General features: G+C 37.6%; 1 protein-coding gene across 1 annotated transcript; it reads right to left on the reverse strand.

Moving 5' to 3' along the window:
• Positions 1–7,790: 7,790 nt before the first annotated feature.
• LOC148117624 (uncharacterized) lies at positions 7,791–48,898 on the reverse strand. Its single transcript, XM_087902216.1, is given in 5 exon segments — positions 7,791–7,972; positions 7,975–9,419; positions 10,176–10,236; positions 10,432–10,558; positions 48,711–48,898. Coding segments are annotated over 5 exon segments (1,746 nt in total). The 5' UTR covers positions 48,792–48,898; the 3' UTR covers positions 7,791–7,940.
• Between the last annotated feature and the right edge of the window lie 19,974 nt (positions 48,899–68,872).

Raw genomic sequence — 68,872 nt, forward strand, 5'->3', positions numbered from 1 at the left:
TGGCAAAGTAAAGTATATCATCTATCCTAATTTTGTGAGTCTCAACTTTTATATTTACACACACCATAACTAAGGACAACTATCATTATAGAGTTTTGAACTCAATCAAAGAACCCAGAAAGACATAATATTAGTCTGGAAAGTCTGTGGCAACAAAAGCAGAATCTTCAATTTTCTGTTGTAAAGTATGTGTAGATTATTTTTAATTAGATGCCATAAATCAGTTTTCCTTAGCATGAGAAGTTATTTTATTCAGCTACATAATTAAGCAAAGTTCCATATTTCAGATATTCACTTATTACTCTCACTCTGGATAATTCAGCCATGATCTTCTGTGTAGCAAGGATTTTTTTAACTGTTTTTTATTCAACTATGTATTTTTCCACTACTTTCTTTTCTTCTCCACTCCCCTTCTTTCATAATCCACATTCTCCATGTTTATTCAGATATTGCTTTTCTCTATGTCCTATGTAGAATAGATCCATGAATGTCACTCGTAGTCTCCTTTTTGCTGTCTATATTCTCTGGAATTGTGAATTGTAAGATGTTTGTCCTGTGTTTTATATCTAGAAGCCACTTAGGAGTGAGTACATATTATATTTGTCTTTCTGAGTCTGGGTTAACTCACTCTTTTATGATGTTTTTTAGATCCAGCAATTTGCCCATAAATTTCAAGATTCATTATTTTTATCCACCGTGTAGTACTCCATTGTGCAAATATACTATAATTTCTTTATCAATTCTTCAGTGGAGGGGTTGTTTTCAGGTTCTGGCTGTGAAAAATAATGTTGCTGTGAACATAGTTGAGCACTTGTCCTTGTAGTATGGTTAGGCATCCATTGGGTACATAACCAAAAGTTGTATGGTTATGTTTTGAGATAGGTTGTTACCTTATTTTCTTTCTTTTTTATTTTTTGGTTTTTTTTAAAGACATTGTTTCTCTATAGCTTTGGAGCATGTACTGAAGTAGCTATTGTAAACCAGGCTAGCCTCAAAATCACAGAGATCTGCCTCTCTTTGCTTCCCAAATGCAGGGATTAAACACATGTACCATCACCAGGTGGTTTGCTTCCTAATTTTCTGAGAAATCATCATATTGATATCCAAAGTGACTGTACAAGTGTGCACTCCCATCAGCAATGGAGGAGCATTCCCTTAATCCCACATCCTCTCCAGTTTAAGTTGTCATCAGTTTTTTTGATCTTGACTATTGTTACAGATGTAAGATGGAATCTCAGAGTTGTTTTGATTCTCATTTCTCTAAACGCTAAGGACGTTGGAAATTTCCCTAAGTTTCTCTCAGGCAATTTAGATTCATGTATTGAGAGTTCTCTGATTAGGTCTGCACCCCACTTTTTATTGGATTATTTGTTCTTTTGATGACAATTTTTTTTTTAGTTCTTTGTATGTTTTGTAGATCAGTCCGCCGTACAGTGGGGGGTAGGTGAAGATCTTTTTTGTATTGTTGATCATGTCATTTGGTTCACAGAAATTTCTCAGTATCAGGAGGTACCATTTATTAATTATTACTCTCAGTGTCTGTGCTGCTGGGGTTATATTTAGAAAATGGTCTCCTGTGCAAATGAGCTCAAATATACTTCCCATATTCTCTTTTTTTTGTGATTCAATATGGTTGGTTTTATGATGTGGGCTTTTTGCTTTTTCATAAAAAGTTGAGTATTTTCTTTAAGGTTTTTGAAAAATTTTGCTGAGATTTACATGGGAATGGTATTGAACCAGTTGATATCTTTTGGAAAGATTTTAATTTTATTATATTAATTTTTACCTATCCAAGGGCATGAGAGATCTTCCCATTCTCTGGTCTCTCCTTCAGTTTCTTTCTTCCAAAGTGTAAAGTTCTTGTCATACAGGTCTTCCACTTCTTTAGAATTAACCACAATATTATATTTTATTTGTGGCTATTCTTAAGGATGATATTTTTATAGTATATTAATTGTAGCCCTCTTCCTACTTCAAGAAAATATTCCTTTTAACCACCTTCTATCTTCCATCCTGATGACCACTCACAATCTTCTGGTAACCATAATTATACCCCCAACTTATAACAGAAATTTTAAACAACACATACAAATGAACTCACATGAGATTAGACTCTTTATGCCTGTCATATTTCACTTCATGGTATCCTTCAGGCTTAAAAGCATTGTTAAAATATTTAGGTTTTCATGATTTACAACATGTTCAGTATTACTTTATAATTGTTATTCTGCAAATTTGGAGATTTTCTCCCATTCTTTTCTGATTATAAAAACATGAGTCTTAGTTTCTAAAAGTTTAGAATTTGATTACCATTTTCTTAAGAATCACATTATGATTATATTGCATTTCTCATTCATATTCTGTATTATATAATTAGTTTCTGTGCCAATCTTTTTGCTTGCTGTTGTAAAAGAGTCAATGGCCGGTTCAGCCAGAAGCATAGGTGTTATACTCAGTTCCATATACTCTTCCACACAAAGAAATTCAAAATATCTCATGAGCTCCATGTCACTAGATTTTTAGATCACTCCTGCCCCCAATCCATTTCTCTTTCCTGTCATTGCCATGATGTGAGTTACTAGGTCCTTCTTCATGTGTTTTTTTTGCACTCTGTGATTCCTCCTGTACCTCTCATTGCTCACATGCTTACCTGTGCTTTATACAAGGTGTCCATGGTCTGATGAGTTTTAGGGCATCCAAGCAGATAAACTAAAATTTATAGGATGACCAGCTCATAACCCTCAGTTCCCAGAGCTCCATCCCCAAAGAGTCAACTGGAATGCCATGTTATATTCCCTGGGTGCTGACTCCTGATGATTGCTACTGTTATGGCAATTTATGTTGATTTCCAGGGACCACTTTCAAGAAGCTCAATTAAACTGTGGTAATTAAACATTACTTTTGGTGATCTTCATAATCATACAGATATCCTGCTAAGAAACAAGCTCCCTAACAGTCACCAGTGTTTCTCATAGGAATAGGAAGCCTCATATGGTTTGAATTCCAGGGAATTTCCTGACCTTACCAAAAATAAATAAAAGCTTGTAGCTCAGTATAGGATGTAGAACAGGATTCAGCATCCATGAGTAGAAGGCACTAGTGAGGGTGTTAGATTTCCTCTACCTGAATCTCAACCAGTGTTACTTAGGAGAGGACTAGTCTACCTTCTTCTGCACAGTTGCACCTTTATAGGATACAAAGCTATCTGTGATTCTTTCTAGCTGTGATCCTTGAACACTGTGTACCCTAGTATACTAACATGTTCAAAAGTTCTGACATTTCAATATGTTGTCCAGAAAAGTGTCTATGCCTGATATAAAGGCATCAAACCATATCTTCAGCAAGGCAGCCACTGTGATTCACAACAGCAGAAATCACCTGGACTTCTGTTGTCCACCTCGTCTTAGTCCTGAATTTACAGCTTTCTGACTTCACTGACATTGTTGGACTCATCTCTGATTGCTCCAAATTAAAACGCAGCTTGAAGAACGAAAACTGAGAAGTTGTTCTGCTCAATAATGTGTCATTTAGTTTTCCCCACTGTGGTATAACTTTTTGACATCTGGAAATAGTGAATCTCAAAAGAGAAATGTCTCTATCAGATCTGACCTATAAGGAATGTTTTGTGATTAATGATTTAAGTGGGAGCACAAAGACTATGCACTATGCACTATGAAACCCCTGGGCAGGCTAAGCAAGAAATGAGGAGCAAAACACCTGTCAACATTCCTCTTCTTTAGTGCCGGCAGTGACATCCTGATTGACAGGTTAAATTGGGAAATGTAAGTCAAAAAAATCCTTTCCTCCTCAAGCTGCTAAAGACTTTGTGATCGATATCACAATAGAAAACAAACGGGCACAAGTAAAAATGCGATCAAAGTCACATTTCAAGCAATTTGGCAGTCATAACAGAAATGCAGAAAGAAGAAATATGAATAATTTCAACGTGTGAATACAGTCATACATTGTTTACTAAGTGTATTAACTTTGATTACTAAACTTTGGAGTAGAGAAAGTATATAGTACTCTAAGTATCTCATTTGAATCAAGCTGCCTCTTCACTGATCATGTTATTAATTGCTATCATATTGGGCAACATTTCAAGGTTCTTTTTACCTATCCACTCTTCCAGTTACCTAGTCTTCTTTCAGGTTTGCTGACTCTCTCTTTCTTTCTTTCTAAATTCCTCTCTTTCATTTGTTCCTTTAGTGTGTAGGTATAAAAAATTTTCAAATATGGAAAAAAAACCTTGAGATGAATTTACAATAAATAGCTATAGTGGTTAGATTCCAGTGACTGTGACAAAGATACCCATGAGAACAACTCAAGGACAGAAAGAGATCAGAGGTTCAGTAGGTCCAGTCAGAGATTATGCTAATGTAGAAACATAACTCAGCTGTAAAGGGCTATCTTTGAACTTCATAGAAACTGTGCAGGGGTGACTTGAGGTCGCACTCTTGCTGACATGCTTGGCAGGCTAAGTAAGGAGGAAGCATACCTCCTCTATCAGTAGAATGCCCTGCCAATAGTCAGTCCTTGAGTACACAGAAGTTCACCATAGTTCACTCGCTATGATTAGGTTGTGCTTTGTCTCCTGATGAAGTGTTTGTATATATTATATTACAGCTAAAGCTATTTCCATAACAACAGACTTCTTGTTTAGATTAACTAAAGGACAAAACTATTGAAATAACTTGTATCAAAGTTGGTAGTTTCTGTAACTATTTCAAGTATTATGAGAACCTAGCTTGGATTGTGATTTGAGTATTATTAGTATACAACTTTGCAATAAAGTATGCAGTTGTATTTTCTACCCTGCATCTTTTGTGTTCTGATTTTTGTGGTACTACACAGAGTCATCAATAATGGAGGTAGTTGGGAACGGACCCCAACTATTGGTGCCTAAAACAGGGACCCTGAAAGAGTGTCAGGAGTGTCAGATAATAAGAAAAGTAATTACAGGGTATTGGGACACGATAACTTATATTTTTCATTCTATGCCTAAGAATTTGTTGGAAACTCACAGCATTCATGTGTCTATATCAGACTTAGAGATGTGTTTTGAAACTATCAAGTTATATAATCCTTGGTTTCCCTCAGATGAGAATTAAATGGATATGGTAAATTGGAATTGGGTTCAGATAAATGTGGAGAGGCTACTAACTCAAGGACAGGAATGACCTTGTGGTCAGATACTGACTGACCATCTGTGCTGTGCTTTGTTATGCTTTTGTATTTAAGGAAGTTCTGTAAGAAACTATAGGCTGTTTGGCTGCTTCAGCATGACTGGACACACCTCCCAATTCTATCCTGTCTTCTGTTTCTTCTGACTTTTCTTTGGCCTCGAGGATTCCCTATCCAGGAACCCTAGCTCACCTTGTAGGAGCTACTCCTATACATGACATCCAGCTGTGCAGCTTTCTTGGGAGGGGTGTCTTCATAGGGACACCGCAAATTCCAAGGGTGCTCTGAGGTGCATTAAGGATATCCTGGGAGCATCAGCAGTTGTACGGTGTAAATATTAAAAAGAAGTTAGCTGTACAGCATGAAAATCCAGTAAGGAGTAACTCGAGTATAATTGTAAAATAAGTAATAGTAAAATAAGAAGTAATTTGTATATCATATTCGAAAAGTTAAATATAGGCCAGGAAAATAACAAACAGCTGTTTGAACATTACTTATAGATATTTAAAGGCCAGGGGTACTAAGGAAGGACAACAATAATTGCTTCAGTTTTTGAAATGTATAAATTCTCATAAGGGTTTCCAAATGAAAGTAACAATTGTGTCTAGGCACAACTCGAGGAGTTTTTGAAGCATTCCAGTGAAAGAATGTCTTCACACAAATCTCCAATCAACAGATTTGAGAGGGAAGAAATCAAAAGCATAAGTAACCCTGCCAGTGTGGAATGGGGCAGCTGCTACTGCATTTGCATATGGCTCATATAGGTCTTTTTAAAACCAGGGTGCATCAAAGGAGATTTTGAAGGAGGGAATTTGTTAGATTTTAATCCCCGATTCTGAACAAAATCAGAGATGGGCTGCATTTTATACTGAGGGATTGGTTACATTTGTGCTGACTTGGAGAAGGGTAGAATATGGGGCTTTATTATTTAGTTGTGTTTTGAGTGTGTGTTTCTTTCACTGGCAATTTTTAATGTTTGGGCTGTTTTCAGGGAGATATTGTTTCTTTAGCCAGTTCTAGATTCAGAGAAAAAGTGCTTTCCTTTGGCTCTGCTTTCAGGTCCAAGGTGTGTTTCTTTGACTAGCCCTTTCTCCCACCCATAGGCACAAAAAGTGGTTTTGCCCATTAGTTTGCTGGTTCAAACAAAATAAAAAGAGATATCAGAGTGCTTGAACAGATTTTTACACTATCCATTTTTTTTCTAGACAATAACTGCTGTTAGTTTACTGACTATATGTGTGTTGGCTTAAGATCTTTTAAAAATAAGTCATGATAAGCCCTCTGTTTCTTCCACAGGCCCAAATGATTAGGGTAATATGCATAAACTTTATTAGACTGATTACACACAAAAGCCTTACTCCTATATGAAGTACAAAACATTAAAACACTAAATTCACTTATAGAGTTTCACTATAGTATGATTTTTCTCATGATTTTGCAGAATACATACACTAAATTCAAAGAGTTTTTCTGAAAGATGGTTTATTTTATGGATTTGGAGATGATTGTGACAAAGGATTTACCACAGATTCCATTCACTGTTATCTCTCCAGTCTGTGTCTTACACTGATATACATTCATAAAGATTCTCTACACTGTGTGTTCTTTTATTACCATGAACAGTACAGTGGTTTCCAAAGGCTTAACCACACTGACTACATTCATAGGGGTTCTCTCTCCTATGTGATCTTTTGCTTTTGAAGATGACTGTGTTATGCAAAGGCCATACCAAAATGATTACAATCATAGTGTTTCTCTCTACAACGTGTTTTTAATCCAATTGAAGATGACAGCAACTTGGAACTGCCTTATCACACTGATTACATTCATGGTGTTTCTATCCAGTATGTGTTCTTCAAAGCAATTGAAGATTACTGTGCGGTGCAAAAGACTTACAACACTGATAACATTGATAGCATTTCCTTCTCTCCAGTATGTTTTCTTTTATGCAATTTAAGATTATTTTGATAGGCAAAGACCTTGCCACATTGGTTGCATTCATAGGGTTTCATTCCAGTATGTGTTCTTTTATGGTTTTGAAGACTACTGTGTTGGGCAAAGGCCTTACCACACTGATTACACTCATAGGCTTTCTCTCCAGTATGTGTTCTTTTATGCAGTTGAAGATAACTTCTCCGGGCAAAGGTCTTACCACATTGACTACATGCATAGGGTTTCTCTCCAGTATGTGTTCTTTTATGCAATCGAAGACTACTGTGTTTGGAAAAGGCCTTAGCACACTGATTACATTCATAGGGTTTCTGTCCAGTATGTGTTCTTCTATGCCTTCGAAGACTATTGTTCAGGGAAAAGGCCTTACCACATTGATTACATTGATAGGGTTTCTCTCCAGTATGTATTCTTTTATGACTTTGAAGATCACTGTGAAATACAAAGGCCTTACCACACTGATTACATTCATAGGGTTTCTCTCCAGTATGTGTTTTTTTATGCTGTTGAAGACTACTGTGCCAGGCAAATGCCTTACCACATTGATTACATTCATAGAGTGTCTCTCTAATATGTGTTTTTTTTATGCTTTTGAAGATTACTGTGCCAGGCAAATGCCTTAGCACATTGATTACATTCATAGGATTTCTCTTTGGTATGTGTTGTTTTATGAAATTGAAGAGTACTGTGTTGGGCAAACGCCTTACCGCATTGATTACATTCATAGGGTTTTTCTCCAGTATGTGTTCTTTTATGGTTTTGAAGACTACTGTGCCAGGCAAATGCCTTACCAACATTGATTACATTCATAGGGTTTTTCTCCAGTATGTGTTTTTTTATGGTTTTGAAGAGCACTGTGAAATACAAAGACCTTACCACACTGATTACAATCATGGGGTTTCTCTCCTGTATGTATTCTTTTATGCTTTTGAAGATTACTATGATCTGCAAAGGCCTTTCCACACTGATTGCATTCATAGGGTTTTTCTCCAGTATGTGTTCTTTTATGCAGTTGAAGACTATCGTGTCGGGCAAAGGCCTTACCACACTGATTACATTCATAGGGTTTCTCTCCAGTATGTGTTCTTTTATGCAGTTGAAGATGACTGTACAGGGCAAAGGCCTTACCACACTGATTACATTCATAGGGTTTCTCTCCAGTATGTGTTCTTTTATGCAATTGAAGTTTACTGTGCTGGGCAAAGGCCTTACCACATTGATTACATTCATAGGGTTTTTTTCCAGTATGTGTTTTTTTATGGTTTTGAAGAGCACGGTGAAATACAAAGACCTTACTACACTGATTACAATCATGGGGTTTCGCTCCAGTATGTATTCTTTTATGCTTTTGAAGATTACTATGATCTGCAAAGGCCTTTCCACACTGATTGCATTCATAGGGTTTTTCTCCAGTATGTGTTCTTTTATGCAGTTGAAGACTATTGTGTCGGGCAAAGGCCTTACCACACTGGTTACATTCATAGGGTTTCTCTCCAGAATGTGTTCTTTTATGCAATTGAAGTTTATTGTGCTGGGCAAAGGCCTTACCACACTGATTACATTCATAGGGTTTCTCTCCAGTATGTGTTCTTTTATGCAATTGAAGTTCACTGTGCTGGGCAAAGGCCTTACCACATTGATTACATTCATAGGGTTTTTCTCCAGTTTGTGTTTTTTTAAGGTTTTGAAGAGGTTTTTTTATGGTTTTTTGAAATACAAAGACCTTACCACACTGATTACAATCATGGGGTTTCGCTCCAGTATGTATTCTTTTATGCCTTTGAAGATTACTCTGATCTGCAAAGGCCTTTCCACACTGATTGCATTCATAGGGTTTTTCTCCAGTATGTGTTCTTTTATGCAGTTGAAGACTATTGTGTCGGGCAAAGGCCTTACCACACTGATTACATTCATAGGGTTTCTCTCCAGTATGTGTTCTTTTATGCAATTGAAGTTTATTGTGCTGGGCAAAGGCCTTACCACATTGATTACATTCATATGGTTTCTCTCCAGAATGTATTCTTTTATGACTTTGATGAGTTTCATGAAGAACAAGGTCTTTATCATCTTGACTGTATTCATAGGGTTTCTTTCCAGTGTGCTTTCTTTTAAGCACTTGAATATTATTGAGATAAGCAAAGGCTTTTCCACACTGCTTACTTTTAGAGCATTTTTGTCCAATATGTGTTTCTTCATTCTGTAGAAGGTGAGTGTCATAAGACAAGGTTTTAACACAGTGAGTATACACTGAAAGGTTCTTCTCACCATTTTGATTCCTTTCAACCCTGCAAGGATAATTGGCACAGTTAAAAGATTTACCACATTTAAGACACTGTTGAACCTTATATCTATATGAATTAATTTTATGACTTGATCCAATTCTAAAAGGAATTAGGCATTAAGATATCATAACTCTGTTTAAAATCATGTTTGCTTTTTAATTAATTGTCAGGTTGCACCTAGAAATATGAGTATAATGATAAATTTCTTTGTTTCATGGTATACCTTTTTGCATTTACAAAAACATTTCATATTATATTATTCACTTTTTGGAAGAAAACTGAATACACTGAGAGATTTACCAAGTTTACTGCATTCATAAATTTTACTATATTGTGAATCATATATATTTGCTAAGTGAACTAGGACATTCATAAGTATTTGCACAAACCTAGAACTCATGTGGCATTTTTGTAATGTTTATATATTAATAATGATGGTAGAAACCCATCAGTATTGCATCCTTGAATCAAATTCAACAAGTATACTCTACATGGGAACTTCTGCTGATCTTCCTTTTGTCCTTAAGGACATGTATGTTAAATCTTTACATATCCCTTTGCTCATAAGCTTATATACACATAGAAAAGGAAGAATAATTCACAGACATGAAATTGAGGTATATGGATTTCTGAGAATTTAATAACCATCTATGAACTTAAAGCTGTGCTTATTTGCATTGCTACTTTTATTTAAAAGTTCTAGGAAAAAGTGCAATCTCATCAGAGGCACATTGTTATCAACTTGCACATGAAAATTACCTTGCATGTCTTCTAGAACATTGCCATAGTTCTTCAGTGTTATGGTCTTCCCAAATGTAACCTGAAATACAGGACCAGAATATCTGTCATATCATTTAACAATGTGCAACATTTAGCTTATTATCTTAAGTGCACCTAAGAACTATTACTGCTTTATTTACCTCATTCTTCTTTCTAAATCAAATTGCAGAACAACATCCTTAACCAAGGAAAAGTTGTTTCTATATTTTGAAACATGAAGGAAATTCATTTTTACCTATAGAAATGAGGTTCCTGTAGGTCTCCAGCATTACATCTTTATAGAGATTCTTCTGGGAAGGATTCAGCAGATCCCACTCTTCCCGAGTGAAGTTGATATACACATCATCATAGGTCACTGCCTTCTAAAATATATCACACATGTAAAATGGAAAGCATGACAGTGATAAAGTTGGAAATGCATACTTCTTTCAGAGTATAGACATATGATTCTGGGGTTCCTTACTCTTATTCCATGACATAGACAGTCACTTTGGAAGGAAATTGAAAAGCAGAGTAAACTCTGTCATTTCTACCCTTTATATGGGATATCACCTCATAAGATCAATGTCTACTGACAGACAGGAAGAGACAACAAAAAAGATCAACAGTATACAGTATGCATGAGAAAATTGTATGAAGCGTCACAGACCACAAAATAAAAAGTAATATGGACACACTGGGTGTATTGTGTCTTTAACCACAACACTCAGAAAACAAAAGTGGGTATATTTGTCTCTAAGTTGAATGTCAGTCAAGGCTATGCAATCAGGTCCAGGACAGGTGGAAGGACACATTAAGACACTGCCCCCATTGCAAAATCCGTGAAACAGACAAATGGAACAGAAAAAACTGAAAGACATTTATTGAAGTTCTTACAAATAATTTTGCATTCACTCTAGTTTTGTATTCATCTTCCAGCTATCTAAGTGCCATAATTTAAACTGTAATTCCAATAACATTTTGTCAAAAGCAACTTTGTGTATAAGGCAGTTAAAATGGACAGATGAAAACACTAGAAATATAAATGTTGGTCATAAATAATCAACACAGGGCTGGAGAGAATGCAGAGTAATTCAGAGTTCTTGCTGGTCTTGAATGGAGGTGGGCACATTTTCCAGTTCTTACACAGGGATCACAACTTTCCATTGTTCCTTGATCAGGAATTCTGAGATCTTTAGATCACCTTGATGACCTAGTACCCATGTAATGAATTTCCATGCAGACATATAAAAGAGTCATATTGATTTTAATAATATCAAATCAAGCATAACAGGCCAGACGAAGTTCATGTACTTGCAATTAACTGACTCAAAATGTTCAGGCAGTATTAATGTCATAAATACATGACACCTGGGAAACAGAGTGAAACCCTCTTTCAAATTTTAAAATTCAAGATACACATGAAGCTCAGCACAGCAACATATACTTGACATATAAAAAAACTATATTCCAGGGCTATCACCCTATAATATAAAAATGAATAGAGCCAGAAATGATGCCTCCCCCTTTACCTTCAGGAATTTGGAGCCACATAGTAAGAGTGACTTAGACAAGCAAACAAAACAATTAAAATAGCAGGTTGCCAAACTCCGTAAAAGCAACTGTTTCGGCTATATCTTATTCTTACTTATAGAATATAGGTAAGATATAGAAAATATAGACCAAGCCTATAATGATAGCAAAATCATTTCAGTATAAGTAAGAAATTGTCAAATTAATGACAAACACAAAACAGTAGATATAAATGTCAGGAAATAGTTAAGGGTATTGAGACTCACCACATACAGTGAGGAATTTCATCTAGACAGGCTTCTCCTACTAAAGATTCACAGGAAATTGAAAGAAAGTCACCAAGGAGAGAAACTTTTTCAAATACATGATGTTTTCTGGGAGGTTTTTCATTCAATAAGTACATTCTGACCCCAGTCATTATTGATTCATGGTCAACAATGGAAAAAATGCATTTAGTCATTTCAAGGATAGACATTTAATGACCCTCATCTGCAATAGTCCCTACACTGTCCAAATGTGCAATGTCCCCTCTGGCACTCAGGACAATCTGTTGACAACAATATCTTATAAAACCTGATACACGTTACCTCTTCCTAACATCAATGGCACAAAATAACATTAACATTCCAAAAGAGAAAAATAAACACACAGTAAGGGATGATTGGACCAAGGCAAGACTGAAGCAGAGCCAGACAACCGTCAAATCCTGTAGCTCTCTGGTCAGATGTATGGGCTTCAATTTCAAATGACTTAAATGGCCCTATCCCTGCAACTTCTCATGCATTTCTCTCTTTGGTAACTTCCACTCACTATAAGCAGCTAGGTCTCCATGGAAGTTGTGTCATAACTTACGAATCTTAACATCTGTGGGCTCAAAATGTAACCCAGTGTTTTTTGAAATAATATTTTTAAATGTGGTATATTTATTTATGTTGTGGAGCATTTGTTTTAATGATGCAAAGAATTGTTCCATTGGTTTAGCTGTGTGACGCTGTGACGCTTTGCCTATTTAAAATACCTAGTTGGTCTAAAAAAGAATTGAATGACCAATTGCAGTACAAGAAAGGACAGGCAGGCCTGTGAGAAAAAGAGAATAAATGGTAGGAAAAATCTGGGAGGATTAAAGAAGAGGCAGCATAAGGAGAGAACAACAGGAGCCTTTAATCCAGCTACACAGCAAGCCATGGAGTAAGAAATAAAGAGAGGAATAACGATAAAGGCCAGGGGGAAATGCAGAGAGAACAGTTAAATTAACAACAACCTGCCTTGAAACAAGCCAAAGTCAAGTATTTATAAGAAAAAAAATAAGATTTCATGTGTGAAATTTAATTGTGAACTGGGTGGCTGGCCCTAAAGGAAGAAGGGAGTAAAAGAAACAACCAACAACACCACACCCAGCTTCAATCTTCTCAGCTTCATGCCATGAACTCTCACTGTCTCCTCATTGGGCTTCTGACTCTGCCAAACACAGATGCCCGAAACAATGGTAAACTGTCACCATAAACTAAAAATCCATGATCCTAAATTTTGATTCTTTCATGTTCCCAAGACCAACACATTACTGGTGATCCTGAGAAGTAGGGTTTTTGTTTAACTGCAAAAAGCACTAACGAGATTGGACCACAAGTGTAGAAGGTTTGGAATGAAGTAGCTTCCTGAGACTGAGTCACTTTGCTCAACCATCTTTAAATTGAAGGCTTATGTGTATGGAGTCTTACTCTTAGGGCACCTTGATAAGCTTCCAGTCCAGAGCAATGGCTTTTCCTGTAATGTTGATAAACTCTTTGAAAAATCCTGCCTGTATTAACACATAAATGCCCTTTGAAACTACCTTTTCATTTTCATTTATTTCTGCCCTACTTGTGTTTTTTTTTTACTGTACAGCTAAGTAAGTCATCAGTGATAACCATTGAACAACTTCAATATTCCATTAAAGACATTAGCCCATTACATTTTAATTTGGCATTACTAAATTTCTAGAGCATAGGCAGAATAATAAAAAATTTGGAGATAAAATTTCACACAAATGTCTGGATAGTGGTGACACATGCCTTTAATCCCAGCCCTGGGGAGACAGAGGCAGGTAAAGCCCTTGAGGTTGAGGCCAGCCTGGTCCACAAGAGCTAGCGCCGCGACAGGTAGGACTGTTACACTGGAAAACCCTGTCCTGGAAAAAAAAATCAGACAAAAGAACCCAGGATTGTTTTTTTTTATCAACTTTATTTTCAACTGAAATCTAATGATGTGAATACCCACTTTCTGCCATTACATTTTCATTTTCCTGGTCCTACAAGAACAGTTAATTATGTTCAAGTTTCTATTTTTTTGTCACATAAAAATCGGGATATCTGCCTCAGTTGGTGGACCAACCCCAAGTGGTACTGAGTCTTTTCCCTCCTTCTAATTTTCAACTGAACCTTGGGAGCTCAGTCTATTCCTCTGATGAGGGTCTCTGTTTCTATCTTCATCTGTTGCCAGATGAAGATTCTATGGTGATATACGAGATAATCAGTGTTAGTGAGGAAAGGAACTTTCAGGTACTCTCTCCCCTACTGTTGACGGCCCTAGCTGGAGACATCCCATGAACACCTGGGATCCCCTCTAGATTCAAGTCTCTTGCCAACCCTAAAATGGATGCCTTAATGTCGATATTGTCTTCCCTGCTCCTATATCCACTTCTAGTTCCCAATTTTTTTATTTATGCCATAATTACATACCTGAAGCACTTTTAGCAACTACTTCAGTATCACATTAAATACACATGAAGAAAATAACCTTTCATGCAGTAATAGTTGAAAGAGTATGGGAAAAATGAAGTGTAATATTGAGTGTTATACTGATGAAAAATTTATCAAACAGTATGAGCCATTAGCTCTATGGCAAGATTTAATCATTTGTTTTGATCAAGGTGAAGGTACTCGTGAGTAGAAATATATTTATCATTAAATTTTATCTTGCTGTCATTTATTCAAGTCTATTAAAATTTAAAATTAAGTAAATGGATGCTTACAAGGGATATACGAACATTAAAGCTTAAACCACAGCAAGGTAAAACCCAGACATTTTGTAGTGGATTGGTTGAATTAACAACCTGAATTTTTTTCTGAGATAGATTTTACTCATAATTTCTCAAGTCCCTAGCTAGTAAATCATTTTATACTTAATAAAAACATTTTAAGATTATTTTAACAGGCTCACTTATTTAAAAGAGTGAAAAGTGCTTAGATGGTATTTCTACCCTTGAGATTTATGAAGTTAGAATCTGCAATAAGTGCTAATTAGTTCTCCATTTTCATTTCAGGTATTGGTTTCAGCATTCCAAAACAAATGGGTAGAGCTTTGTTAGGTTTAAGAAACAGTAAAAAGAACAGCAGTCTGAAACGTTTGGGGAGGGGAAGTTTTGTTGACCAGGGTCTCACAAGATACCTTAGCCTGATTTGAATCTATTGGTGATACTCCTGTATCAACTTGCTATGCACTAAAATCTAAAGTGTGAACCACCAAATTCAGCACGAATGATATTTGTTTAATGTTTTCTTTTGAGACAGGTTCTTGCTATGTACACTAACTGGACCTGAAAGGCAAAATCCACCTGTGCCCATATTCAATGTGTTGGGATTATTGGTGGGGAACAATGTGCCCAGCAGAAATCTGTCTCATTTGTCAAGCTCAAATTGGTTTTGAGGCCCTCAGTCTTGAGCTGGGGAGATTGCTGAGAGGCTAAAATCACTCACTGCCCAAAAGATGATCTCAGTTATATTTCCCATATCCATGAGATTTGGAGGGGCAAGAAGTGAATGTGGCTGTTGTGTTGCTTCTCTGTTCTGTCAGCTTTACCCCAATATCTGACTCTGGGATTTTATTGATACTACTAATTCAGATCACCCTTCAATCAATCATCTTGACTATATCACTTCACTACTTATTTCTTTTTTTTTTTTTTGATTTTTTCGAGACAGGGTTTCTCTGTAGTTTTTGGTGCCTGTCCTGGAACTAGCTCTTGTAGACCAGGCTGGCCTCGAACTCACAGAGATTCGCCTGCCTCTGCCTCCCGAGTGCTGGGATTAAAGGCGTGCGCCACCACCGCCCGGCCATCACTTCACTACTTATTTCTAAAGTAGACTACTTTAGTAAGTATTCATGCTTTTCTTGTCCATCTCTTTCTGTACTGGGACTATGCATGCTTTAAGTTGGTCATCGAACTCAATTTGTACACAATCCATCTTCATTTTTAAGTTGGAATTATAACCCAGAGAAGTAGAAGGGCCCCCATTTACCAGTCTATTTTTTTTTTCACTGACCAGTTAAGGCCCAGCCATGAAGCAGTTGCAGGACTTTTCAGCACTTGGAAGCAGAAGCAGGATTAGATGTGCAATGGAATTCTCAATGGCATTGTGTGTGGCCAGCCTAAGTTACCGGAGACATTGCTTAAACATAAACAAGTAAAAAACAGACTTGATAAAAAATGGAAAGAAATTCTTAATGACCTAAAAATAATGGGGAATAGGAAGAAATAAGAAATTAGAGCAATGATGTGGAGGACATTTCCTCCACACCTGAGGTCTGCATCACCACTCTACCGGTATGGACCGCGATTCCATACCTTACACGAGCTGGGCAAAGTCCCAGGCAATAAAATATAAGACGCATACACATACAGAGAGTTTGAGTCATTCGCCAAGAGGAGAATGCCCCTTTATTCAGCCAAAAACCAGGGTTAAATACTTTGGCCCCAGACAAGGAGAACCCCTCCCAGCCAGAGGGGGATGCGGAAGCTGGCACCGAGTGAGCTTCTCAGCAGGCAGGTGGGTGAAGGGTGCAGAGCAGTGTCAGACAGGGTAGAGGGATCTTGGCACCTGGGCACTTCCGGGCAGGTTGAGAAATTACCATTTTAAAGCTTTACGCTATTTTACCAGGCTAGAGCAGAACAAACAGAACTAGCAGGAAGCTTTAGCTGGTTGCCAAAACAGTCCTTGATTTGCATCCCAGGGAGCAAGGGATGTAAGGGGCCCACACAATGATGCATTTAAAGATATTCTAAGTTAAAAATTGAAACTCATAGTTTGTTTTTTAAAAAGTAGCTGAAAAAACCATAAAGGTAGACTGACTTTGAAAAACACAAAACCATTCTCTTTCAAAGGGAATGGCATTAATAAGATATTATTCCATGCTGTCCTTAAATACAATGTTAGCTGCTTGGGGCTGTCACCTGACAAACACAGCCAGAGCTAATGGATATAACCATGACAAACAAGACTGAACATATCTGTATATTAGAGCTCCTTGTTGGAATTTCAATATTCATTGGCTCAATTAACCTTCCCACATTGTAAACCTAAATCTGGCCTGCCTTCATTACATGACATGGATCAGTACATGCTGGGAAATTACAAAATCACTTATCCATCTACAATCATATCTTATTTCATAATGGTGACTTCACTGCTGCCTGCCTACAGTGTTTCCCCTATAGGATACACAGCCTGTGTATTTACTGTCAGGTTCTGAAGGCCAAAACCATGCTCCACACAAATCCTTTTCTTGTTATTGAAATGAACAGTTGACTCCATTACTCAAATTTAAAATTTCACAACCAAGTGGTGACTGAGTTCTTCAATCTAAAAATTTAGTTGGTTTAATCACCAGGAGAGCAAGGTCAATTTCCTGGGCAGCAATGGAGTGGTATCATGGCTACATGATCCAACAAAAGAATTTTTGTCTAAGAAACATTTTTCTACAAGACTGATGTTCTAGAATTAATATGCCTTCCCAGGCATGAATCATTCCACAAACTTAAACATTTAATTAACATAAATTGCTGTAACAACAGCAGGCATCTAGTAGTGGTTAATGCTAAAAAGAGGAGCCAGTCTGGAAAACATTTTGCACTCCACATATGCTGTCATCTTGAAGTTTCTTTTGAGTTCAGGACCAAGGTTATACTGTGAACAACTTAAAGAGGGACAGAAGTCAAGCAGTGGTGGCACACACCTTTAATCTGAACTCTAGGGAGTCAGAGGCAGACAGACCTCTGTGAGTTCAAGGCCAGACTCATCTACAAGAGCTAGTTCCAGGTCAAGCTTCAAAACTATAGAGAAACCTAGTCTTGAAAAACAAAACAACCAAAAGGGGAGGAAGACAGGAGAAGGCATGTCTAACCAAGTAGGCAGATGGAGATTTACAAACCAAAACTATTGTTCTGATCAAGCAAGATCTAAAAGATAAATTTAAAAGATATATGCACATAATAGGAAATAGACCACAAATACAAAAGTATGGGAAAGTCCTGTCCACATTATAAAAGATTGTCTTAAATGAGCAGCTATTCTGAGCTCTTCTAACTTCAGAATAAGGCTTCTTTTGACACTGAAAATGGTGGTTCAAAGGAAGACCAGAGATACTTCTAAGAAGGACCAAAAATAGTTCATTTTAACTAGCCCTGACTACTCTCTGTTTCAAGGTTGTGAAATTTACTCTACAGGATTGTATTATTTAAGTTTCATTTTATATGTATGAATGTTTGCCCAAATTGTGTGTCTGTGTCAAGACCTGCCGAGGCAGAAGAGGGAATCAGATCACTTCAACCTGAGTTACAGGAGTTCTAGCAACATGACCCTGCTGTCTTCAAAAATAACCATTGCTCTTAATTTCTAAGCTATCTCTTAAGTCACATTTTTATTAAAATATATTTTACACATTTAAATTAAAATGTATTACATCTCTTTACCCTCTTGTGTCCTCTCTTTATCCCTTTCCAAATATTTCTCTTCCAATTCCTTCATTGTTAAGTATGTTCTAATAAGTTTGGACAAATATGTGAATAGAATCTGCTGGGTCCATTTCTGTTCGTTGTGTGTTGTGGTTTCAGGACTGAACATGTTCATTTAAACACACAAATACAGAGATCATCCATGTCTGAAGCTAATTTACCCACTTGCAGTAAAATTTTACTTGTTTTTGAGCAACATGATTCTTATCTGCCTTTGACATAAAATATTATTAAAACTATGTCTTGAATATTTATTAATATTTATGTATTTTTAATATTGTTACATATATGTACACATGAAGAAAACATATTTAAAACATAGAGACACCCACAAACCTTTTTCTTCAACATTTGCCAATCTGGTGCCCTAAGGCTTGAAGAATGCACCAGATCTTCAGAACCTACAAATACAGGGAGGACTGTCCAATCTGATGTGTATGCTAGGAATCAAAGATGGGTACCCAAGAGGACCAGTACTTGTGAGACAACTCTCTGGGTCCCACATATGTCAATACAATGCTGCAGGTGAAGGTGACTCACTCTTTCTTCTGTCTCTTATCACTTGAAAGATAAAGTCACCTCTGGGGGCTGGAGAGATGGCTCAGAGGTTAAGAGCACTGACTGCTCTTCCAGAGGTCCTCAGTTCAATTCCCAGCAACCACATGGTGGCTCACAGCCATCTATAATGAGATCTGGTGCCCTCTTCTGGCATGCAAGCATACATGGAAGGATATGTTGTATACATAATAAATAAATAATTAAAAAAAGTCACCTCTGGATGGTTGGCAAAGGATCCCTTGGATAGAATGTGAACGAAATTTGTATATTCATTCCTATTTTCATTGTTAAGACAGCTCTCTCTATGTGAGTAAAGATAAAAAGGATGGTTGAATTCAGTCTAAGTGCAGCCAAATTTTATTAGGAAAAGTTCCATAATTTGAAGTGGGCTTTCTTCGGGGACTTTTTTAGACATGATATGTCTACATAAACATGGATACCAGGAATTTATTATGGGAAACAAGCTGACCTCAAACCCTCAAACTCACGGAGATTGCCCCCACCCACACTCCTGTGTACAGTGATTACAGCCATACACCTCCAATTCCAGCTGAAATATGTATATTAAAAGACATATCATTGAATGAGAGAAAAAAAAGAATAAAATGAGCTTTAAAGGGTAGCATGATTGCTGCGATGAATGTCAATATTCAGTCTAAGAGTGAGTTAGTAATAAGCCTAAGCCAAGGCGCAAGCATTCATAAGCATTCTGGGTCAATTGTTTATGAAGCGGCTGCTGTGTATTTGAGAGTTTCTGTTGGGGGCAGAAACATCCACCTAAAAAAGGCACCCAATGAAATGATAGGATAAAAGTGTAGATTATTGAATCTTCTCTTTACCCCTATAATATGCTAAGCAATATGGCTATGGTTAAAGACTTGGCTTTGACAGTTGGATCCACCTGATTCCTTAGCTTTCGGTGAGTCTAGCCTCAGGGTTGAGGTACTGGCAGGAACCATGTTTAATGCCACAATTCTATGGAGTTTCAAGGTCCTTAGCACCACCAAGAAGCATGATGGTAACTGTACATAGACACCATTTAAGTGTTTGGTGTGGTGCTTCTTAAAAGGGCTGCAAGGTTTTTACAGCTAAAACTGACTCAGGAAGCTTCTCTTAAATGAGCAACACTTGCCTCTATCAGAGCCCAGCTAAGAAAATGCTGATACCAAGAAACCATGCTTAACTCTGTTCTTTTGTGTCTTGAATTAATTTCCAAGCTCTCTCTGGTTTAAATTGGATTTAGTTATTCATGTTGACAACATTTGTTAACATTTGTTTCACCTGGTTCTATAGTCATTAGTCCCCAAAACCAAACAAAGTTCTACATTGATTATAAACTGCTGTGTCTATTAGGTCATGCTTCCTATTAACTCTTACATCCTAAAATCACCCATAAGTCTTGTCTGTGTCAGTGACATGGCTTGGTACCTTTTATCAGCAAGGCAATCTCATTTATATCCTTTGCCTTTGGGTGATAACTGCAGGCTGAACCTTTCTTCTTTCCAGAATTCTCCTGCTCTGATCAGCCCTGCCTATACTTCCTGCTTGGTCATCCAGCATATACTTCCCGCATGGCCACTGGCCAATGAGCATTTTGTTAAAACAATACAATTGACAAGTCTTTAAAAAGTTCATGACCCTTGTCTAACAGCAAACTTCCTCTAATTTACAATCAGAAGTAATAGGTAAGGAACAGTTCAAAAGTACCCAAATTACATGATCAAATATTTGTACCTGATTTCAGTCTAGGAGAAAAAGTAGCAAGAGAAGTATAAATAATAGTCCCTGAAGGGACCAGGTAAATTGATCATAGTTCTTGATTCAAAGAGATCAGAATTTTGGTTTTTAAACTCTTCTTAGTATTTTTATCTATTATGCCAAAAAAAGGAAACACATTTGGGGCAACTGGGAATGTCCATATGTCCTTTTCCATAGAAGACATATAGTTTTGCCTGAAATTTCCTTTGGAAATGATATGGGAGCTGAGAGGAATTCACCATGGTGATAGAAGTGGACAGTGACAGCAAAGACATGAAATGAATGGGAAGTTTGTAAACTTTCTTCAAATCTAGTACCAATGCATCAACTCTCCCTAGATTTTGTGTTTCATACAGAAGTTTAAGAGAACACACTGATTCTAATTCATGCAAAATTCCATCTGAAAACTCAGTCAGTTAAAACAATCCTCCTTTAATTCAGAATGAATTTCTTAGAATATCTAGTACAACACTGGTCCCATTTCTCCTGTGTGGTTATGCAAGTGTAAAAATAGTTTCTGTTGTATGGAATCACACAATAAATATTACCATATTTTCACACACAAAAAAGAATATAAAGAAATGCATGTTTGGCCAGGAAGTGGTGGTGCATGCTTTCAACTCCTGTACCTGTGCAGAAGAAACAGGGAGATCTCTGTGAGTTTGAGAACAACCTGCTGTATAGTTTGAGTGCCAGCAGAGCCTGACATACACAGAGAAACCTTCTCTTGAAAAACCCACTAAAGCCTTGTTGGCCAGAGAAGAGTGATGGACACCTTTCATCCCAGCACTCGGGAGGCAGAGAGTTTGAGGCCAACTTGGTCTACAAGAGCTACTTCCAGGCCAGGCTGTAAAACTACCTGAAACCCTGTCTTGAAAAACCAAAAAAAAAGTCCAACAAAAACAAAAAACAAAAAGACTTCAAAGATACAGAAAACCCCTGTCTTGAGAAAATGAAAAGCAAACAAACAAGCAACAAGTGAAGAAACTTAAAAACTGAAGCTTAAGAAATAGACTCATGATCCATTGGACCCTGAATTCTACGAGTCCCACTCTGCCCCAAATCTCCTATTGCACTCCTCCAAACCCCTGCCACAATCTCAATGGGACTCTGAAACACAGCCTGATACTACACAGTGGGGACCATGCAGCAGGACACCCCACTCTCTAGGCCCTCCATACCAGAGCAAAATCCCAGGACAACCGCCAGTGGCCTCAGCTTCCCTAGCCAGCTAGCATGTGAGTTTCCTGAAAGTAGGCTGCTCCAACACCTCCATCCCATCCATTGAACCTTGAAAGTTACAAGTCCCACTCTGCATCAAGCCCTCCTATCCATGCACCCCCAACTTAAGTGGAACTCTGAAGCACAGCCTGCTATTACACAGAAAATACCAAGAGGTGAGTGATGACCTGCCCAGCAGGACAACCTCTCTAGGAATTCCATACTGGGGCAAAACTCTGGGCCCCAACACTACCTGCTTCAGTTCATGTGACAGCCAACAGGAAAATTTCCTTCAGGTGTGCTGTTGAAACACCCTCACACCATCCATCAGAGCCTGAAAGCTACAGTCTCACTCCACCACCAAAACCCCCCATCCTACCTCCCAGCCACTTGGAACTTCAGAGGAACATTAAAACACAAATGTAGCTTCACAGGGTAGACCAAGACAGGGACCCTGAAGCACAAGCTGTGACTGCACAGACTGGACCAAGAGAGTGACCCAGAAATGCAGAACAAAAGAGCAGGCCAAGAGAGAGTGCAAAGACAGCCCTCAGTGGCATTGGCTCTCTGAAACACAGAGTTGTCCAAGAACAGGTCGCAAAGACAAAAACAACCACTTCAAAAATTGGACCAAGAGGCAAAGACAGTGCTGGTACCAACTGAAGGATGAGATGGGTAGGTGCCAATGCAAGAATTCATCCAACAACATAGAAAGCAACATGGTAACACCAGAACCCAGTGGTCATACTACAGGAAGATGTAATCATACTAAATACTAACCCAGGAGAAGGAAAAAAAAATGATTTTCAATGTAACTTTGTGAGGATGATGGGGTTCCCAACGTAAGTATAGGAGGATGATGAAGGAAATAAAAATTCCCTTAAAGAAATCAAGGAAAAGACAAACAAAAAATTGGAAGGCATCAATAACTCTCTCAAAGAAAACAAGAACAAACAATCAAACAGATGAAACAAATGACTCAAGACTTGACTGAATTAGAGGCAACAAAGGAAACAAATGAAGGGAATTCTGTATATGGAAAATCTGGGTAAACAAATGGGAACTACAGCAGGAAGTGTAACCAACAGAATACAAGAGGTAGAAGAGAGGATCTCAGGTGCTGAAGATACTATAGAGGAAATCAAATCATTTGTTAAAGAAAATAAATCCAACAAAAACCTTACACAAAACATCCTGGAAATCTGGGACACCATGAAAAAAAATTAAAACCTAAGAATAATAGGGATAGAAGAAAGAGAACAACACCAACTCAAAGGCACAGAAACTATACTCAACAAAAAAATAATAGAAAAAACCTTTCCCAACCCAAAGAAGAATATATCTATGAAGGTACAAGAAGTTTTGAGAACACCAAATAGACTGGACCAAAGAAAAGTTACCCCAACATATACTGATCAAAATGTAAAACATAGAGAATGAAGAAAGAATATTAAGAGCTGCAAAGGATAATGCCCAAGTACAATAAAAAGGCAGACCTCGTAAAGACAAAACAAAACTCTGCCTTAACCCTAACTTTATGGAGTTTTATTTTTGGAAATTATAGTTAATCAAAAGGAAAACATCTGTTGGTCTTAGAAATTAGTTAAGATTGAATGATAATGCTCTCTTATGAACTATTGTCTCTTTTACTCAAGAGATCTTTTTTTGAAACTAATCTTTAAGGATTTAAGTGGTCTCTATAACTTTCTTCCCTAATTTAATACATATCTTGGTTTTTATTCTGAATGCAATGTATCTTTAAAGCATACAGATTGGCTTAATTTAGCAGGGATTTTTTTTTATTATCTAGTGTTTACCCTCACCTGTTGTATCCTTTTTATTAGCATTTAAAAATTTAAAAGTTAATAATCTATTCTGTAACATATCTCTGCGGGCTTTAATTACCCCTTTCTGTTAACTGAGTACATATTTTAAGATGCCAGATGAAGTGTTAATCTAATTAATCTTTTTCAAGCCCAAAACAACCTATAAAATGATTTAAAATCTGCTTCCTGCTACATGGCATAAAGTTGAATATGTGGCTTGTGCCCTGTCTACCTGTCTAATACAATGCACAGCTGTGAAATCTCTGCAAATCAGAAACTCCTTTTGAACTAAGCTTCAGTGGATAACACCATTGCAGCTAGTGGCACCACCAGGTTAAAAGCATTCTACTCAACTATCGCTCTACCAGGTCCTACACTATTTGTAATCTTGATAACACAAACCTGAAATTGGAATGCAATATTCAGAACTTCTAGAAACTAAACCTTCAATTTTCTAATCTCTCTTACCAGTGTACAACAAAAGCAGTGCTCAGGTGTGTATTGTGGACAGCGATACAACCAGCATCATTTCCTTCCATTCCAGGGATGCAGAGTCTCCCCTTCCCCAGTAAATCCATACACAAGGAGGCTCAGAGAACAAGGACCACTGCCAACATGAACCACATAGACCACCAAAACTACAGTCTGGATCATGGTACTTCCAAGTCCCAGCAGAGATGACATTTCAACAGACCTGCTCTGAACACCCCCCACTCGTTACGGGGTAGCTTGTGGTTTCCTTACCACTCCCTACAGTGGAGACAGAAGAGAATCATGAAAAGAACTCACAAACTGTCAGCCACTAGTACTCTTGATTCCTAACCCTTCCCAGAATCCCTCACTGGCTACGGACAGCCAGCTGGGTCTCTCAATATTAGCAGTTCTTCTATAGGAGGATCAGAAATCAAATGACTCAGACACCACAGTCCTTCCAGTTCTGCAATGAGTATCCTTGATTCTTCACAAAAATTTAGATGTTACCACTATATGGAAGTTATGTTAAAGATTCGTTATACAACTGCCATTCCTCCATGCAAGGAAAGATTACTGTTGATCTAACTAGTGTGTGTGTGTGTGTGTGTGTGTGTGTGTGTCAGTCCTAGAAAAGCACAGCAGAGAGATTTATTTCAAATAAGATCCAATTATCCACTTATAAGTGAAAGAAAACACAGTCCTTCATTTGAGTAAAGTGTTTCAAGTGAAAAATCAATTAAAATTTGATATCTATAAGAGACAAATCAACAAGATTGTAGTAATCAGGATTGTACCAGTAGAAAGATGCCCTGTCCATCAGTGATCGTTCTATATTAACACATGTGAGGATCACTTGATTAAACAATGCACCATTATCTTTTTTATGGCTAATTTCATTTTTAGTCATAATTGAAACGTATCATCATGGGGTATGATGGAATTGGAATTCCTGTATATGAAGGGCAATGATCAACCCAGTGTAATTAGCATGTCTATCACCTCAAGCATTTATCATTTCTTTGTGTTTAAAGCATTTAAATATCTTTCCTCTTATAAATTTAAAAATATACAATGAACTATTGTTAACTATAGTGTCCCTACTTTGCTATGGAGTACTAGAACTTAACCTGTTTAATCATTAAATCTCTATCTCAATAATTCTCTGTCCATTTTTGTCACCCTTCCCAACCTGTGGTAAATACTATCCTGCTGTGTATCTCCAGAATATTTAGGAGTTTATCTCCTACAGGAGAATAACAAGAGGTAGTTGCCAGTCTTCAACGTAGCCCCCATTGTATGTGTCACAGTCAAAGAAAAGATTGTTTCCTTGTGAACCATAACTCTGCACCTACTTAACACATGAACTGTAGGATCTTCTCCTGATGGGGATGTTAGAGGAAAATCTCAAGGGATGTGGAGTGTCCCTGATCCAAAATGGTGGTACCGTACTTGTGTGGTATGATGATGTCAGATGATTTCAGATACTGGGATATGCATATACAAAATGAATAACTGGAGACTGATAATCAAGTCTAACCTGTTATTGTTTTATGTTTCATATATGCCTTATCCAGATGCCTTGAAGGTGATTAATGTGTATGTACATTAACTGCAGCTTATCACATAACGTCAGGAATATAATTTTCCACTTATTCTGTTATGTTGGCACTCAAACGGTTTAGGATTTTGGATCATTTCATATTTGGGATTGTTTCATATTTGTTTTTTTGTTTTTGTTTTTCATTTTTATTATTATTATTATTATTATTATTATATATTATCATGTAGTAATTTGTAAATGTCCTTACTAGTCATTTCTCGCATCCTCAGACCAGGAAATCTAGATCCTGGAAAAAGAGTAGAACTTATTTTATGGAAACAAATTACTGTAGATACACTAATTTGAACAAATATAACTGGATATATAACTGGATAACTCTGCCTAAAAGAACTGTTATTTTACAGGTTTAAGATGAACATCCCAAGAGAAAATGACTGAAACTTGGTGTGCTCTATTATAAATCTTTCGACTTTGCACTATATGGCCATAAAACCTATTTCAACTTTTTAAAATAATATTTGGGGATAACAATTGCCTAATTTCCATCTTCTTTATTCTTCTTCCAAGCCTTTCCATAGACTGCATTGTTTTTTAATTCATGGCCTCTTTTTACTCTTAAAGCAATCACTGTTGAAATGTGACCTTTCTTTGGCAGCAGAATTTATGAGTTGTGATGCAGAGACTTGTCTGCCCTGGACATTGAGTGTGTAATGAAATATGCACACAAGGGACACTGTATCTTGGAGAGGAACAGGAAGTGTACTGAGAGACTGAAAGAGTTCCTACTGAAATACAAATGTACTTCATGAAAGTCTTGTCTTCCTCTAGGGTGGAAGGCCATAGCTGGGAAGGCCTGTGCAGTCTAATCTTTGATCTCTCCTCATCTAGTAGGGGGACTGCTATTATCCCAAGGCCCAGCTGGGTAATTTTATGGGGCAAAATTGGGAGGTTGGGAGGTATATTTTGGGATTTTTCTAGATTTCTCCTCTTATGATGCTCTTGGAAAATGTGAGGGAGCATGGGAAGTGGAGGTACATTGCCTTCTGAATAGCAGGAGAAGGTTTGCTGACTTGTCAGATATTCTGGAAGTTTGGCGGACCATATCATAGACAATGGTTCTGTTCATTCATGTGTTGACCTAGGCCATTCACCCAGGACTCTAAACATTCTCGAGTGTGTATTTGGAAAATGTAAAGAGACATAGAAAGAAGACTGCAGTATAGTATAGTATAGTATAGTATAGTATAGTATAGTATAGTATAGTATAGTGACAAAGAATACATTGTTGTTTTCACCTAAAAGATTCAACACTTGGTATGATTTAAATGAGAAAACAAACAACGAAAATAATGCATGCTCCAGAATTTAACAGTGAACCTTAATGTGACATGAGATTGTGTAGTATCATGGGAAATAAACTCTGATAGCAGTGAATTGGAATTTCCCACAGATATCAGCTAAAATTTAATAACAGCATGTTGCATTGTTAGAGTTGATGTAAAATTACACATATTTAGTGTATTTATTTTGATACATATGGATAATACCCCCGGGGCCAGCACCATTACCACAGGGGGCATAGTAAAGTGTTACGCCCAGACGTTCTCTTTATAGCCATATTTTTATGTGTCTTCACAATATACAGAGTAGTACTCATAAAATGACATAAATTACTATAGATCCCAGCAATCACCTAAGTATATTTTCCACATTATTAAAATTAGAATTAAGAAGTATTGGATTCTCATGCTTGTGGCAGTTATATTCATGGTATTCTAAATATAAAAACAACCTAAATGTTCACTTCTAGGAAAAAAATGTATTGTCTCATGAGGCCACTGTGCTAAAAAATAAAGGAGGACAATAACAATGGTCAAAAGCTCAGAAACTCATAAAGGACTGTCACAGTTAGTACTGTGTCCATCATAAAATAAAATGTAATTACAGCTTAGGGTATGTCAACCCATCTATTTCTCCCATCTGTTTCTAATCACTATTGTGCTCTCATAAATCATGTGGAAGTGAGAGCTTCAGCAATAAAAAATGAGAATCTAAGGTAGCAATAAAAAATGAAGGACAAAGAATGACTCTAGGTGAGGCAACCACTGTTAAAGGGTTATTTTAAAGTTCATTAAGTTGGTATGTGGAGAACAAAAATATCAAGCTTTTTAAAGCAATAATTGTTATGAGATGCAAATGTGCTATTATGGCATAAAAATGCTGAAAAATTGCTTTATTTTGTTAGTCTGAGAACTTTTGCCAATGAGTCATACTACACCAAAAGTAAAATTAAAGTGAAGAAATAGACTGCCTTGTTGTGTTTCAATTTAAATAACGACAATACATGATAGTTTCCGATAGTTTATGCCCAGATGAATAAGCCTTCATTATTTCTAATCTGAACTATTTAGGAACTCTTTGTACAACAACAAATTGGTGACCATAAGGCTAGAATCCTCACTATTGTTGAGTCTCTCCAGACCCCTATCTAGTGAACAGTTACTTTTCCCTAACTGACAGCTCAAAATTACCACACAGGAGCTTTAATGATTTTAAGAATTGAAAATACTTACCCAAAAGATCATAGTTATTACTAACCTGCTCTTACATTTATGTTAACCCATATTTCTTATTTAGTATCTTCCATTGGTAGAACATTTATCAGCATGGCACATTCATGTCATGATCCCTCAGCCTCATGCCCAGCTTCTGGCCAGTCAGTGCTTTAATAAACTAATTTAAATGACTAATCATTTGAGTATACTAGAGAATTTTCCCAACTCAGACGTTACTTGGAAATGGGATTTGGCTTACTCAATATTCAAAACCTGGGTACTCATGAAACTGTAACATCATTTTAATGTAAACCCTACTCAATAGCTGGGAATTTCCAGGTTACAAATATAAATAGGTGTAAATAAACATTTAGAATGCTATACAAGCAAAGCATTTGTATGTATATCTGTTTGTATGCTCCAGTGCATATCTGTGTGTGTATGTTTGTGCATGAGTGTGTATACATATTTATGGAGATATATGTATGTATGCGATTTTGTGTTTGTCTGTCTGTGTGTATACCTGTGGAAGACAGAGAAGAAACTCTGATGTTATTCCTATGATTTTCTCAAACTTATTTGTTATTTCTTTTGAGATATGGTCTGTGATTGCTCTGTAACTTTCCAAGTAGGCTAGGTTATCTGGCCAATAAGCCCTAGGTACCCAATGTTCTCTGTGTCATAGTACTATGTTAAACGTCCCTGTGACCATATTTGTTTTTCTTTTTCTCTTCAGCTTGAATTCTGGGCCTTGAATTGAGTTCTTTAAGCTCACAAAACAAGCTCTCCTGTCTTCTCAGCCACACTCAATTCCAGATTTTTTGTTCTCACTGCTTGGTTTTGGTTTAGTTTTTGAGAAAATACCATGTAGCCTAGAGACTGGGCCCCCAAATGCAGTATAACATGTTTATGTGAAGTCCAGAGTTGATATGAAGGGCCTGCCTCAATCCTGCCTCAATCCTTCTCTCTCTCTCTCTCTCTCTCTCTCTCTCTCTGTCTCTCTCCCCTTTCTCTCTATGTATATACTGTTTTGAGACAGAATCCAGCACTGAAGCTTTCTGATTCTCCTACTCTGGCCAATCAACAAATCCCAGGGATCCTCTTTTCTACACCTTATCTTAGCTAGGATCGCAGGCATAGCCATCCATAACTACATTTTATTTGGCTACTGGGAATACAAAATCAAGTACCCAATTTTTGCACACAAGACTTTAACACTCAAAGTTCCAAAGACATTTTCTAAAAAGCAGGCTATAAAAACAATGTGAGCAGATGGTTAGATATTAGGTAAACAGACTGATATATGAGAAGACAAACATTAAATGCATATCAATTATGAAGTCTATATGTGCAGTTTAGGAGTTTACTGGCATGGTTACATTTTGAACATGAAATAACCCCATAGTTTATGTGCTTATTGACTGATTTCCCAGATCGTAACACCATTTGAGGAATGTGGGATGATTATAATCTACTTGGAGGGAAAAGATCACTGGAGATATGCCTTGAAAGTTATATATTTCCCTGATCTTTGCTGCATTCTTTCCTTCTGCTTTCTGGCCCCCATGTCATTAGAAAATTCCTCAACAACCTGATCCAGCCATTATGATTTTCTGTCCAAGGGCAAAGAACAAGCAATTGTGAACAGTTGTACCCAGAAAAAATCTCCACCTCTACTGGGCCTTCCACAAGACTAATTAATTGATTAGTACTTCAGTGACTGTGGAGAGGTTTGAATGATATAGGTTCAGAGCATGATTCTAGTCTACGTTGATTATTTTTTTACATTTGATTATTTGATTATGTTTAGCACCTTTAACAGCCACTTGTCTTTGTCACTGAAGTCAGTTTATAATCCAAGACCAAGCTAAGGTGAAGAGATAACTGAGTATCCTACAAAGGTATGACTGTCCAGAAGAAGGTAGACTGGTCTTCTCAAAAGTATCACAGGTGCTGCTGTGGAGAAACTAGATGGTAGTGGAAAACCAACACACATCTGCCTCCTACTGAAGGACTCTGTATCCTATTCTAGAGTCTATACTGAGCAACAAGTTTTTATTTATTTATGATAATATTATATTCCCTGGAATTTAAGTCACATGAGCACCCCTATTGGTATTAGAAACATTGATGGCAGACAGGTAAGTGTTTGCTTTTTAACAGGACTTTTGTAAGATTATGATAAACGCAAAAAGCAATGTTCAATTATCACAGTCTAATGACCTTCTTGGAAGTATTCCCTGGAACTCAGTATGAATTGCCATAGCAACATAACTAACTATTCCAGGGACAATACCCAAAGAAAATGACTTAGCATTCCAGTTGGTTCTCTGGGTTTGGAACTGTGGGAGCTGAGGAGTATGAGCAGATGAGCCTAAGTCTTTGATTTATGTACTTGGATTTCCCCAAGGTCCATCAGACCATAAGAAGATTTGGCTAAAGCACAGATAAGGGTGTGAGTCCTGAGAGGTGCAGGATGAATCAGAGACTGCAGAAGGAACCCGAGTCTCTTCCCATAACACATGAAGGTGGACCTAGAAACTCACATCATGGTAATGCCAGGAAATAGAGTTGGAGCTGGGGGTGATCTAAAATCTATAGATAGGAATTCCTGAGGTATTTTTAATGTTTTGATGTGTGAAATCAAGAAGGGACCAAGTAAAACACCTCTGTTCTTGGCTGGACCTGCCTGGCACTGTTGAACAACAGCAATGAAGAATATGGGAGCAGAAACCAATGATATAATAGCAAAAAACAATGAAGAAATCAATAAAAAATAATATAATTCTTTTATGAAAACCATAATGAGACTGTAAATCTTTAGAAGAAAATGACTCATGTTCTCACAATCAGAAAATATATGGAAAACAACATTTCTAAATTTGCAGAATAAGGAAAATAGAACTGTAACATCTTGTAAAAGATGAAAGCCTACAATGTTCAACAATGTATTTGAGCCTAATGGATAACATAATGGATAACATAAAGAAAAATATGTCAAGCATGAAGAGACAAATGAGTTAACTTGCACTTAAAAGTTCCATTAGCAGTTGGGGACAAAATTATGGTGACCAGTAACTTGGGAAAGGTTATCAGGAAGATAGTTAGAAGGTGGTTACAAGGGATATTTTTTAAAGAGCAAGATGGCTGGAATTAATATGTCATGGAAGCATCACTCTTCACAATAGCTTTAAATAACATAAAATATCTTGGAGTAACTTTAAGTAAGCAAGTAGAAAATCTGTATGACAAGAAGTTTAAGTCTTTGGGGGCTGGAGAGATGGCTCAGTGGTTAAGAGCATTGCCTGTTCTTCCAAAGGTCCTGAGTTCAATTCCTGCCAACCACATGGTGGCTCACAACCATCTGTAAGGATGTCTGGTGCCCTCTTCTGGCCTGCAGACATACGGACAGAATATTGTATACATAATAAATATTAAAAAAAGAAGTTTAACTCTTTGATGAAAGAAGTTGAAGAGGACACCAGAAAATGTCCCATTCTCTTTGGTAGGTAGAATTAACAAAGTAAAAATAGCAATCTTACCAAAAGCAATCTCCAAAGTCAGTGCCATTTCCATCCAAATCCCAGAAAAATTCTTCACAGAACTTGAAAATTTGATACTCATTTTCATATAGAAAAGCAAAAAGAAAATACAAGAAGCTCAAAACAGTCCTGTCCAATAAATAACTTCTGGAGTCATCACAATCCCTGACTTCAAACTACTACAGAGCTACCATACTGAAAGCAGACCAGTATTGGCAGAAAAACAGACAGGAGGACCAAGGGATCTTATTGGAAAACCAAGTCAAAATGTATCAAAGACCTCAACAACAACAACAAAAACAATAACAACAAAAAACACCCTGAACCTCATAGAATACAAAGTAGGAAGTACACTTGAATGCTTTGGCATAGGAGACCACTTGCTAAATATTCCAGTAGGACAGACACTGAGAGAAACAACTAATAAATGGTTCCTCCGGAAACTGAGAAGTTTCTGTAAAGCAAAGATCACTGTCATCAAGACAGAAAGGCAGCCTATAGAATGGAAAAGATCTTCATGAACCCCACATCAGATAGAAGATTGATCTCTAAGACTTATAAAGAACTCAAGAAATTGGTTATCAGAAAAATCCAATAACAAATGGGGTACACACCTAAACAGGGAACTCTCAAAAAAAATGAATCTATAATAACTGAGAGACACTTAGCGAAATGCCCAACATTTTTAGTCATTAGAGAAATGTAAATCAAAACAACTCTGAGATTCCATCTTAGCTCTGTAAATATAGGCAATATCAAAACCACTGAAGACAATTTAAGCTGGAGAGGTTGTGGGATAAAGGGAATACGCCTACATTTCTTATGGGAGTGCAAACTGGTACAGCTGCTTTGGATATCAATATGGTGGTTTCTCAGAAAATTAGGAAGCAATCTGGGTGGTAGTGGTGCATGCTTTTAATCCTAGCACTTGGTAGGCAGAGACAGGTAGATCTCTGTAAGTTTGACACCAGTGTGGTATACAAGAGATAGTTTCAGGATATGCTCCAAAGCTACAGAGCACCTCTGTCTTGAAAAATCAAAAAAAGAAAAGGAAAAAAAAGAAACAATCTATCTCAAGACCTAGCAATCCCACTTTTTTGTATATAACCAAAGGATGCTCAATCATAACACATGGACAAGTGCTCAAATATATCTATAGCAACATTATTTGTCATATCCAGAACCTGAAAACAAACCCTCCACTGAACAATGGATAAAGAAATTGTTGTACATTTGCACAGTGAAGTAGTACACAAGGAAAAAATAATGACCACTTGAAATTTCTGGGCAATTGGCTGGATCTATAAAACATATAAAATGAGTTAACGCGGACCAAGAAAGGCAAATATGTACTCACTCCTAAATGGTTTTCAGATATAAAGCAATGGACAACCAGCCTACAATACACAATCCCAGAGAACATAGACAACAAAGAAGACCCTAATAGAGGTATCATGGATATATGTGGTATGTAGAAAAAGACAAGATTTCTGAATAAATTGGTAGCACGTAGTTCATGAGAGAAGGTAGAAGACGAGGGTAGAGCACTGATTTAGTGAAAGAAACACACCCTAACCCTGAAAGCAGAACAAAAGGAACACAGCCTGACATAAAACCAGAGCCAAAGAATACACTTTGGCCCTGGAACCAGAACCAAATTGGCCTCTGGCCAACTGAACATAAAACTAAACAATCCCTTTGCAGGAAAATCAACCAATAGTTGAACATAAAACCAACTAATTCCCAATTATGAAATCTAACCAATCTGAGGTTATCTAAGCTCAAGGGGATTGAAATCTGACTAATACCCTCCCTGAAAGTCTTCTCCCTGGAAAACTCCATTCCTAAGAAGCCCTAGAAAATCCCCTGTTTGTGTTCAGTTGGGAACTGTCTTTTTCCACATTTGCTGAGTCAGCCAATTTCCTGGATTCCTCCATCAGTAATAAATTTTGAAAGAATTTTGGGTCACGATCATTTGGTGACACAGATCAGAGTTTATTCTTGGAAGATCCAACAGGGTAGCATGGCCAAACAAAGTAATAACTTCTTTTCATAAACAGCAGATTGGTCCATTTCTGCATGGTTTCTCCTTAGCAGAGTGACGCAGAAGTAATAACAACTTTTGCAGTAGTTGAGATTAAAAGGATATTTCTGCAGTAAATCTCACTTAGAAGCAGAGAGGAAATCAGCTCTAATGGCTCTCTCTCAGAGAAGAGCATGGTTTCCTTATATTGTGGGTGACCATCCCATACCAGACCCCAGATTCAGATATGGCCTTTCATCTCATTAAGTAAGGATACCTTCTTTTCTCATGACTGTTGGTAACCAGGTTATACCTTCAGAATTGTAGGTATAGCCTGACTTCCTGAGAAGTTTGGATACCTTTATCTCCATAGCTATAACACTTGTATGTATATCTGAACTTCCCAAAAAGTTAGGATACTTCCCCCAGAGTTGTAACACTATGAAGTATAGCCTGACTTTCTGACAAGTCAGGAGCCCTTTACCTCTGGAGCTGTAATACTTGCAGTGCACATACATCAGCATTCTCACATACACACAATCACACTCATGATTTTCTTTAGGTCCCCATGAGATTATAAGCACCCATAAACCAGCAGGAAGTAGCCTGAAATACTATGCCCACATTACCCCAAAAATGGACTATGGATATTTTTCTTTGTTTAAAAAAAAAGAGGGAAATGGTGCGGGTAATTGTCTGTATTCTGTCAATCATGTATTTTAATAAAACGCTGATTGACCAGGCAGCAAGTAGAGACAGGTCAACCAGACAGGAAGTAGAGGCGGGGCAAAGAAAATAGGAGAAGACTAGGGAGGAGGAAGCTCCCTCCCTCACTCCTGCCCAGATCACTGGAGCAACAAGATGTGAGCTGTCTTGCTGAAAAAGGTCCTGAGCCTATGGCTAAAATAGATCAGAAAAATGGGTTAATCAAGATGTGAGCGTTAGCTAATAAGTAGCCTGACCTAATGGGTCAATCAGCATTATAACTTATAGAGATCTCCTGTGTGATTGATTTTATTTGGGGCATGCCAACTGTGGGGAACTGGGCAGGACAGAAACCCTAATAAGCAGGGCCCCTCATGTTACAGATGGACACACTCAAACTCACCCTGAATAAAAAGTACAAATTCTGAGTAGACTTTTGTTCTGATTATTTGTCCATCCACTTGACCATAGAATGGTCAATAAAATGAACCTGAGAAACAAGCAGGTGTAGCTATCCTAATATCTAACAAAATTGACTGCAAACTAAAATCAATCAGAATAGATGGGGAAGTACACTTCATACTCATCACAGGAAAAATCCATCAAGATGAAATCTCAATCCTGAACATCTATGCCCCTAATATAAAAGTACCCAAATATGTAAAAGAAACATTGCTAAAGCTTAAATCATAAATCAAACTCTACACATTAATAGTAGGACACTTAAACACCCCACTTTTTCCAAGTCAAACAGACTGAAACTTAACAGAGAATTAAGACAGCTACAGATGTTATGACTCAAATGGACTTAACACACATCTACAGAATATTCCACCCAAAAGCAGAAGGTTGTTTTCAGCACCTCTAGGACCTTTTCCAAAATTGACTCCATATGTGGTAACAAAGCAAATTTCAACAGACACAAAAATTGGAATCACCCCAAGTCTTATCAAATCACCATGTTTTAAAGTTAGACTTCAATAACACCAATCACAGAAAGTTTACAAACTCTTGGAAAGTGAACAGTGCTCAGTTGTATCACAGTGGGTCAAAGAAGAAAGAAAGAAAGAAAGAAAGAAAGAAAGAAAGAAAGAAAGAAAGAAAGAGAGAGGGGGGAGGGAGGGAAGGAGGGAGGAAAGAAAGAAGGAAGGAATTGAACACTTTCTGTAATTCAACAATAACAAAGCACAACATTCCCAAACCTTTGGGACACTATGAAAGCAGTGCTGTGAAGATAATCCATAGCACTAAGTGCCTACATAAACAACATGGAGAAATCTCACACTAGTAACTTAAGAGAACACCTGAAAGCTCCAGATAAAAAGCAGCAGTCTCACTCAAGATGAGTAGATGAAAAGAAATAATCAAATTTAGGGCTGAAATCAATAACATATAAACAAGGAAAACAATACAAAGACTCAATGTAACAAAGAATGGTCCTTTGAAAAAATAAAGAAGATAGACATACCCTTATCCAAGTTAACCAAAAAGCAGAGAGAGAGAACATCTAAATTAACAAAATCATAAATGAAAAGGTAGATTGTTTGCCGAGGTTTCTGTCTTTCCTGATTCCTGCAGTCTTTAAGTCCCAAAGAAATCACAAAATGATATACTTTAAATATAAATTGATTGGCCTAGTATCTAAGGCTTCTTATTAACTCTTATAACATGCATTAGCCCACAATGCTTGTCTGTGTTAGTCATGTGGCTTGATACAATTTTCCGCAAGGCAGTCACATCTTGCTTGCTCTGGGTCTGGTGTCCTCTCTGTCTTGGGTAATGACTGCCAACTTCTTCCAGAATTCTCATTGCCCTGGCTATATCTCCTGCCTGGCTGCTGGACATTCAGCATTCATTTAAAATAGAGGTGACAGGGTACAGACCATTGTCCCACAGCAGTGGACATAACCTAAGACTCTGAGGAAATCCAGAGAATCTTTATGTTATACCTCAAAACCTGTATTCCAAAAAATTGGAAAATGTAAAGTAAATGAACAATTGTCTGGATAGGTACCACATAACAAAATTAAATCAGGACCAGGAAAACAATTTAGATAAACCTATAACCTGCAAAGAATTAGAGCAGACATCAAAAGCCCCCCTCAAAAAAAAAAAATCCAGGGCTGAATGGTTTCAGTGAAGAAATCTAGCAGAACTTCAAAAAAGAGTTAACACCTATATTATTCAATTTTTTTTTTTACAGAAAATACAATGAGAAAGAAGATTTCCAAACTCTTTTTATGAAGTTACAGTTACCCTAATAATAAAACCACAAAGAGACTCAATCAAGAAAGAAAATTACAGACCAATCTCCCTCATGATCATTGGTGCAAAAATACTCAGTAAAATACTTGCAAACCAAATCTAAGACACATCCAAAAAATTATTCACCATGGTGAAGTCAGCTTCATCCGAGAGATGCAGGATGGTTTAACACGTGAAAGTCTGTCAATGTAATCCACCATATAAATAAATAAAAAAAAAATACGATCATCTCATTAGATGCTGAAAAAGTAGTTGACAAAATCTAATACCCCTTCATGAAAAAGGTCTTGGAATGATCAGGGATACAAGGAGGGTATCTTAACATAATAAAAGAAATAAACAAAAGTCAACAGTACACATCAAATTAAATGGAGAGAATCACTAAAATGAGGAACAAAACAAGGCTGTTCTCTCTCAACATACCTATAAAACATAGTTCTTGAAGTTCCAGTTTGAGTAAATGACAACAAAAAAAGACCAAGAGGATCCAAATTAGTAAGAAAGAAGTCAAACTTTTGCTTGCTATTTGCAGATGACATGATGTTATACATACGTGACCTAAAAAACTCTTTCAGGGAACTCCTACAGCTAATAAATCCCTTCAGTAATGTGTCAGGATACAAGATCAACTAAAAAAAATCAGTAATCGTTCTATATACAAATGATAAAGAACATGAGAAAGAAATCAGAGTAGCATCACTATTCAAATAGGCACAAATAATATAAAATATCTTCAGGTAACACTAACTAAAGAAGAAAATGATGTGTTAGACCAAAACTTTGTCTTTAATGAAAGAAATTGAAGAAAATACCAGAAAATGGAATGTTGTTCTTAGATAGGTAAGATCAACATAATAACAAAGGCAACCCTACCAAAAATAATCTATAGATTTAACGCAATCATCTTCAACATCCCAACATGATTCTTCACAGACCTTGAAAGCACACTACTCAAATTCATAGGGGAAAACAAGACACCAAGGAAAGCCAATAATGCTGTACAGTAGTAGAACTTCTGGAAGTATCACCACCTCAGCTTATAGAGCTATAGTAATGAAAGGCGATTGGTATTGGCATAAAAACAGACATGTTGACAAATGAAATTGAAACAAAGACTCAGATATGAATCTACATACCTATAAAAACCTGATTTTTGAAAAGAAGCTAAAATTATATAACCAGAGATATACAGAGAATCCCTGTCTCTGAAAACTAAGCAAAAAGACAACTGGGCATATAAGGTTCCTCTGGTGAACCATTCCTTTGTAGAAAGTTGAAATCTACTAAAAGGTTATGATGTGTGGAATATCTGTTTGCTGTGGAAATAGAATCATGGCTAGAGATGACCTACTGACATAAATGAACAAAATTTGGTAATATAAACTAATGACTTACATGCTTTTTCTTTACCCTGTCTCATTCCTTATTGATAGGATCAATCTTTTCAGTATTTGGGTTCTGGTTCAATGAGCCAGAAAAGTAACTTTGTAGTATCCGAATGTCATCCAGCTGTATATTTATTTTATTGTAAATAATGAAGAGTGGTCAATAAATAGTTTTACATTCCTTTAAAAAAGGAGTGGTAAAAGTCAGAATATGGGCAACGAGGTCAAGACTATGATGGGGATACCCACTGAAACAGTTTACCTGACATAATTGGAGACCACCAACTTCAGACTGATGGGGAAGGAACCAGCATAGGATCAAACTCGACTGTCTGAATGTGGATGACAGTTATACAACTGGAACAAACTGCAGGGCCACTGACTGTGGGACCAGGATTAGTTCCTACTGCTTGTAGTGGATTTTTGGAACCCATTCTCTTTGGATGGATACATTGCTTTGCCTGGATATAGAAGGGAGGGCCTTGGTCCTTCTTCAAACAATATGGTAGACCTTATTGACTCCCCCCATGGGAATCTTTACTTTCTTTGAGGAGTGGGTGAAATGTGTGGAGCAGAGGTGAAGGGAACTGGATGAGAGGAGGGAGTAGGAACTGGTATTGGTATGTAAAATGTGAAAAACAAATTTAAAGTAAAGTAAAGAAATGCACAAAAGAAAAAATACTTAATATGCCCCCAAAAAGACAAAGATCTATGGTAAAGCCAGATTCAGAAGGAAATACATATGGTCCAAACAGTTAAAAAGTTTTTAAAAAATACATTCAGGCTTGGGAGAAAAGAGAAAAAGGGAAAAAAATTCCTTTAAAATAAATAGATTAGTCAGGTGTGGTGGTACATGCCTTTCATCCCAGTAGTTGGGAGTCAGAGGCAGGAGGATCTCTGTGAGTTCAGTGACAGTCTGGGCTACAGAGTTAGCTCCAGGACAACCAAAGATACACAGAGAAACTCTTTCTCAAAAAACCCAAAATAAAGAAAATAAATGTAAAAAATAGAGTAAAAAAACAGCAAAATAAAGGCAGAAGTCTGGGTTATGTATATTATTGTGTTTTCTATGAATTTGTAAACTGTGCATGAGCTAACTACAGAAAGACATTTTATTGTATGGGCTCCTAAGCTAAACCAACACATATATTTAAAAGTATCTTGACTTCAAAATTTGAGTCTAATGATATGTAACTTGGAAAATATGTTCTGCTTTTGTTTCCACAGATGATGAAAAGCTATAGATTAATTTAAGGCTAATGTGATTTGATGAAACATGATCCCCGGAAAGGTCTCTATGAACCCTAAAAATACTTTGCCCAAAAAACAAGAGAAAGCAATTTGAAGAAAATAATGCTCAAATGATAATCTCTAAAATGATAATTTATAGATGTTTATTTCCATTTAAATGGGGTTGATTATAAAGGATTAATGGTCAGAGCCAATGTCTCTCTACTAGAGAAAAAAGGTGGATATAATATTGAGATAAATACATTAGTATGATTTTGATCTATTGGAAAAAATTCAAGGTCGATTGTAGTACACTATATATATACACTCTATGTTCTATATATTATATTCTATATATATTATATATGTTTCTACTCTTTTTTAAGTTCTCATCTTTATTTTATTTAATTTTTTTTTTTGGTGGTGTTAGGAATTGAACTTACTTGTTGGCACAGTAGCCATTTCTACCATTTTTCTTTCCTCAAAGCTATCTTTATAAATAATAGTTGCTAATTTTTGTTCCATGGTCCTGGGTGTAAGGTTGAAGTCCTATGTATTACTAGACTGTTGTCAAGGCTCTGATGGCTGCCACTTACTGAGTGCTGGGTAGAGTCCTGAGACCTTGGGCATCCCACTTACTTTCTTAGGTAAATCAGACATTAGTGTCTAGAATTTTAAACTTTTAGGTCCAAAACTTCAGAAAATTAAAAGCAAATGAATATACTCTTCTTTGAGATTTTAAAGATAGTTTTTTTTCTCACTGACATAATTCTTGAAGCTATTTTCCTTTCCTGAGCATTTCCTTATAATAAACTTAACGTTCAAGAACATTTATTCTTGCTTCATGATTTGTACTATTTTTACATGTGGTTACAATAACAACCAGGTATGAGAGTAAGCCCAGTGGAGTCTCTCTAAACTACAATATCCTTGGTGGGAGCCACAACTCAGGGCAACCAGAAAGCAGGCTGTTAGCAGGATCTGATATTATCTGACTTTCACTGTGGCGAAGGTTTGCTCTGTTAGGATTGCAGAATAGTCTGTTCATTTCTGTAGAAGTCTGCTAACTTACTGTTTTGTTTTGGATCTAACATTTGTTATACCATTTGAGAAAAATTTCATGTTTTATTCACCTGACATAAATTCTTTTGAATATATCTTAAATACATTTTCAAAAACATGTTCTTTGTTTTATTAGCTGAATGCATATGTGCTGATTATTTCAGTATTTATAGAATTAGAGTCTCACTAAAATTTACTAAATGTACTCATTTAGTGGATTTGCTCATTTAGTGCTAGCATCCTAAACAGCAAAATACTATCTAGGCCATGTTCTTTAGATGTCACCACAACTGACAGAAACTCCAATAAATAATTTTATAAGTTTTGTAATTCAGTATAGAAAAGTTTGACCTTATAATAAAAATTTTTGTATGTATAGTCTTTTAAATAGCCCTATCCTTTTAAAAATAAACTGAGTAAAATTACCTTGAGCAGATCTGTCATTTGAAACAAAATAAAATAAAAAAAATATTCATTTAAAAAATAAAAAGTATCAATCCAAATGGATCAAAGAACACAACATAAAGTCAGTGACACTGAATCCTATAGAAGAGAAAGCGGGAAGTATGATTGAATGCATTGGCACGAGGAACCACTTCCAAAATAGAAACCCAGCAGTACAGATACTGAGGAAAACAATTAATAAATGAGACCTTTTAAAACAGAAAAGCTTCTGTAAAGCAAAGGACATGGTCAACAACACAAAAGGACAGCATACAGAATGGAAAAAGATCTTCACTAACCCCACATCAGACAGAGGTTTGATCTCTAAAATATACAAAGAACTCAAGAAATTGGACACCAAAAGACCACATAGTCTAATAAAAAAGTGGAGTACAGACCTAAACAGAGAATTCTCCATAGAGGAATCTAAAATGGCTGAAAGACACTTAAAGAAATGTACAACATCCCTAGTCATCAGAGAAATGCAAATCAAAACAACTGAGATTCCATCTTACACATGTAAAAATGGCCAAGATCAAAAACACTGATGACAAATTATGCTGGAGTCGTTATGGGAAAAGGGAACACTTTTGCATTGCTGGTGGGAATGCAAGCTGGTACATCGCCTTTGGATGTCAGGGTGGCAATTTTTCAAAAGATTTGGAAACAACCTTTCTCAAGACTCAATAATAGCACTTTTAGGTATATATCCAAAAGATGCTCAATTGTGCCACAAAGACTTGTGCTCAACTATGTTCATAGCAGCTTTGTTTGTGATAACCAGAACCTGGAAACAACCTAAATGCCCCTCGGTAAAATGGACAAAAAAAAAAAAAAAAAAAAAAACTGTGGTACATTTAAGCAATGGAGTACTACACAACAGAAAGAAATAACAACAGCTTGAATTTTGCAGGAAAATGGATGAAATTAGAAAACATTATTTTGAAAAAAAGAAGTAGAAGAAGAAAGAAAGAAAAATTAAACATTAGGAATAGTTAGAAGTGGAGACAGATATCTAGGAGTTCATTAATATGACAGATTTTTGTTGCTAGAGGGCAACATGAATATTGAAACTTTAGTGGGTAGATTGAAGTCCTAGAGGGTAAGATTCAGAAGAGTCATTTTACCTAAGACAGTGAGCAGGAATTATTAAGAGTGAACTAGTTCAGTAAGAGCAATGTCTATAGGGTGCCAGAGAATATCCTATCATTAGGGGAATGAAAGAACAAATGCACACTATCTGTATTATTAATGTAAATACACGTGTTCAATATTCAATTGTTTATAAACACACAGATTCCACAGTGCTTTTGCTAAAGCCAGTGGAGAAATAGGAAATTATCCTCTGATCTTCACGTAAGCTTTATTTATCAGAATACAAACAAAATATCAGGCAGTGAACTTTGTAGTTTAATTTTTCTCAATGTTTCAATGTTACCATATATGACTATAACAATTTTTATTATTCATTAAACAGTTGATTCAAATCTAGGGTGCTTTCTGTGTCCTGGCTATTGTACATATAATTACAATGACCATAAATTAGCAGATTTACCATACATGATATAGACTTCTGGATGTTTATGCCAGTGGTGGTACTGCTGGGTACATAGTATCTTTAGAGGTGGCCTTTCAAGGAACCTCCAGATTGAGTTTAAAAATGGTTAAACCAGCTTGCATTTCCTTAAGCACTGAAATGGAGTTCAACTTTCGGCACATTGTTTCCAGGATTTGTCATTCTTTTTAAAAAAATAGGTATATTGACATTAATGAAATCAAATCAGAGAGAAATAGTAATTGGTTTGCATTTCCCCAATACTTAATAAGTGCGTTAAAGACTTAAATGTTTGTCAGCCATTTGTATTTCACTTTCTGAGAATTCTCTATTTAGCTCTATTCTCCGTGTTTAATATTTAAAACATAAACAAAGGACAACTTCTTTCCCCTTCCTCTCTCCAATCACTTCATGCCCCTGTCCCTGTTGTGGAAGGATACTTTCACAATGTCAGCATGTGTTACATTTGTTTATGCCATGGAATATTATTTTAGCTATGTGAAGTTGTGTTGCATTTGCTTCATTGTGTAAAGAGGTATTGTTGTTTTGTCTTGTCTGCCTAAGGCACTTGATTGGTCCAAAAGCTGAACAGTAAATAGCTAACAGAAGGCAGGACTGGCTGGTAGAAGGGAAAAATTGGAGGAGGAATCTAGAGAGAACAAGGCTAGAATGGACGAGAATGAGAGGGACAAGCCCAGGACCTAAAGATAGGCAGCAGCCAACCAGCCAGATATCAGAAGCAGAAACAAATATAGGACATACAGAAAGGAAGGAGGCAAAATGTAGATAAAGAGAAACAGGGAAGTTATAAGATCTAGCAAGAAACAAGCCTAAGAAAAAATGTCAGCATGTCGTGATCTTGGAACTGGTTTATGGATCAAAGAAAGCATGATCTGTGCCACCAGTTCCTTTGCCTCAAATTAACTGTTTCTAACTATTTTAGAAAAACATTCTTAAAAAGTAACTGGCAGGTGGTGGTGGCAAATGGCATTAATCCCAGTGCTCAGGAGGCAGAATCAGGTGGATTTCTATGAGTTCAAGGCTGGCCTGGTCTATAGAGTGAGTTTAGTACAGGTTCCTAAGACAGAGAGAAATCCTGTCTCGAAAAACTAAAAGTAAAAAAAAATACCTGGTTTACTGGTAGCTGTAAAGTTTACTTTAATAGGCATTATTTCACCTTCGACAGTTGGAGTCTTAGCACTAAAACAAAATGTCCAAATACCATAATTACAGAGAAACTAGTTAAAATGTTTCTAAATTACAAACTGTTCAAGAAAAATTGATTCTAATTTCATAGAATGAAGTAATGAGGAATGGAGAAAATGTAAGCAGTGTGAAATTTCTCCCACTTCCAGTTTATTGAAATTTAAGAAAATATAAAGACAACTATTTTGGATATGCCATCTTGTATAGAAAACTATTATGCTCTGGAAAAATGAGCTAATTGTATAGAATAGAATGTTTCCTGGAAGTTGTTTTAAAATATCCAACATATTTATTTATTAAGCTATACAGTGTGTGTTTTAGGCTAGCTGGAGCATTCTTATGAGATGTTCACAAAGAACAAAGCAAAATTTTATTCAACTCTATTTGTAAAGGAAAACATTCAGTGATTGGGGATTTTCTTGATTAATGATTCATGACGGAGGAACCAGCCCACTGTAGAGTTGCACTATTCCTGGTCAGGTGGTTCTGCAGTGTATAAGATTGCAAACAGAACTTTTAGATGTGTGTTTCTTTTCTAATGAGAGAGAGAAATGGGGGGGGTAGTGGAATGAGGGGAACACTCATCCATTGTTGGTGGGAATGCAAACTTGTGCAGCCACTTTGGAAATCAGTGTGGCGGTTTCTCAGGAAACTGGGAGTCAACCTCCCTCAGGACCCAGCAATTCCTCTCTTGGGAATATACCCTAGAGATACCCAAACATACTACAAAAGCATTTGTTCAACTATGTTCATAGCAGCACTATTTGTAATAGCCAGAACCTGGAAACAGCCTAGGTGCCCCTCAATAGAAGAATGGTTAAAGAAGGTGTGGAACATATACACATTAGAGTTTTACTCAGCGGTAAAAAATAATGACATCTTGAATTTTGCATGCAAATGGATGGACATAGAAAACGCTTTACTGAGTGAGGTAAGCCAGACCCAAAAAGAGGAATATGGTATGTATTCACTCATAAGTGGATTCTAACCATAGTTAAAGGTCTTTGAGCCTATTATTCGTGATCCTAGAGAAGCTAAATAAGAAGACGAACCTGATGAAGATTTTTTTAGCTATCCGCCAGGAGGTAGGAAATAGTCAAGAGTCCCAGGTAACCTTGGGTGCATGGGGGGGGGGGGGGTGGGAGGGTTGTTGGAAGGGGAGAGGGTTAGAGAGAAGGGAGTAGGGGAGGAATGGAGAAAGCTCTGTTGACCGGGATGGGGGGAAGGGAGGAAGGATGAATGTGGGATCAGGGAAGAATATATTTCAACTAAGGGAGTCATATTAGAGTTTACAGGAAACTTGATTATATATGGGATCCCAGGTCCAAGGAGAGATCCCCAGATTGTTCTCTGGACAGAGGAGGGGGTGCCTGAACCGGCCTTGGCCCGTGACCATACTGATGAATATTTTGCTTATCACCATAGATCCCTCATCTGGCGTTGGATGACGATACAGATGGAGGCCCGCGTTGGAGCACGGAACTGAGTCCCCCAAGATCCAAATGGAAGGAAGAAAATGACGAAGGACTGCGAGGGATACTATCACCCACTGATACAAGGGGTCGGATCTAATGAGAGTTTACCAAGGCCAGATGGACCGTGACTGAATGAGAATGTGATCCAACCAGATTCTCTGAATGTGGCCGGATTTTCTGAATGTGGCTGGCCTGCAGTCTTACTGAGAAGCCATTGACAATGACACTGGGACTGGTTTCCTCTGCATATACTGGATTTTTGGGATCCAGTCTGTTTGGATGCTCACCTTCCTGGACCTGGAGGGAGGGGGGAAGAACTTGGACTTCCCACAGGGCAGGAGACCCTGACTCCCCTTGGGGAAAAAGAGGGAGAAGAAGAGGGAGGGGCGGAGTGGGAGGGCGTTGGGAGGAGGGGCGTAAATGGAAACTCTTTATAATTTAATAAAATTACTTTCAAAAAAAAAAAAAAAAGAAATCCTGTCATACAAATATTCCACAACAATTCCACATTGTGTCTAAACTAAAATAAAAGGTTTGGGCTTTTTCACTAAACTACATACAACAATCCACTTATCAAGATATTTAATAATATTTAAAATATTCATTATTTTTGTATTTAGCAAGTTTAGAGAAAATACTCTATTACCTACCCTATTTTAGTAATTCAAAACTTTTTCACCTAATTTACTTTCCATCATAAGTAAGGAAAACTATAAATCTAATTGTTCAGTCTTCTGCTCCATCACAGATCCCAGAAGGATGTAATAATACCTGATGTCAGAGAATTCTGGCTGCCTGGACAGTCACTTGAAGTTCCTCGGCATCCGTGGGCCATAAATCTTTAACCTACAGGCCTAGAGTATCTGACAGACTTGTCAGTGAAGCAGGAAATTTGAAAGACTGTCCCAGCTTGTACTGGCAAATGTTATCAGTTACTTTCCTCTGTGTCTTTCAGAATGTCTTGCAGACTCTCTGGTGTAGCAGGAACCTTGAAGACCATCCCACCATGTTTTGACAAATTAAAGCCTACCTGGTGTAGGAGGGTCTCCTGTCTGTGCTACTTTCATTGGTTAAAGAGACTGCCTTGGCCTAGTTGACAGGGCAAACTCAGGTAGGTGGGGAAGACAGAACAGAATTCTGGGAGGAAGAAAGCAGAGTCAGAGAGAGCCACCTGCCATGAAGCTGCTAGGTAAGACATGCTGAATCTTTCCCGGTAAGCCATGAGCTCATGGTGACATACAGATTATTAGAAATGGGTTGAATCAAGATGTGAGAGTTAGCCAATAAGAGGCTAGAACTAATGGGCCAGGCAGTGATTTAATAAATACAGATTTCTGTGTGATTTTTTTGGGTATAAGCTAGCCAGGCCAGGGATGCAGCCTGCTCTCCACTACATCACCTACCTGCTCCTCATTCTGGCACACTCATCTTTGGTGATAACAATTTTTTCCTAGACACCTGCCTCTCACCTCCCCCAAGGAACAGATGCCTGACATCTCTGGGATGCCAGTACTTGAGATGCCTCTCCAGCCACACCTTTTGCTGAATGTGGACTCCTAGCTCTCCCCTTTCCCATGATGCCCTGTGCCCATAGGAAGTTGCCAGATTTGAGTCTACATCCCCCAAATCCCAGCTGGCCAGGTCCAAAGTGCTAACTCTGTGGGGCAGGGGGCTAGAACAGATGCAAGGGCTGGGGCCTAAGCTCCTAACTTAACATTCTAGACTCTTTGGATATAGGGGTGACAGAAAATTGGAGTGGTAAATATGAAAAACATTTAGGCTCTCTTTGGAAAAAAGGATGTAGACTCAAATCTGGCTACTTCCTGTGGAGTGCTCAGAACCACTTCCACAGAATATTTAAGTGAATTCCCAAATGAGGAACACGTGGTCTCTTTCCCTTCCTCCCAGTGGTCACGTTCGTGACCCCTTGGGGCCACCTGAGAGTGCAGAACTCCCATTAAACCTGGACTTATTTTTTAATTTGGCTTGTTTTGATTTGAGTTGATTGGAATTTTTCATCGGCAGAGAGCTCACATTAGGAAAATATTCCTAAAAACTTTGATGGTCTCTATATCTTTATTCCCCAATTTAACACATATCCTGCTTTTTTATTCTGAGCTCAACATATCTTTAAAGCAAAGAGGTTGATTTGACTCAGCAGAGTTTTTTATTATCCAATGTCTCCCCACAGTTGTTTCCTTTCCATTAGGATTAAAAAAGTAAAATTTAATCCATTCTGTAACCTATCTTTGGGTGTCTTAATTACCCCATTCTGTTAACTGAGCATATTTTTAAGATGTCTGATGAAGTAATAATCTAATTAATCCTAAAGACACAGATCACATTCATAAAGTAACTACTGTCACTGTGTAACTATGGTTACTTTGTAACTGTTGTTAAAGAAAGACAGACCAGGAATTATAAAACAATCCAGGCATATTAGGGCTTGGAGGAAGCAAGGAGAATGCAAATATGATGTAGTTGTCAACTCTAAAACTATTTTGAAAACTTGAGACAGATTTTATGGTCATGTACTCCAGAGACTAGGGATTTGTATTCGACCACATTAAAAATTTCTCATGTATTTTCTTGAAAGATCAATGTCTTAATGCAGAAAAGTTCTGTTAAGTAGGGCCACAATATTTTACCCAGATCTTCTATTATAGATGTACTACAGTAAATATAGCAATTAGGTTTAAAGATAAGGTCAGTCCCTTTCCCAGATTCCTTTTTGCACTGGTCTGTAGACTGCAAACAATGGTCAATCAGGACACTGATAGAGCATCTACAATTGACTACCTGATTCCACATAGATAATCTCAACTACTTAAGAAATGGGAAATTTTCACCCTCAGTCCAGCCTCTCCTTTTCTGCACGGTGTGCCCTAGCATCCTAATCTCTAACAGTCCTGATTACAACACATTTATCTTTTGGGTGACTTAGAGCCTAAATTCTTCTTTGTGAGACTAAACTATTTCCAAGGCATTGGCAAATCCTTCATATCAGCACTTCTACTCTTCTACGTTGCAGCTTAGAAGTGCAGTGCTATCCAACAGGTGAGATGCCTTGATAACGTCCGCATAGTTAAAAATAAATGGAGATTGTACATAAAGTTAAATGCAAAGTGATCAATATCAAGAAGAAACTGGAGAAACTAGGCTTCTCCGTCTTTGGCATACTGAAGTTGACAAGAAAGATGTTTGTACACACAGCACCCTGCTCCCAATTCTCAAAGCCGATTAAGCCCAAAGCGCAAAGTTGTTCAGAGGCTTGCCCCTTGGTCTAGGAATTTACAGGACCGCACGGGACTTCACAAGGCAGGGAATCTGGCGGCAGATTCCCACACGGATCCCGGAAGAACACAACATCCTGTCTCCCTCAACTCACCCTCTGCTCCTCCCCATCTGGAGACAGCATTCCCCAGCTCACCATGCTGTCGTTTCTCAGGTCGCCAAAGCTGTTCACCATCTCCTAGCAGCAGCAACTTCACAAAGGAAACCACCAGTGCCAGGTCCTCAGCAAAATCGGCAATATCGAGACGGAAAGCGGATGCCCGGAAGAGGCCTGCATTAGTTCTGACTGGCAGGTCACCTGGAGTACCTGATTGGCTAGTGCGGCCTGAGTGACAAGAACACCTCCCACAGGGCTGAAGGGTACTTAAAGAGACAGCACAGAGGTTTCTGGTCATTCCATCCACCTGAGTCAAAGATCTTTTCTTGATAGGCCGAAATATGCATTTCAATAGCACTTGCCCCTGGCTATAAAAGCAGACACCTTCAAAATTTTGCACTCCTTAGAAACTTTCCCTTTTTCCTCCAGGACACAACGTGGCTAGCTGGCTTGTACTGTGCACTGTGCTGTGCTAGGTGGTTGCAGGGATTCCCTGTTCCACAGGGGGAAGAATGCCCAGAATATGAACAGCTAAAGAGAATTTTAAGGTCACAAAAGGAGATGATTGTTCATGCTTCTTGCTGAGGTTGGATGAACTGAAGATACTTTTTACAAGGTTTTCACAGATATTTCACACAACAGAAAAAAGAAAAGCAGGAGCCAGGTCTGAAACAAGATGATAGGTCTTTCCCCCATCAAAAGGCTGGATGATGGCTCCTTTCTTTAAGAGTTTTATTACTGAAATTCGAAGCAAACTCCAGGAAAATGAATAATAATAAAAAAAGTACTGTTCATAGAAATGTGAATATGTAGAGAATAATGAAGCTGGAAGGAATGTCTTCATGAGCATTATTGTTAGCCAGCACATCTTACTCCATGGTCAGGTAAATAAAATATACAACTGCAGTATTCAAGATTCTCTACATGAACAGGACAGGTAGAATGAAGCTCAACAGGTACATAAAATGTGGGCTTATTAAAATGTCTCACAAGCTGTGTTTCAGGTTGTCTAAACATAGCTACTTATAAATGACAATTGAAGAAGCCAGTAGATTGCTTCTCACCCTTTTCCCAAAGATCAAGTGAAAAATCCAGTAGTTGTTCAGCTCACGAGGCTTGATGTTCAGCTGGTTTTGCTCTGAGCAGGGTGGCAAGGCAGAAGGCCACAGCTGCTTCCATGCAAGACAAGAAAAATGTCAATTTAACTTGGCTTGCTGTCTGTCTCAGGTTTGGGACACCACTGTAGTCAATGGCCTGTTTTCCAAATCTCTGAGCAAACACAACTGTGTCAGGCAAGATCATTCATATATTCATAGGATTGTTTCCTAATTGCAAATTCATCGTTCATTGGCTCACAATTACCTTCCCAACTGTTCAACACTCACCATCTGCTCTGTGTTCCTTAACAGGGCATTAATTAAAATAAACCATACTGGGAAATTACAAAATCACTCCCCCGTACAACAGTTGGGCCCTTTTTTCATACTGGTGGCACCAAGAGCTGATTGCCCATGTTGTGTCCCTTGCAGTGTACACATTAAATTATTCCTCCTATTCTGATCTGAAGACAGAAGAAATGTTCCATATGCAAATTCTTTTCCTGTGACTCCATTGGATACTTAACTACATAAGACAAATTCATAATTTTAAAGCTCTGAGGTGGTACAGTCTTTTTATTTAAGAATTTTGAAAGTAAAATATGGAGGACAGCAAGGTCATTACCCTGGACAGCAGCAGACCAAGCCCCCTAAGTCAATATAACAGAAGTTGTCCCAGAAAAATTTTTCTAACAAGATGGAAATGCAGCTGTTTTAGAACTGATACTGAAAGACCCCCACCCAATTGATACCGGCCTCTTGCACAAAAAGAGGAACCAGGTGGGCCCTACTGAAGAGAATATCTGTGGTCAGCTAGCTATGTAGAAACTAGGTCAACAGGAAGATAGCGGGAACAGCAAGTCACTATGACATTCTATCAAAACAGCCAGAGTGCCAAACTTAGCTTTATCTAGATCTTATGGTTTTTCTGATAACCTGCAGATGGATAAACTGCCCTATTCTAAGCTTGACCCAGTCTACCATGTGAGAAACAATGAAATGCTTCTTGCTATGCAGCCTCTTATGTAACCCCTGAACCCCCTATAAATGCATGTTGTATCTCTAGCCCGGCATGCTCATTCAGCTAAGCTGTTGAGGCATCTGCAGGCGCCTGTGTACTCAATAGACTGCCTCTTGCTCTTGCATCCAGTGGACTGGTCCTTGGGCAGAGGGCTCCAACTGAGACCCCTCTGACTTTTGGGGTCTTTCAATACGGCTTTCCATTGAGAAACCATTTTACTCACTTAGGAAATTAATAAAGAAAAATCTGTTTAATGATGGCATGCATCCATCTCTGGCTAATACTCAAAGAGGAGAGAGCTAAGATAGATTTTGAGTTCCACATATGCTATTATCCTTGAGTGTCCTTTAGGATCTGGCTCCAGGATACACCTTGAACAATTGAAATAAAAACAGACAACTTGCCATATTAGACAACTGGGTAGACTGGAGTCAAAGTTATTCTCAGAATAATTTCTTAAGTACAGGGGTGACCTGAAAAAGCAGGGCATTCTTCACTGGCAGGGTTCTGAGGTGAAGGTCACAAGGGATGAGAAAGACAGGAATAGAAAAATGTAAAAAGGATAAAAGGTAGGCTAAGGAGGTCTTGGTGAAGAATGTCCTATGCTTTTTAAGCTTCTTAAGGAAAGTAGCCTCTTGCCAGGCAGTGCCGTCACACGCCATCAATCCCAAAACTCAGGAGGCAGAGCCAAGTAATCTCTGTGAGTTTGAAGCATGCCTGGTCAACAGAGTGAGTTCTAGAAGAGTCAGGACAGTCTAGGATAATCAAGTCAGTCCTATAGAGAAACTCTGTTCAAAAAACAAAAACAAAAAAGAAATAGAGAGAAGAAAAGCATCCTGTATCTTGTATACTTCCAGGGGGGGGGAATGGAAGGAAATGGGAGAATTATCAGAAGTCAGGAGAAACAATCACACAAATTTAGGAGAAAGCTAGTCAAACAATTCTACATAAGGGCAACACAGGGAATCTCAAGACCTTTACTAAGTGCAGAGTGGCCTTGGGGTGACAACCATAGCTAAATATGGTGGGAAGATTTAGCCCTCAACCATTACCGCTCTTTCAAACATATTCCTGGTTTTAGAGAAAGAACTGTGTTTTATTATTAATACATTGGCCCCTTAGGGGATGCTCCCAAGAATGTTCTCTCTCCCTGCATGAGTTCCTAAATGAAAGCCTCAATTGATCAAGTCAGTTCTTACCACAACCCTATTTTGCCATTTAAGTATTTGTCACCTGATGTCATATTGCCCATCTGGCAAAACTATGCTTTTCTCAAAAAGAAAACAGGAACTTTAGGGCACACCAGGCCACAAGGTTCTTTGTGACCCTGTAATGCCTCCTTGAGCAGCTTGTTAGAGGCCTCTTTTGATATGCAGAAGGGCCTAGTGACAGGTTTGAAGTCAGTGATGGCTTCTTTGTAATAGTTTTGAGACAAATACCTGCAAAATACTAGTGAACAATGCATACCCAAGCATCCTAATCTCTACCAGTACTGATTAGCATATACTTAAATTTTTGGTGTTTTAGACACAGCTGTCCCTCAGCTAAATTCTACTTTGTGAGACTTATCTATTTCCTAAGCATTGGTAAATACTCTATATGTCACCAATTCTACTCTTCCACATTACAGCATAGTAGTGGAGTGCTACCAAAAACACGAGAATCCTTTCATAACCTCCAGAAATTTAAAATTAATGATGACTATATGTGAAGGTTAAATGAAAAGTACTGAATGTCAGGAAAATACTGGAGAAACTAGGCCTCTCCAAGTTTGTCAACTTGTTTCCATGAATGTATCAACCCTGCAGAAATTGACTATTAAGATGCTTGTACACACAGCTCCCTGCTCACAACTCTCTATAAACAAATGAAGCCCACAGAGCTAAGTTATTCAGAGGCCTGCCCGCAGGCCCACAAATTAGCAAGGACCGCATGGGACTTCACAACACAGGGAATGTCGTGGCAGGGTCCCACCCAGATCCAGGGAGAATGCACCACACTGCCTCCCATACCACACCCTCTGCTCCTCCCCATCTGGAACCTGCATTCCCTTGCTCACCATATTGTTGTTTCCCAGCTCACCAAAGCTCTCAGATCCTCATCTCTATGTAGCAGCAAATGCACCACAGCACAGGAATCCGCTGGTGCCAGCTGCTCTGGAAAGCCTGACATGGAGGTGGGTCACAGGAAGAACGCTGCAACCCTTCTGACTGGCAGGTCACCTGGAGCACCGGATTGTTTACAGAGGCCTGAGTGGCAAGAACACCTTCCAAAGGGCTACAGACCCAGCACAAGGGATTCTGGCCATTCTTTTCTGCCCCCCATCAAAGGTCTTTCCTAGATCTGCCACGATAAACATTTCAACATCACTTGTGCCTGTCTCCAGTAGCAGACACTGTCACAATCTTGTACTCCATAGGAACTTTGCCTTTTTCCTCCAGGACATAACATGGCTAGCTAGCTTGTTATGCACCTATGCTAGGTGGTGCAGTGATTTCCTGTCCTACATGCAGAAGGAAGCCTAGACTATTAACAACTAAAGAGAGTTTTAAGATCACAAAAGGAAATGTTTGTTGTGTGATATCATGCTGAGATCAGATGAACAGAAGGTACATTTTACCAGGTTGTCACAGGGATTTTAGAGAACCGTGAGAAAACAGCAGGAACCAGATCTCAAAAAGATCTTTCCCCCACTAGAAGGCAAGGTGATGGCTCCATGGATTTTTGAGTTTTATTCCTGAAATTCAGAGCAAATTCTAGACAAATGAAAAATAATAAAGAGAGTAGTCTTCGTGGAAATTTGAATACATAGAGAATAATAGAGTTGGGAAGAATGTCTTTATGTGCACTGATGTTAGCCAGCAAATATTCCTCCATGTACTGGTGCATAAAACCATGCAGCTGCATTATTCAAGATTCTCTACATAAACAGGACTGGTAGAATGAATCTCACCATCTTATTAGAAAGTGGGCTTATTAGAAAATTTCACAAGCTGTGGTCCAGGTCGTCTAAAAAATAGCTGCCCACCAATGAAAACTGGAAGAATCCAGTAGATTGCTTCACAGCCTTTGGTCTAAGATCAAGTGAAGAACCCAGTAGTTGTTCAGTCAATGAGGCTCAATGTCTCAGCTGGTTTTCAGTATACACCAAAATTCCAAAGAGGTCGGCTCTAATGCTGGTAATGGAATGAACTTGATCGCCAGACCTGGATACCAGAACAAAAAGAGAGCTTCTTACTTTAATATCCTTTCTATATATCAGCTGCTACCAGAAAGTGAGATCTAGGTTAAAAGTGGATCATAGTCTTTGTTTTGTTTTGTTTTGTTTGTTTACTTTTTCTGTTTTTGTTTTGTTTTGTTTTGTTTTCCATGGTCTTTTTAAGACAAATTTGTCTGTGTAACCCTTAAACTAATTCTGTAGGCCAGACTTGTCTCAAGCTCAGAAAATCTCACTGCCTCAGCCTCCTGAGTGATAGTGTGTCGCGAGCCTTATTCCTGAGCGGGCATTCTGCCCTTACTTAGAGGTCTGCAAGTAAATACTCAGGATGACCACAGTGTTTGTTCTAGGAACAAGTTTCTTATGCCAATAGTCAAATCTCCAATTGTTAGCAGGTATGGGCAAATATCAAAACTATAACAATCCTTTAAATCTCTAATTATTCATATGGCAGATATAGGTAAACATCAAACCTATAACAATCCTAGTCAATCAATCACATCACACCTTCAATCACATCACACATTCAGCAAGGGTTCCTATGTCCTAGGCAAGGTCTATCCTATTTTACTGAGGCATTGGTGTATATGACCTGATAATGATCCGTGGCTCTCGACGTAGACCTCTGAATCAGCAAGTCTTGATCCGCAGGTGAGAGCTAGTTCTCTGGCTCTTGGAAGGTCTATCAGTGAGTCAGCAAGTCTTGATCCGCAGGCAAGAGCTAGTTCTCTGGCTTTTTGACGGTCTCACCTGTGAAGTTGTTGGTTCATTGGATTCTCTATGACCGCTCTGACAGCATGTCTAGCAAGTCATTTTGAGAATGTCTTCTGGCCATGAGCCTCAAGTTTTTATACTGTCTGTGGATACATTACTTTTTTTATTTCTAGATTAGCACACATGTCTGCTTTTCATATAGTTACATCACACTGTTCACCAGCTCAAACTCTTATCACCACTGCACACATTGCTTCATGCTTTTTAGTTTCATTCTGTGTGTCACTTAATATTGCATCTTAAATAAGGACTTGTTTGTCTTTGCAAACTCATAACATTTCACTTAATATTGCCTCTTAACACCCCTGGACTTGTTTGTCCTTACAGACTCATAACATAGTGTTAAAGGTGTGTACTGCCACCAAGCAGCTAAAAGTGAAGCTTGCTGGGAGGTGATGGTGCATGCCTTTAATCCCAGCAGTTGGGTAAAGAGGCAGGCAGATCTCTTTGAGTTCAAGGTCAACCAACTCTACAAGAGCTACTTCCAAAACAGGCTCCAGATCTACAATGAAACCCTGTCTCAAAAAAAAAAAAAAAAAACAAAAAAGCAAATGTGGAGCTTATCACCTCAGATGATTCTCATGAATGAAGGGTTTACCTTTTCAAAACCTTTAATGACGTAAAATCCCTCTCAGATATAACCAATTTTTGTATAGTCAATAATCCCAGAATTAGTCAGTTTGACTACAAAGAATAGTCATCTCAAGAGCCAAGACAGAGAAATTAGGAAATTTTTGTCCCTGCAGGAGACATAGAAACCATGGGAGTTTTTTCCAAAGCAGCCATTTTCCTAACAAAGGAAGCATGGAGATTTTACATAGGGAGTCTGAACATACTCATGTAATATCCTCCTTCTTTTTAAGCATGCTCAGTTAACAAATCCAGTTCTGAACATGATCACAATGTAAAAGCAGGGGCATTTAGGGACAATCTTTCCTCAGTCATGCTGGGATATATATAAATTATAAAAGTGATGGAAAGAAAAGCCTCTGGCATGTTCATATTTTACAATAAGGTTTTAGTTGAAAATTCAGTAAATGACAATGTGAAAAGTCAATTATCAACCTTGATGTTTGATCTAAAATGTAACTGTACCAATACAATTTTCTCACAGACACAAAAGATAGAGAGCATAAAACCAGAAAACTTCAAGATAAAGTCACCTAACAGCACTGTATACTGTGCTCATAGATGAATAGTTATGATGATCTCTCTTAACCTCAAAACAACATTGCTTTCACTCTGATAACACTGTTTAGGGAGGACATGGCTGCTTTCATGCAACACAAGAAAGACAGGAAGATCACTGTGGGTTTTAAAGCCTGTTCTACATAGTCTACACACACACACACACACACACACACACAGAGAGAGAGAGAGAGAGACAGAGACAGAGACGGAGACAGAGACACAGAGAGAGACAGAGAGAGAAAGAGAGAGACTGAATAACATACAAGAAATGAATCACTGGAAAATTTTGACAATATAGTATTCCCAGTGGCAAAGACAGGGGTTAGCGCAGTCTTCTTATTAACTCTTACATCATACATTAACCCATAAATATTCCTGTGTTAATGACATGGCTTAGTACCTTTCATCAGTGAGGCTTTCTCATCTTGTTTCCTCTTAGTCTGGGTGAGACTGCAGATTCAGCCTTTCCTCTTCCCAGAACTCTCCTGTTCTGGTTGCCCCACCTATACTTCCTGCCTGGTTACTGGCCAATAAGCATTCTATTAAAGCAATACAAGCAACAAAACTTTACAGGGTAGAAGACAATTGCCCCTCAGCAACAAGATTTTGTCCTTATTGGAATGGACACTTATGCTGGTTATGGATTTGCCTTTCCTACATGTACTGCTTCTATAAATCCATGATCAATGTATTTACAGAATGTCTTATCTATGAGCATTGTATTTTACACAGTATTGCTTCTGATCAGGAAACTCACTTCCCAGCCAGAGAAGCCTGAGAGTGGGCCTGCATCAAGGAATTCTCTGCTATTACCATGTTCTCCAGCATCCTGAAGAAGGTGAACTTATAGAAAGGTTGAATGGACTTTGTTCATTTGAAAAAACAATTACAGCACCAATTAGGCTTCAGCATATTTAGAGCTGTGACAATTTCCTCCAGAAAGTCCTATGTGCTCTGAATCAGCACACAATATTTGATATGGTGTCTTCTACAGCCAGGATCCATTGGCCCAGGAATTTAGGTCTGAAAGGGGAATATTTCTACTCACTATTATGACAACTGTTCATCTAGGAAAGTTTGTGTTCCTATTTCTGCCACCAAAATTCTGATGTCATGGAAGTTTTGGTACCAACAGGGAAGGGCTTCTGTCAAGAGACACAGCAAATATACTATTATACTTTAAAAGTAAACTTCTCTCTGGTAATATGTGCTTTGAATGCCCATAAGTCCCCAGAAAAAGAAGGAAATAACAACTTAAGCAGGGTGATATATTCAAATTACCATGGGGAAATTAAGTTATCTCTGTACAATGGAGAAATAAGGATTATGTCTGGAGTTCAGGAGATTTTTTAGGATATCTCTTTGTGGTATTGTGCCTTGGGAACAAAGTTAATGGAAAAATACAACAGTCCTATCTGGGAAGGATGACAAAGTCACATACCTATCAGAAGTGAAGGTATGGGTCACTTCTCTAGGAAAGACCCCAAACCATGTGATGTGGTTGCAGAGGGTGTAAGAAGTGCAAAATGTGTAGTAGAAAATGACTGTTCTTAATACCATCCAAGGCCATGTCACCATTGCAGAAATGAAAACTTTAACTGGCATGAGTGCTTCCATTCTATTTTGTTAATAATGCATTTGTATTGTTATAGCTATATTATTTCAATTCCTTATCACATGCTGCAACATCAATTAAGAGAATATCAGTGGTTATTGGAAGTAAGTTTGAAATACTAGAAAGATGTCCTCCAAGGGACATTGTCACTATTCTAAACCTATAATCTATTTGGATTTGTATTTGGTATACTTACATTATGTTTAGACATAATTACAACCTCGTTATTACTTTCTATTTAGAAATTGATAAGTTGATATGATTATATGACAAGTTGACAAGGGATGCATTGTGATAGCTGTTCTTGGTTGTCAACTTTACTACATTTGGAATGAACTATAATTCAGAAATAGAGGGCAGAGCTGTCATTTCTCTCTCTGCTTTCCCTCACCTTGTCAACATATGTGGTTCTTCATTGTCATTGAAGTCTACTTCTTTGAGATTCCAGCATATACACAAAACAGCTGGGAAACCCAGTCTTGTGGGACCGAGAAACTACTAGATTTTCAGACTTTCCATTTAGTGCAAGCCATTGAAGAACTGAAATTTGTAAGTTATTCAAAATAATCCAAATATATAAATACACACACAGAGCTGAGAGATAAAGAGAAAGAGAGAGAGAAAGAAAGATAGAGAGAAAGATTTAGTTCTTAAGTTCTGTGACTCTAGAAAACCCTGACTAATATACTGGCATTTTCAGTCAGTTAAATTTCTATATAGCTAGTTCCTAGTTTTTGAATTTGTACTATAACTACACATTCGAACTCTTTCAGCAAATACTTCAATACCACATTATATACATTTACAGAAAATAACCTTTTGTATTGCAATAAGTTAAAAAAAATACAGGAAACCAGGAAGCATATTGTTGAGTGTTATTTCTGATGAAAAATTGATTAAACAGTATGAACTATTAGATCCATGACAAGATTTGGTTAATTGTTTTGATCAAGGTAACTGGTACTTGTTTGTGGAAAGATATTTACCTATTAATTTAATCTTGCAGTCATTTGGTCACGTCTATTAAAATTTAAAATTAAGCAAATTGATGCTTAAAAGGAAAATACCACCATTAAAGCTCCAACCACCAAGAAATGAGAAAATAACTTCTTTCTCCAATTCTAAAGCCACATTTAGAATTGTAGTTGATTGATGGGGCTGGAGAGATGACACTGTGGGTAAGAATACTGACTGTTCTTCTAGAGGACCCAAGTTTAATTGTCAGCACCCACATGGAACCTCACAACTGTTTTTAGCTTGAGTTCTATGGGACATGACACCATCACATAGACATACAAGCACATGTAACACAAATGTACATAAAATAAGAATAAATCAACATAACTGAATAAACATATTAAGTGCAATTCAGCATCACTTGGTAAATGAAAGTATCTTATTCTAGTATCATCTCAACTAAAGTGATTTTTAGTGGTATGTGTATCGCTTTAGTTGCTACAACTGAAGATATAAAATTAGAACCTGAGTTGAACATAGGAGTTACCAAAGATCTTCCAATCAGATTTTAGGGCATGTTTCTATCAGATATCCAAATAATTCAATAATAACAGTTGTCTCAATTTCCCCTTTAATAAAGAAAGCTATCTTGGCAGGTTAAAAAAAGCTTTTAAAGGATGGGTTAATAATGATGTTAGACTCTAAAAAACAATATGAATGAAAAAGTTTTGTTGGCTTTTTGGAAGTTAATGGATTAATGAAATTTATTTTACATATCACTGTAGCACAAATCCCAATTGTTCTCAACAATAAAAAGCCATAGTCAGATATTGAGAATGACCAGAGAAATTAAGGAGCCAGTCACTATAACACTCTTTTATGTCTATAGAATACTTAGACACAAATGGGAAAGACCTGTTTCCATGAATCCTCAGACTGAATGCTGTGGGTTCCATTTCCATTCCACTTTAATAATACATAATCCATTGGAAACCAAAACCACCTGCCCCACTGTGAACAGCACTGTGTTTTCAATTTCAGGCCACCTACAACTGAATAATCACACTGAGTGAAAACAGTGGTCAATCAGGTCATTGATAGAGCATGGACCATTGACTACCTGATTCCACATAGCTAACCTCAATGACTGTTGAAGAAGGAAAGCTCTCACCCTTAGCCTAAGTGTGCCCTTTCTGCACTGTGCCTCCACCAGCTTTAAAGGTGGTCAATGAGCTCAAGTCTTGTACCAGTCTCTCTCACTTGTAAGTCCCCAATAGAAGCCAGTATGATTAGCTGACATTCATTAACTGCTCTGTTTTTCTTTCTCACTGACTACATAAGGTCAAACCTGAAGGAGATACAGGACATTTGTCCCACCACTGGGCAGGAGAGGTAAAGTTAGGTGTTCAAAATAGTTCTCATTTACAAAGAATGAGCAAGCTTTAACTATAGGAGACATTGCTCTACACAGAAATCAATAACCAAGATAACTCTAGAGAAATGAAATGAAAATAATAATGACTTAGAAACATGACAAAACAGAAACAAATTGAGATAAGAGTAGCAAAACACTTAAGAAAGTGTTTGAAAATGATACCAAAAAGTGATTTTTAAAGTGATGATAAAAATGCACTTTTTAAAAAGATTGATTTATATAGTATGCATATAGTGTTCTGCCTGCATGCATGCTTGCAGGCCAGAAGAGGGCACCAGAACTCATTTTACATGATTGTAAACTACCATGTGGTTGCTGGGAATGAACTCAGGACCTTTGGAAGAGTAGCCAGTGTTCTGAACCACTGAACCATCTCTCCAGCCCTAAAATTAAATACAACATTTCTATATTGACTTTGAGAAAAGAGTAGACCCTTCCCTGAAAGAGAGGATGTCATTAATAAGAGATAGGTGTATGTTGCCCATATATTTATGTTGGCTGCTGAGATCTGATCCTGACAAATAGAGTTACAGTCAGTTGCCTGTTTCTCGCATCTCTGAGCTGACATAACTGTGTCAAGCAAGATCAATCATATGTGCATAGGATAGTTTTGTAATTGCAAGTTCAACGTGTTTTTGGCTCAAGATAACCTTTCCAATCTGTACAACCACACAATCTGTTCTGTGTTCATTCACATGACATTAATTAAAACATGCAGGGAAAGTACAAAATCACTCCCCCTACCACAATCGGCAATATTTTATAATGGTGGCTCCAACAACTGACTGCCAATGCTGTTTCTCCTTCAGAGTATACAATAATTTATTCCTCCTATTCTGCTTTGAAGACATAAAGAATGGTCCATATGCAAATACTTTTACTGTGATTGCATTGAATAGTCAACTACATGACTCAAATATATAATTTTAAAACTGTGAGGTGGTATAATCATTTTAAAATTTTGAAGGCAAAACATAGAGGACACTCAAGGTAATTATACTGAAAACTAACAGAAAGGGATGAAGGCCACTTGAGTCTACCTAGGAGAAATTGTCTCAGAAACAACTTTTCTAACAGGAGGGAAATATAACTGCTCTAGAATTAATATGCCTTTCCATTGAGAAATCACTTCACACATTTAGGAGATTAATACAGAAAAATCTCTTTAATGATGATATGCATTAATCTCTGGGCAATGCTCAAAGAGGAGACATCTTAGACAGATTTTGTATTCCACATATGGTATTATCCTTAAGTGTCCTTTAGGCTCATTATCCAGATTATATTTTGAACAATTGAAATAGAAATGGGCAAATTACCAGTCTGGACATTTAGGCAGATGGGAGAGTTACACAGCAAAGATATTCCCAGAATATTTTCTTAAGTACACCAGTGAGCTGAAAACAGCATGTCATTCTTCACTGACAGAGTTTTAATGTGAATACCACAATGGATGAGAGAGACAGGACAAGTAAAAGTTAAAAAAGATAGGGTGGGGAGGTATTGCAGTAGATACATCCACCCCCCTAGAGGCTTCTTAAGAAAAATAGCATCTTGCTAGGCGTTGGTGGCTCACACATTTAATCTCAAGACTCAGGGTGAAAAACCACGTGGTTGTCAGTGAGTTCAAGGACAGCCTGGTATACAGAGTGAGTTCCAGGAGAGTCAGGACTGTCCCAGAGAAACGTTATCTTGAAAGAACAAAGGAGAACAAGAAGAAGAAGAAGAAGAAGAAGAAGAAGAAGAAGAAGAAGAAGAAGAAGAAGGAAGGAAGGAAGGAAGGAAGATAGAAAGAAAGAAAGAAAAATTTATGTATGCAGGGACGTTTTTTAAGCTCTCAGTTTAATGCCTTTCTATAACCACCTGATGTAGGAGAGTCTTCTTTCTATATGTTGCTTTCATTGGTTAATTAATAAAGAACCTGCTTGGCCTGATAGGTCAGAACATAGGCAGGCAGGGAAAACAGAACAGAATTGTGGGAGAAAGAATGCAGGGTCAGGAGAGCTGCCCGCCATGAAGCTGCCAGGTCAGACATGCTGAGTATTTCCCAGTAAGTCACGAGCTCATGGTGCTACACAGATATTAGAAATAGGTTGAATCAATATGTGAAAGTTAGGCAATTAGGGGCTGGCGAGATGGGCTAGACAGTGTTTAAAAGAAAACAGTTTCCGTGTAATTATTTTGGGTAAAGTTAGCCAGGCGGGCAGGAGCCGGGCAAGGTGGCAAGCAGCCCACCGCTCCTTCTACACCCACCAACTTTCAACTCTGCCCCTCCCATGACATCCCATGCCCACTGGAAGTAGCCAGACTTGAGTTTATCACTTTTAGAAAGAGCGTCTAAAATATCAGTCATAATTATCATCTCGACTTTCTGTGACCCCTATATCCAAAGGTTCTGGAATATTAAGTTGGGAGCAACACCCTAGCCCCTGGCATCCATCCCAGACCCAGCCTGGGAGTTTCATTGGTTTGTACTTCAAATCCCTGCATGCCAGGTCCTGATCCCTTCTCAAGAGGATTTGAAGACCACTTCAACAGGGTATTAAGTGGGCTTCTAGAAAAGGAACCCATAGTCTGAGGTTTGCATGTGCTCCTAGGTTTTCTGTCTCCCCTGCCATGTTCTTGGCCACCCAAGAGAGCTGTGCTTAATAAAATATGGGCATTTTAATTGGTTTAATTATAGTTACAACATTTAGTCAACTTACAATTGGCAAAGTAAAGTATATCATCTATCCTACTTTTGTGAGTCTCAACTTTTATATTTACACACACCATAACTAAGGACAACTATCATTATAGAGTTTTGAACTCAATCAAAGAACCCAGAAAGACATAATATTAGCCTGGAAAGTCTGTGGCAACAAAAACAGAATCTTCAATTTTCTGTTGTAAAGTATGTGTAGATTATTTTTAATTAGATGCCATGAATCAGTTTTCCTTAGCATGAGAAGTTATTTTATTCAGCTACATAATTAAGCAAAGTTCCATATTTCAGATATTCACTTATTACTCTCACTCTGGATAATTCAGCCATGATCTTCTGTGTAGCAAGGATTTTTTAACTGTTTTTTTATTCAACTATGTATTTTTCCACTACGTTCCTTTCTTCTCCACTCCCCTTCTTTTATGATCCACATTCTCCATGTTTATTCAGATATTGTTTTTCTGTATGTCCTATGTAGAAGAGATCCATGAATGTCACTCGTAGTCTCCTTTTTGCTGTCTATATTCTCTGGAATTGTGAATTGTAAGATGTTTGTCCTGTGTTTTATATCTAGAAGCCACTTAGGAGTGAGTACATATTATATTTGTCTTTCTGGGTCTGGGTTAACTCACTCTTTTATGATGTTTTTTAGATCCAGCAATTTGCCCATAAATTTCAGGATTCATTATTTTTATCCACTGTGTAGTACTCCATTGTGCAAATATACTATAATTTCTTTATCAATTCTTCAGTGGAGGGGTTGTTTTCAGGTTCTGACTATGAAAAATAATGTTTCTGTGAACATAGTTGAGCACTTCTCCTTGTAGTATGGTTTAGTGTCCATTGGGTACATAACCAAAAGTTGTATGGCTGTGTTTTGAAATAGGTTGTTACCTTATTTTCTTTCCTTTTTTTATTTTTTGGTTTTTTAAGACATTGTTTCTCTGTAGCTTTTGATTGTGTCCTGAAGTAGCTATTGTAAACAAGGCTAGCCTAAAAATCACAGAGATCTGCCTGTCTCTGCCTCCCAAATGCGGGGATTAATGTCAAGTACCATCACCAGGTGGTTTGCTTCCTAATTTTCTGAGAAATCACCATATTGATATCCAAAGTGGCTGTACAAGTGTACACTCCCATCAGCAATGGAGGAGCATTCCCTTAATCCCACATCCTCTCCAGTTTAAGTTGTCATCAATTTTTTTGATCTTGGCTATTGTTACAGATGTAAGATGGAATCTCAGAGTTGTTTTGATTCTCATTTCTCTAAACGCTAAGGACGTCGGAAATTTCCCTAAGTCTCTCTCAGGCAATTTAGATTCATGTATTGAGAGTTCTCTGATTAGGTCTGCACCCCACTTTTTATTGGATTATTTGTTCTTTTGATGACAATTTTTTTTTTTAGTTCTTTGTATGTTTTGTAGATCAGTCCACTGTTCATTGGGGGGTAGGTGAAGATCTTTTTTGTATTGTTGATCATGCCATTTGGTTCACAGAAATTTCTCAGTATCAGGAGGTACCATTTATTATTACTCTCAGTGTCTGTGCTGCTGGGGTTATATTTAGAAAATGGTCTCCTGTGCAAATGAGCTCAAATATACTGCCCATATTCTCTTTTTTGTGATTCAGTATGGTTGGTTTTATGATGTGGGCTTTTTACTTTTTTATATAAAGTTGAATATTTTCTTTAAGGTTTTTGAAAAATTTTGCTGAGATTTACATGGGAATGGTATTGAACCAGTTGATATCTTTTGGAAAGATTTTAATTTTATTATATTAATTTTTACCTACCCAAGGGCATGAGAGATCTTCCCATTCTCTGGTCTCTCCTTCAGTTTCTTTCTTCCAAAGTGTAAAGTTCTTGTCATACAGGTCTTCCACTTCTTTAGAATTAACCACAATATTATATTTTATTTGTGGCTATTCTTAAGGATGATATTTTTATAGTATATTAATTGTAGCCCTCTTCCTACTTCAAGAAAATATTCCTTTTAACCACCTTCTATCTTCCATCCTGATGACCACTCACAATCTTCTGGTAACCATAATTATACCCCCAACTTTTAACAGAAATTTTAAACAACACATACAAATGAACTTACATGAGATTTGACTCTTTATGCCTGTCATATTTCACTTCATGGTATCCTTCAGGCTTAAAAGCATTGTTAAAATATTTAGGTTTTCATGATTTACAACATGTTCAGTATTACTTTATAATTGTTATTCTGCAAATTTGGAGTATTTTCTCCCATTCTTTTCTGATTCTAAAAACATGAGTCTTAGTTTCTAAAAGTTTAGAATTTGATTACCATTTTCTTAAGAATCATATTATGATTATATTGCATTTCTCATTCATATTCTGTATTATATAATTAGTTTCTGTGCCAATCTTTTTACTTGCTGTTGTAAAAGAGTCAATGGCCGGTTCAGCCAGAAGCATAGGTGTTATACTCAGTTCCATATACTTTTCCACACAAAGAAATTCAAAATATGTCATGAGCTCCATGTCACTAGATTTTTAGATCACCCCTGCCCCCAATCCAATTCTCTTTCCTGTCATTGCCATGATGTGAGTTACTAGGTCCTTCTTCATGTGTTTTTTTTTGCCTCTGTGATTTCTCCTGTACCTCTCATTGCTCACATGCTTACCTGTGCTTTATACAAGGCTTTCATGGTCTGATGAGTTTTAGGGCATCCAAGCAGATAAACTAAAATTTTTAGGATGACCAGCTCATAACCCTCAGTTCCCAGAGCTCCATCCCCAAAGAGTCAACTGGAATGCCATGTTATATTGCCTGGGTGCTGACTCCTGATGATTGCTACTGTTATGGCAATTTATGTTGATTTCCAGGGACCACTTTCAAGAAGCTCAATTAAACTGTGGTAATTAAACATTACTTTTGGTGATCTTCATAATCATACAGATATCCTGCTAAGAAGCAAGCTCCCTAACACTCACCAGTGTTTCTCATAGGAATAGGAAGCCTCATATGATTTGAATTCCAGGGAATTTCCTGACCTTACCAAAAATAAATAAAAGCTTGTAGCTCAGTATAGGATGTAGAACAGGATTCAACATCCATGAGTAGAAGGCACTAGTGAGGGTGTTAGCTTTCATTTACCTGAATCTCAACCAGTGTTACTTAGGAGAGGACTAGTCTACCTTCTTCTGCACAGTTGCACCTTTATAGGATACAAAGCTATCTGTGATTCTTTCTAGCTGTGATCCTTGAACACTGTGTACCCTAGTATACTAACATGTTCAAAAGTACTGACATTTCAATATGTTGTCCAGGAAAGTGTCTATGCCTGATATAAAGGCATCAAACCATATCTTCAGCAAGGCAGCCACTGTGATTCACAACAGCAGAAATCACCTGGACTTCTGTTGTCCACCTCGTCTTAGTCCTGAATTTACAGCTTTCTGACTTCACTGACAATGTTGGACTCATCTCTGATTGCTCCAAATCAAAACGCAGCTTGAAGAACAAAAACTGAGAAGATGTTCTGCTCAATAATGTGTCATTTAGTTTTTCCCCACTGTGGTATAACTTTTTGACATCTGGAAATAGTGAATCTCAAAAGAGAAATGTCTCTATCAGATCTGACCTATAAGGAATGTTTTGTGATTAATGATTTAAGTGGGAGCACAAAGACCACTATGCACTATGAAACCCCTGGGCAGGCTAAGCAAGAAATGAGGAGCAAAACACCTGTCAACATTCCTCTTCTTTAGCGCCAGCAGTGACATCCTGATTGACAGGTTAAATTGGGAAATGTAAGTCAAAAAAGTCCTTTCCTCCTCAAGCTGCTAAAGACATTGTGATCGACATCACAATAGAAAACAAACGGGCACAAGTAAAAATGCGATCAAAGTCACGTTTCAAGCAATTTGGCAGTCATAACAGAAATGCAGAAAGAAGAAATATGAATAATTTCAACGTGTGAATACAGTCATACATTGTTTACTAAGTGTATTAACTTTGATTACTAAACTTTGGAGTAGAGAAAGTATATAGTACTCTAAGTATCTCATTTGAATCAAGCTGCCTCTTCACTGATCATGTTATTAATTGCTACCATATTGGGCAACATTTCAAGGTTCTTTTTACCTATCCACTCTTCCAGTTACCTAGTCTTCTTTCAGGTTTGCGGACTCTCTCTTTCTTTCTTTCTAAATTCCTCTCTTTCATTTGTTCCTTTAGTGTGTAGGTATAAAAAATTTTCAAATATGGAAAAAAAACCTTGAGATGAATTTACAATAAATAGCTATAGTGGTTAGATTCCAGTGATTGTGACAAAGATACCCATGAGAACAACTCAAGGACAGAAAGAGATCAGAGGTTCAGTAGATCCAGTCAGAGATTATGCTAATGCAGAAACATAACTCAGCTGTAAAGGGCTATCTTTGAACTTCATAGAAACTGTGCAGGGGTGACTTGAGGTCGCACTCTTGCTGACATGCTTGGCAGGCTAAGTAAGGAGGAAGCATACCTCCTCTATCAGTAGAATGCCCTGCCAATAGTCAGTCCTTGAGTACACAGAAGTTCACCATAGTTCACTCGCTATGATTAGGTTGTGCTTTGTCTCCTGATGAACTGTTTGTATATATTATATTACAGCTAAAGCTATTTCCATAACAACAGACTTCTTGTTTAGATTAACTAAAGGACAAAACTATTGAAATAACTTGTATCAAAGTTGGTAGTTTCTGTAACTATTTCAAGTATTATGAGAACCTAGCTTGGATTGTGATTTGAGTATTATTAGTATACAACTTTGCAATAAAGTATGCAGTTGTATTTTCTACCCTGCATCTTTTGTGTTCTGATTTTTGTGGTACTACACAGAGTCATCAATAATGGAGGTAGTTGGGAACGGACCCCAACTATTGGTGCCTAAAACAGGGACCCTGAAAGAGTGTCAGGAGTGTCAGATAATAAGAAAAGTAATTACAGGGTATTGGGACACGATAACTTTTATCTTTCATTCTATGCCTAAGAATTTGTTGGAAACTCACAGAATCCATGTGTCTATATCAGACTTAGAGATGTGTTTTGAAACTATCAAGTTATATAATCCTTGGTTTCCCTCAGATGAGAATTAAATGGATATGGTAAATTGGAATTGGGTTCAGATAAATGTGGAGAGGCTACTAACTCAAGGACAGGAATGACCTTGTGGTCAGATACTGACTGACCATCTGTGCTGTGCTTTGTTATGCTTTTGTATTTAAGGAAGTTCTGTAAGAAACTATGGGCTGTTTGGCTGCTTCAGCATAACTGGACACACCTCCCAATTATATCCTGTCTTCTGTTTCTTCTGACTTTTCTTTGGCCTCGAGGATTCCCTATCCAGGAACCCTAGCTCACCTTGTAGGAGCTACTCCTATACATGACATCCAGCTGTGCAGCTTTCTTGGGAGGGGTGTCTTCATAGGGACACCGCAAATTCCAAGGGTGCTCTGAGGTGCATTAAGGATATCCTGGGAGCATCAGCAGTTGTACGGTGTAAATATTAAAAAGAAGTTAGCTGTACAGCATGAAAATCCAGTAAGGAGTAACTCGAGTATAATTGTAAAATAAGTAATAGTAAAATAAAAAGAAATTTGTATATCATATTCAAAAAGTTAAATATAGGCCAGGAAAATAACAAACAGCTGTTTGAACATTACTTATAGATATTTAAAGGCCAGGGGTACTAAGGAAGGACAACAATAATTGCTTCAGTTTTTGAAATGTATAAATTCTCATAAGGGTTTCCAAATGAAAGTAACAATTGTGTCTAGGCACAACTCGAGGAGTTTTTGAAGCATTCCAGTGAAAGAATGTCTTCACACAAATCTCCAATCAACAGATTTGAGAGGGAAGAAATCAAAAGCATAAGTAACCCTGCCAGTGTGGAATGGGGCAGCTGCTACTGCATTTGCATATGGCTCATATAGGTCTTTTTTTAAAACCAGGGTGCATCAAAGGAGATTTTGAAGGAGGGAATTTGTTAGATTTTCATCCCCGATTCTGAATAAAATCAGAGATGGGCTGCATTTTATACTGAGGGATTGGTTACATTTGTGCTGACTTGGAGAAGGGTAGATATGGGGCTTTATTATTTAGTTGTGTTTTGAGTGTGTGTTTCTTTCACTGGCAAT

This window comes from Myodes glareolus, chromosome 27, assembly GCF_982192425.1.
Source record: "Myodes glareolus chromosome 27, mMyoGla1.1, whole genome shotgun sequence".
NCBI lineage: Eukaryota > Metazoa > Chordata > Mammalia > Rodentia > Cricetidae > Myodes > Myodes glareolus.